This window comes from Acanthopagrus latus, chromosome 3 (assembly GCF_904848185.1).
Source record: "Acanthopagrus latus isolate v.2019 chromosome 3, fAcaLat1.1, whole genome shotgun sequence".
NCBI classification, from domain to species: domain Eukaryota; kingdom Metazoa; phylum Chordata; class Actinopteri; order Spariformes; family Sparidae; genus Acanthopagrus; species Acanthopagrus latus.
The window spans coordinates 21,950,960-22,023,048 of NC_051041.1; the positions used below are offsets into that span (position 1 = coordinate 21,950,960).

The 72,089-nt window shown below is 41.3% G+C and overlaps 1 long non-coding RNA gene across 1 annotated transcript; it reads right to left on the reverse strand.

Annotated features, from left to right (window-relative positions):
- Positions 1-37,880: 37,880 nt before the first annotated feature.
- On the reverse strand, positions 37,881-49,404 carry LOC119017255. The gene is made up of 3 exons (XR_005074368.1): positions 49,362-49,404; positions 48,845-48,990; positions 37,881-38,367 (listed from the first exon to the last, which is right to left on the reverse strand). It is a non-coding gene; the product is annotated as an uncharacterized LOC119017255 (long non-coding RNA).
- Positions 49,405-72,089: the final 22,685 nt, after the last annotated feature.

The window sequence follows — 72,089 nt, forward strand, 5'->3', positions numbered from 1 at the left end:
GCTGCATAACAAAATGGAAGTCTTTAACTCATTCATGCTACACTAGTATTGAACATATATGCAGTTTTTTATCTACATACAAGCATAAACACGTAACAACGTGGCCGATGATCTGATTTTTGAGCACCAAGCATCAATGACGTGAACACAGTGTCCAGCTCTCCTCATTTGCTCTGAATAACGCCATCCCATCAAGCGCGACACCTCCGGAGATGTTAGGGTGCAGGCGGCTTTCTGTGGCGATATAGACACAACTCATCAGATTTCTTTTGTTTGGCTGCCTGAGTCCAATTTTTGCCAATTTAATTTCCCAGAAACCAGAGCTTAGCCAGGAGCAGCCATACAGCAAGGCCGGATTAACATGACTCTTATCCTGACCCGCCTCCTCTCTTACCTGGGGCGGTCCGGCAGGTCGACGGTCAAAAGATGCCGCAGGCAGTGATTGTCTCAAACTCCATTTCTCTGAGTCCAAAACTCGTGCCTTCTTCTCTAATGCTGATCGATATGTATTTCTGCCATTGGCAACATGTGGCTCAGCAACAAAAGCTGAAAGCACAACAGCCACACACCCCAGCACCCAACACAGCTGTCGCCCTGATGCCATAGTGAATCAGGCACCCGCTACACGCAGGTAGAGCTTGAATGAGTTCTAGAGAATAAAGAATAGAATTTGAAAATAGAATTTGTAAAACACAAAAAGACGCCCCCCTCCTCTACAGGCACACTAAGATGAATCAGGCCAAATCAGGTACGCCACACAAGTTTTCATCATATTTATACTATTTGAATTTTATTCATTTATTCATTTGTTTATTGATTATTTTAACAAGACATAGGCTGTAGCATCTGAACAATCTGATCTCAGTCATAAATGCAAATGAAAAAACTAATAGAGGTGTTTTTGAAAGCTACTGTAATAACAAAAGGAGTGTCATGAAAATATTTTACATGAGTAACAGAACATCAAGAGTGACTAAGAACATAATTGCTTCTCTGCAGCAGAACATAAGACTTGCAGTGTTAATGTGCGTTTGTTTCTCAGAAGGTGCCACTGGCAAAGTTCAGGGGAAGTTTTGTTTTACATGCAGGAGCTTCCTCTTATTCTTCCTCTAGAACAGCTTACAACATCTCACATTTGGTTCTCTCTGTGGCCAGGCAGACACCAGGAAGAGGGAAAGGATGAAGGAGACCCATCCCGTTGGTGTAATCAATGAGACATAGATCCAGCGGATGGAAAAAATAAGACAGCGGGAGGAGGAGGACAGCGGGGAAGAGACTGGAGAGAGGACAGATAGCGTTTGAGGGAAGACACGAGCTGTGAGGAGAAATATCCTCCAAGATCAAAAGAGCGAGTCCCACAGCGGAGCGCTTGTTAAATAAGTAAACCGCACTTTCTGAAAACCACACCCAGTCTGCAATGAGGCCTGAGGTAACCTGGAGCACAGCGGGAACAGCAGTCCCGCTTGAGTGATGGAGGAAGGGGAAACATGTGCAGACTTACTTGTACAAGAAGATGTCTTTGTCTCCACCTCTGAGCGTCTTCAGTTCGCCAGGGGCAGCTGAGAAACAGGATCACTAAAAGAGCGTTACATTATGTAGGACTGTGGTCTTGATGGGTGTTCTTTAAAATTTGACAGAGAAAAGTGATTTTTTTTAAATACATTTTTAGAATTTTTATGTGATCACAAGTTGGCTGCTGCGTTTCGTTAAAATCACTCAGTTATCACTATATAAGGAATGCGGCGACGTCGTTTTGAAAGCGTCTCCGTCATCAACCTTGAATGACAAAACCAAACAACTTCTGGCTGCTGTGTATGCAAAAGAACTATGATACCAGGAAGAAAACAGGTTTGATGCAGCAGACATCCACAAATATTTAAAGGCGATGATAATTTGAGGAGCTGAGTGAGTGTGTGTGTGTGTGTGAGGTACAGAGTGAGAACAGAGCTGAAACTACAGTAGGAGGCAATTAGCCTGACTTAAAAAAAAAGACTGGAAGCAGAGGGAAACAGCTAGCATAGATCTCTCAGAGGCTTCAAAAATGTGCCTATCCACACCTCTGAAGCTCACTAATTAACACATCGGGACTAGAAATATTTCTATAACACTGTCAGCGCAGGAGAAAGGTCCGGCTACGCATTCTGATAAAAAGGGTGGGGAGGAAAAAAAAAAACACTCCGGCTGGTTTGCATGTCTTTGAGCTAATCACAATCATCTTTGGTGGTACCTAACTCAGGATACTGTGCCCCTGCAAAACAGCGTCAGGTGGAGCATTGGTTTGCATGTGGAGGAGTGAGCTCTGACATTACAGTGGCTGAATCCCAGCTAAAGGGAAGATAACAGCTGATAGCTTGTGCTGGTTTGCGCTGTTGGCAAAAAGTGTTAGTGTTAGAATAACTTACCAGCTTCAGTGTGTAGTTTTGTGGGATAGATAGATGGATAGATAGATAAATAGATATAGATAGATATATTAGATAGACAGATAGATAAACAAACACAAATGCAAGAATTAAGAGTATGGACAGAATATATGTGGTAGTCTAACCACCAGAACTATTAACTGTCATGCTACAGAACGTGCAAACTGAGGTAGTTTAACAGTAAGGGGTCAAGGTAAAGTGCACGTAATGCTTATCAAAGTGATTAAAGTCAAATAAGCGCAATAGCGCAAGAATAAACTAACAGTTTTGATGAGATAAACTAAATGCAAATTGAGATATTAGCACTGGAAGAATCAAAGCGAGCGCGTGCAGCATATGGAAATTAACAGGAACAAAAAATATTAATAGCAACAAAAAAAGCAATTATCAAGCAAAGCGGTTTGCATCGCTAAGGTAGCCGGTAACTGTCCACGCCGATGACAGAGAGCAGTCGAGCCTTCATTAGCATGCAAGCTCAGCCCGCCATGGCTGGGAGGAGCTGAATATCTGTATGGCCTGGGGCGAAAACGACTTCCTCAGTCTGTCCGCTGAGCAGGACTGAGACAGCAGTCTGCCACTGAACATACTCCTCTGATTGGCGAATGTGCTGTGCAGAGGGTGGCGGCGCATCGTCAACAGTTTGTCCAGCTCCAGAGGAGAACGCTGGCAGCAGCTGACTGGTAGAACATCAGCGGCGGTTTCTTAAAGATATTAAATGACCCCGAGCCTCTTCAGGGAACAGAGCCGGTTTTGCCCCTTCCTGTGAACAGTGTAGTTTGTCATTCAGCTGCAGCCCCAGGTACTTGAAGGCGCTGACCACCTCCACATCGACTTCTCAATAGACCCCGGTTGAGAATGGGGTCTGGTCCTCTGGAAATCCACCACCACCATTTCTTTGTTCCTGGAGGTGTTCCACCGAGCTTGGAGATTAGTGTGTTGTTTCACGTAGCGATGGAGATTTTGAAAACAGTACATGCAGATAGCAGAAGTACGGAGGATATCGGTGCCCACTGACATGCTTTATACCAACAGTCCACATTTGGTAAATCAGACTATATAAAGAGCAACCTTTTCACATAAGGAAGAGACAGATGTTTGGGAAAATCAAGCACAAGACTCTCATCCAGGAGACTGACATTCTCGCCAAGACGATTCAATGATTCACTGATGTTTCTTTAAGCCAGACTGTGATGTTTTCCTCCACCTAATCAGTTGGTTTTGTTGCCACAACCAAACTTAACCCAGGTTCACTTGTTTGGATATGGCAATTTTGAACTTAAGCAAGAGATATATACAGTATATAATTATCGTATTATTATTTTTATTATCTTGGAATAATGATTTATGTGGAGTTATGTGGAGCAGTCGCTCTGCTGGGCACACCACTTCCTCACTTCCTGGAAATCTTGGAAAGAATGTGAAAACATGTAATTCACCAAAATGTTCTACGCAGCATCTGTCAGCGTGATAAAAAAAAAACACAGATTTCACTGAATATTCTGGCTGTCTTTGGACAGGTTTTCATATTACGAAGGAGGGAACAGTGTATTTAGTTAGCTAAGCTTTACATGGCAGCTAGGCAAGTATCAAGTCACGTTGTCTCCCTTCAGCTCTCTGCACACTGTATGAACATTTGCTTGAATTCTTTCCAAATCCTTTTTGCTAAAGTCATTTGCACAACAGCTCTTTACCGTTTTAGCAGCATTTACCACGTTTTTTTTTTTTTTTTTTCCTTTTCTGTCTGAATGCACAGTAGCAGATGCTAACTGCCGTGCATTTGCCACTCACTGGGAGAGTGCCAGCGCCAACTCATGACATCACATGAATAGCCCACCCTCTATAATTATAATCCATATAATTCTCCTCTGAAAACAACCAGCCATGTTTAAATCAGAGAGTAGGCTGACAAAATTCTGCAGGCAGAGTAAATAAGGACAGGGTTTTATTTTTGGAGAGAACTGTTCCTTTAAGCCTTATTTATATCGGCTTTAGGAGAGGGGACCAAGGAGAAAAGGTGTGCTCAGAGGTTGCACTAATAGAAACGCAGCGCAGAGCTTCTGCCCCTGTCACCGCTCACCTACCCTTGACCTCTCCGTGCAGACCGACCGCACAGCTGGGTCAGCAGCGGAACCTCTGTGACCCGAACAGACAACTCCTCACTCCAGAACATGCAAATGAGCCCGGTAGCTCCGCCCTGGCGTGTGTTAGGTGGAAATCCACTGACACCTCCATCTGTTTAGTGAGAGGGAGGAAGGAGGGAGCGGGAAGACGAGGAGGGGGAGGGAGAAGAGAGTGGAGCGGGAGGGGGCGGACAGAATGGGCAAATTGGCAAGACAGTGTCATACATATCTTCTCGGCGATGCAGTTTACCTCAGTGTTCATTGAAATTCTTTATTTACTCTGGTTTTTATTGATGCAAGGAGGAAACATTTTAATTTTGCCATGTTTTCCTCAACCTGTACGAGACGCTGTTGTGGAGCTCGGTGGCTGCATAACACTGGCTGGACTCTTTGAGTCACCATTCATCACTCACACGCACACACACGTATGAACACATTTAAACGCACACTGCGCACAGACTCAAAGTTCAGAGAAAGGATTTACAGTGAGCTGGCCTGGTGAAGTACGCATGATATAGGCACTGTCACTTGATTGTGTGGTAGATTATCAAGCTGGGTCATAAATAACACCGGGATGCAAGGACAATGTTCCAGTTACCCTTGATGATGAAGACACTTCACTAAAATAGGAGGGTGGTGAAAATATCCGAGAGATTTAAGCATCCCGAGGTCTTTGTTCAATACTGTGTTCATGCCGTGTTTGTGCCTGCAGAGAACACAGGTACACCATTGTCAGCACAAACAATAATTCCCATCCTTATTACTGTAGAGTGCCACTCAGCCAGTCTGTATTGAGCCCCTCTCCAGGGCTAATTTATTGTGGTGTCCTGTTATTTAACCTGTTAGTCTAGATAAGTTCATATTCGTGCGTGTAATTTGGTCTCAACAGGCACCAGGCAGGGTCTAATGGAGGCTTGATTGTAAATTAAAGCTACCAGAGACGTACAAGTCAAATACAGGAAATGATGATGAGAGAAAAGCCCTTTTTAAAAATAAACAAACCAGCAGCAGTTTGATTGACATTCCATCGAGTGTGCAATAAAAACATGATTTAGGAGAATCTTATCATAACAGCCCAACACTGGCTTGATATTACCTGCAGTCTGCACAAAAAAAAGCACAAAAAAAACCCCCACACATTTGGAAAATAACTAAAAATGGAGATAACTAAGAACCCTGCAGTTTGACATTTCAGGAAATGAATGTATTCAGTTTCCTTCTGTGAGTTAGATGAGAGGATTCATACCAGTCTCAGGTATTTGTGTTAATTACAGAGTCAGGGTAAGGAGCCTGAATGCCAGGTTACCGGGTAAAGACAGTGAAGGCAGGTTTCAGTCTGGGAAGGCACAATGATGCCACACCTGTCAGCCTCACCGTGTTGACTAGACTCCAGGAAGTCACCGCACCGAGTCCCCAAGAATGTAACTCACGTAAAATCCCCCTTTCTGTTTGTGGATGGATTTCACGACACAAGGCCGCCATTTTCCACTGATGCTAATATTAGCCGTTGTCTAATTGGTTATCAAATACGTTGATGCTGTTGCAAAAGTAACCCTAGCTCCAGTCTTGCTTTGTTGTCTTTAGCTTAAGTTTAATATATGCAATTTAGATGAGAAATTAAAATGACACATATGACATAGTATCTGGTTATACTGTCCAGTCACTAAAAGTGTATCAACACCATTCAGCTAGTCAGAATTGAGAATTCTCAGTGGCCATGGTGTAAAAATGTTAATAAATAATCATTGGAAATGTGGGAATGTATATTTTTTAACCTCAGAGTGAGTGAAGACAGACCTTGCCCCATGTCTCCAGTGTTTCTGCTAAACTAACCTCCAGATCTTTTCATCCCACATGCAAATAGCACAGTTTAACTATTTATATAACATCAGCAGACTCAAATAATTCAAACTGTTGGCTTTGTCAGGATGTAAGACTTAGTTGGGTCCAGTCTCAAAAAACATGAATTTGTACACTCTACATTTTTAAACTCTTGAATAAATGTTTATATGATTGTGGTTGGGGTCAGTCTTGTATAAAAAGCCAGCAACTTAAGTCATTGAATAGGAAGCCAGATACTGTCTGCAGGAATATTGATTTCCAATACACACTGAACCAAATTAAAGTTTCGATTGAATTCCCTTTGTAAACCACTTACCAACTGTAACAGAGCAATCAAATGAGCAACTGGATTGTAGAGTCTCCCTTCACTGAGCACCAGCCTTATGTCAGCAAGATACATCTAAATGGTACCAAATTTGGCATGTTATGTGATAAAAAATTATGTCTTATTTAGTTGACTCAGTAAGTGTAGGCTGAATAATTTGAGTGAATTCAGGCATTTTTTTTTTTTTTTACCTTCAGTGGTAGTTTTTGTGTTTATTTCTTGATTTGAAGGACCCTCGAGTCCTGTCTGCACCAGCTGTGAGCTGCTGAGTTCCTCTGGCATCTGGCTCAGAAACCACTGGGGAAACATACCTGGAAGCTGGAGCGAGTAGTACAGTATTTGCCTGCAGTGCCAAATCCAACATCATCCGAAAACATGCCAGTGTGAATTTGTTTGGAGTCAATCTCTGGATTAAACCTGCCATCATAATTGGCCTTGCCACTTCATCTCACGCAGAAAGCAAATAAAGTAAAGCGGACGAGTCAGTTTAACACTGTGCTGTATGAGAGATCAATCATCTGTTTCTGATTCTTGTCTGAGCAACTCTACATGACTCCTGTCTGCTGCTGCTCAAAGTTCATTGATGCTGAAGGCATGCTATATCCGCCATCACCATGCATCAATCATCAATCAAGTGAAGTATGCACACATTCATCACCTGACCACATTTATCTTATGTGACTAATGCTTTGCTATTGTTGGCTTGCTGAGATGAAGAGACTACAAAGTAGTCCCCTCCAGAATGGTTTAAGAACCTTCTCCCTGTCCAACCATTTGCAATAAATGGTCTGTACAACAATTCAATGATGAACTATTTCTAAACCACACCAAACTGTTTTAAACCATACATTTTCTAAGCTATACTGAAGCATTTGTAACCCAAAAAGGGACATTTAGAAACCATACCAACCCTTCCTGATCTATACCATACCATTACTACACCATACAAACAATTTCTAAGCCATAGCAAAACCATTTCTGCTCTATATAAAACTATTTCTAAACCACACCAAACCATTTATCATATGTAAATGATATATCATTTAGAAACCACCCCAAACCATTTCCTAAACTATACCAAAACATAGTGAGACATTTCCAATACCAACCTTTTCTACCCTATAACAAACTATTACTGCACCATAGCAAACTGTTTCTTAATAATACTAAACAATTATTACTCAGTCCCATAACATCCCCAGCCAGTTTTAAATCATACAATAATGTTTCTTAACTATACTGAAACTGTTCTAACCCAAAATAAGACATTTCAAGACCATGCCAGCTAACCTATTCCAAATCATTGCTACACCTTACCAAGCAATTTATAAACCATAGCAAACAATTTGGACTCAGTACCAAACCATTTCTAACTTATAACAAACCATTTTTAAACCATACTAATCCATTTTGAACCCATACCGGACACATTCTAGATGATACCAAACTGTTTCTAAACCACTGGTCGGCATCACTGATACCATATCATTTATGAATCATCCCAAACCATTTTTTTTGCTCGATATTAAACTATTTCTCAACCATACCATACCTTTTATCACCAATGTCATATCATATAGAAACCATACCATACCATATGTCAAGACAGGTCTAAATTATTGTACATTTTATTGATTGTCCATAGTACAAACAGCTAAACTATCACACACCTGCTAGAACAGCTTTACACCTGCTAACACTGCTTCCCTTACATAAGTGTGTCTGATTTGAACTATGGTAGAAAATCTCATCGCTGAGGTTGAAAAGTCAGGGCTGAAGCAATACAAACATTTGGTATATTTCAAAGTTTTGTTACTTTTTGGTGTCAGTTGGATTTTTTGATATTTTTGATTCATTCATTCAATCTACAGCTCTAATAAAGACAGAAACCAAAACTAGTTTTACATTAAAATGTTCTGATTTGAGAAATCCTGACTTTACTTTGGCCAAGACTTCTTCAAAGCCTTACTTTTGGTTTCATCATAATTAGCTTGCATTTGAGGAAGGCTTGTCATTAGACCGCCCGACCTCACTAAGCTTTAAGTTATAAGACAGTGAAGTTGACTCTCCGTGGGAGGAAATGTTTCCATTAAGCTGATTTTAGTCATCCAGAGTGTTACAAATCAATGTTATTGGTCTCCATTGATCATCAGATTGAGCACACAGGCGTGTTAGATATGTAAAATTGAAAAGAGGGAAGAAGCTGGCAGCTTGGGAGAGGAATCAGAACAGTTACTGCTCGTGTAGAATATTAAGTGAACTCCAGAAATTACTTTTTAAATGAGTAATGACTAATAAATAATAGATGTGACTTCTTTTGAATAATGAGCCCAACACTGCTCCCTTGGGTAGCAGTTCCATGCTACAGCCCAAACTTTTGCCCTAGCAGTCTTATCATTCTGTCCAGATCCCAGCAGCGACAGTCTAGCCCCTGATCCAGCTCAAACACCGCTGCCGTTACTCCACCAGGGCCTGTGGCTCTTGGCAGGGCTACGCTTCCATTTAGGTCAACAGCACCAGCTCTGTACTATCTGACAACTGATAACACAATGAGACCATTAGTGTTGTAGGCTCGTAGCCCGGGTCCAGCCTGCTCAGTTCTACCTGTGCCGGCATCAGGCCAGAGGGCTTGTCTCCCAGAGATTAATGACCCCTGGTGCTGCGCAGAGTAGGCCACTCCTTGAGTGTGAAATACACCTCATCTGCCTGGCTGGAGCTCTGATTTATTCCTGCCTGCATGCTTGCCCCCGGTGTCTGCAGGGGGTTTGTCTGTGTTTGCTGTGTGTGTAAATGTGTGCATGTGTGTGCGGTTCGTGTGAGTTCTCTCGTTGTTAGCCTGTTCTAAGCTTTGTGCTCAGACGTGCAAAATCAAACTAATCTCCTCCAAAATTATGTAAATGTTTTGTTTTACCAGCTCGATCATGCATGCGTGCACTTGTATATCTGTTTGCATCTGAAATGGCATTTGAATAAGCAGGCAATAACTTGGTGCTAATTTGATTTGAATCATTTCTGCTTTTTCTTTCTATCAGTTCAGTCTACTGTGTCCGTTGTTTTTTTTTTAATATGAATCCCACATGTGGCAGTCTCCTGCATGATATAGCTATCATGCAGGAGACTGCCACATGTGTCATTGGGTCTTTTCCCCTTGGATTCTGATTGTGCAAGCCAAATAAAATGTTTGGATTTTACATGTTTGCAAACCACGGGTACGTTTAAATTTGTACATGTAATATGTATCGCTTGAGCATTCCTACAACACATGCCCACTTATATTCTCATTCCATGTATGAGCTGACTTCCATGTTGGGACATGGAGGGGTAACATAATCTCAATATGTTAAAACTTAACATTTCTCTCCCTTTAGGTTCAATTTACAATTTTATCTTGTGACAATGCTATGCTTATGGTCTGGTCTTAATTTTAGCCTCAAATCCACTAATCCTGGTGAGGGTGAAATGTAAAGACCACATATTTTGGCTTAATTTGCCTGGTTGTGTCACCACAAACAGTGGCGTTGCCCAGCACTTTCCTCCCCCACTTGATATCTAAATCAAGTCATAAACATGTAGTGTGAACACAATATGACTTACTGTTGGAATATATATATTGTAAGTATGAATTACAAAAGTTCATATATCACTGGTTTGCAGAAACATTAACTGCCGACATTTTATTCTGGTGACTGGGAACAGAACTGGGTCAGCCCAAACATGATCTTGTCCTAACCTTAACCAACAAGACCATAAGAGCTGTCACAATATAACATTCAAACAGACAATAAAAAGTAAAGTTGCAACACGTTCATAGTTTACAGAAAACCTATATTGCCAACATTTACTTTTGCAACCGAGTTGCTTCTTTTTGTGTATTTCACTCAGTATTACAACAGACTGTTCTCAGTATATACCTGAAAGAAGAGGAACAACACAACTTTTAATTGTGCATTTAATAGTAGTTATGCACCGAAGCTGTTGCTGGCATATTCTAACTCCAGAATGTACCCTCATAGCACCATCTGCTCTTCCTTCCACGCTTTACAAGGTACACATCAAACTCTGCTTTTATCACTGTGTTTGACTTCTGTTCTGTTAGACACTAATTACAAAGACAAGAACCAGAGGAGTCGAATTAGCTGGTATGTTTGGCAGAACTGTATGTGTGCATACTATTGGCTCCTTGTCTTGCTTCTTGTCTTAATTGTATCTACCTGTGATGTGCTCAACAGGTATCAAAATCAAGAAGATTAAAAAAGCAGTACTAAAGAAGCTCTCTAACATACTATGTTGTCTCTCTAACGCTGCCACCATCAGGGTGGTTCTTCAGAGACATATCTCATATATTCATCAGCACTATACAGCAAAGAGGTGAGTGCAGTACACTGTGGACACAGCTGAAATGTGTTTCCTGCTTTGTAAGGGAGCTGCTACAGCTGATAGCAGAGCCTAAGGGACCAAACAGTGAGAGCACTTCAATACCCATCATCCAGATCTTATCAAACATGTGGCAGGTGATTTTTGGTGGTTCTTTGGACCTTAATTATGCCACGATGAAGGAATGCTGAATCACTATACTTAGAACAACTCTGAGGTACTTGCAATTTAGTTAAGTACATCCATATCATGCAACTTTAATTCTGCTTTACATTTTAAAGGGAGATGTTCTACTTCTTATTCAACTGCATGTATTAGATAGCTGTAACCACTAAAGACTGTGCCAATTAAAGGCTCTGCACACCCACACAGGTGGTTTCAATTACCCTGGCTGATAAGAACTCTAGTCAGATGTAACAGCAAATTCATGTGGTGTCGGAATAATATGAAAAATTAGTTCCCAACTGAGAAAATTGCTGTGAATAATCCCGTAAGTCAGAACAACAATCCAGAAAGTTAAATAAATAAATAAATAAATAAATAAATAAATAAATAAATAAATAAATAAATAAATGACACCATCTACACAGAAACATGGTGAATGTAAGTTCATGTTTGGTTGATGGGTTGAAATATTTAATCAATTCAAGTATTGCATATCAATTATTTGCTCACATAACACTGTCATGGTTTAGTTTCCTCTTCCTGTCTTTGTCTTTTTTCCCCACCCTTTCTCTGTGGACACCTGTGTTTCATTAGTTAATCAGTTTATGTTAAGCCTGTGTCTTTCCTCACTCTGTGTTGATTCACCTGTGTCTCCTGTGCCTCTTCCCTGTGTTTCTGATTTGTTTCCAATGGCTTTATGTTTTGTCCTCTGTTTTTGTCTTATTCTTTAGTTCTCTTGGTTTGTCCTAGTTGCTTTTTTGTCACCTGCCTTTTTGCTGGATGAGCTTTTTGAGTATCTCTTTTTGGGACACTTTTTGTTTTTCAACCTCCCTGCCTCTGTGTGCCTTGCGTTTGCTTGCTTTCTGATACACATAACAGTCACAATTAGTTACTGTCGATGTGCAGTGACCAAGATTAGTTCGAAAAGTGTGAAATGTTTTAACTTTGAAAAATTTGTGAGGTAGAGCAATATTTCAGTTGTGTTAGGGATTAGCCTGGTGGAGCAAAAAGTCTTGCAGTAAAATCACTTTGTAATTCAACACATCTTTGTAGCATCCGTGTTTTTTGCACATTTAGACTTAAAAGCTCATGCAGTTATTGTAGACTGAAAACCAACTTACCAGTGGGGAAATGGGACAATCAGAGAAGCATGTGAACTCACTGCATGTACATGTGCTTAAGTACTGTATTGTACTGTATATGTAGGTTCACAGATTAGTTTACCCGGAAATTAAAATTCAGTCATCATCTGCTCAGCCTCAGCTGATGGGCAGTCAGGGAAATATTTGTTGTTTGCAAAACATTTCTGGAGCTTCACAGCAAAAAACAGGGACTAGTTTTAAAGCCCCCATTTTGCAGAAAATGTGATTTCCTGTCTTTTTTTTAATATCATAAATCAGGTCTAGGGACAGAGAAATGCACAAAACACATATTCAGAAATAATTTCTTCAAATGAGCTGTTAGGGCTTCAGGAAGGCTGTGATGTTAAAGCTATACAGTCAATGCCCTCAGCCATGGCCCCAACAAGTTGCAAAAACTCCAGCAGTGCTGATTTAGAAACACAGTGTGGCTGTCTGGTGCCTGCTCTGGCATCTAAGCGCTGACCAATCAGAGCAGACTGGGCTTCTCAGAGGGGAGCCATTAAAGAGACAGGCAGTTAAAACAGAGCATTTAGACAGAGGCTCAATAGAGGTCCTGCAGTAATTGAAGGTGTTAAAATTATTGGTTCTCCGAACTTCAGACAGGCTAATGCTTTTAGCTTAGCAGCTACAGCAAAGTTTTGGCGGTGAAAAGGGAGAAAATAATATCTTCACAAATCCAATGAGTCCCCATCTACTTAAGTGGTTTAGGAGAAATTCTCAACTATGTTTTGCTGTGAGGCTCCAGAAATGTTTTGTGGACTTTGAAACTTCACCAGGCTTTCCTTCAGCATGAGGATGGATAGATAATGACTTCATTTTGATTTTTGTGCGGACTAGTCTTTGAATACACTTTAGAAGAAAATATTGTACAATTTTTGTTCCTCTACATGTATCTCACAGATTTTGTTACATCGCAATTTAAAGGTTCTGTACACCCACAGTGATGTTTTCAATCACTCTGTCTGATTAGACCTCGAGTCAGGTGTAAGTTGGCAGGAACCATACTGGGAATTATGTGTTTATGTCAACATCAGGTATATAAAAAAAAAGAGATTGAGCAACCAAATAGTACAATAAGTGATGAGAGGCTCTTCTGATAACACAAGGAGGAAACAACATCAGGCATCATGAGTTGCAAACTGACTCCAAACCCAGCAGACTCACCAAAGCTCTGCATTCCACAGAGATACCGTCAATGCTCTTGAACTAAAACACCCTTATTACCACACACTCTGCCTCCAAAATCATCTGCCCAGCCACAGCCTGCCTCTTCAGATGGGATCAACAGTGCCATCACACAATGGCAAATAGCACCGATCACCTGCTCAATCAACATTTCACATCACTACCATCTAGTTGGAGACACAGTACCTTGAAATGGAGAGGAGCCCCCCTTCATCCAGAGTTTTCTGCCTTTTGTTATACCAGCTCTAAGTAAACTGCCATTGTTATACTATAACGGGCATGGAGGTATATTTTCTATGTATTGCCTATTTCTGTCTGCAAATCTCCCTCTTGCACAATAAATCTAGGTCAGCAAAGTGCAGACTTACAGGAGGACAGCAGGACTCCCATTCTGTTGGATTCTCATGCTGTGTGATGATGTGGCAGGCCATTGGAAGACTTTCTGCCACCTGTAGTTCTGTTGTTCTGGGATGGAAACTCTCAACAGTTCGCCAACTCCAAAATGAATGGTGAAGGGGAGAGCTAAAAGGGAAATGTGGCCTTATATTTCAGGTTTTCAAAATGCTTTATAACATCTGTTATGAATCTCTGTGTTATGACCATAATGCAATGTCAAAGAAAGCTTACATTTGTGAATTTATTCCTTATTATTATTCCACTCCTTCTCTTGCTGTACACTGAATCACTTCAACTATTCATGACAAGGTCAACAACAGTGTTTGTGTTAACGTGCTACAAAAGAACGTGTTACAATAACATTTGTAAAGGAGATCTAATATGCTTTTTTCTTTTTTTCCTTTCCTTCAGAGTTCCATATAAGTCCTTGTGTATTTAAAAGGCTCTGAAAGTAAAAAAGGTTCAAGTCCACATAAATAGAAGCTCATCTCTCCCACAAAAAAACAGTGTGCCTGAAACACCTCGTCACCTTTGATTCTGTCATAAACATGCATTATTTTATGCCTAGCAGCTAGTTGGGAATGTGAAAATTGGTTCGTGAGGCGTGAGTTAACTGACCAATCAGAGGAGGCTGGGGATTTGGGAGGGGGGCCTTAAAGAGACAGGAGATAAAACAGAGGGGGAATAAATGCTACAGCACTGGACAGTATGAGAAAGTTTGTTGTTGTGGTTTTTGAGCATTAAAACATGTAAACCTAATACTGATACAAAAAGAAATTCTGAACTTGAACATAATAATATGTCTCCTTTAAGCACTATCAGAGTAATATAATGGGTTTCTAAAAGGGTTTATTCAGTCATATTATAACAATAAGTATGTCTAGTTTTTGCCTACTTGTCTACAGAAAATGACCTTCGGTCTGGGCTCAAACAACGTGAAAAAACATTCAAACCCATGAGACTCACAACACTCATTATTGAGGTTTGTTTTGTCTTTGAATTTATTCTCACCATGCCACTTCCACCAGTGTGCCAACAACTCCCATTACCTTGGATTTATCAGAGAAAAGGACAAAAGTGTCATCAAGTTCAATCCACTCATTAGGAAGTTGAACAGCGCAAGCAACCCGAAGAAACACCTTGAGAGGGTGCCAACACTGAGCTAACTGCAGTAGCTTTGTTGCTAGCAAAGAAAAGGGACGGGAGGAGGATACATGTGTGTGTGCGATCTGAAGCAGCAGAAGTTAGATTTCTATAGATCTGCTGAGAAGTGACAAGGTCTGTGGCAGAGTATGTTGTCAAAGACATGCAGCACCTGTCTGCAGTAGAATCACCAGATTATAAAAAGCTTTTCAGCAAAATTCCTGCCAGCACTAATGATGACGTAAGCTAGAGTTGCTATAGAGACCAGCTTATGCTGAGGAGTAGTGATGTTATCAGGAACCCTCCACCAATGGATTTGTAATGAACTGCTCTGATTTCTTGCTATGAAACAATATTAGCCTCTTTCATTTTGTAACACCTGCAGTGCAATCAGTAACACATTACAGTACATGGATAGTAACAATGTAAATAAATTAGATTTAGGAAGTATGTTATGAAAACATTTAAATAAATGGTAAAACATAACATTTAGCTATTGTTATCATCTGTAATGTACAGTTCACTGCCAGTTTAATCTAATATTGGATCATGAAGCAGATAAAGGCCGTTATGTAGGAAATGATAATTATATGATTATGATAATCATGAAGATAATGATAATCACACGGAGGATCCACTCCTACAGCGAAAGACACCCAGAGACATTACATGGTCATCTTACTGCTCTGAGGTCAGCACTGTCAGAACTCAGACATAAGAGCTGCAGCTTACAGACACACTGATGTTGCTCGGGTACTGACATAATGCACACAAATATCTATGAATGTAAAAGAAATATCATCCAAAGACCTTGAGGCCTTGAGATGTCACAGTTAGAGAAAAACATAGCTTTCACTTCTCATGCAGAGAAAAACTCCTGAACCGGTTGTTTCCAGTTTGGATGGATGGTTACCAGGACAGGAACCATAAAAAAACATTACTGTGACATTAAAATACTATTTTTACCTGTATCAGACTTTCACCTCTTCTTAAAAATGAATACAAAACACTAAAACAGTATGTGACTTACCAAATAGGTGAGTCACACATAGATATTGCTTCCCTTTAATGGGTTATGTTGAGAGGGACAGTGACTTTATGACCTGCGTCAAAGGTCAACTGACCAGTTTTAAAGCAAATAATGCAGCGCAATGTAAACAAGTAAATGATTTACCCTGCAAAGTTAATCTTCTGTATGCTACGATGCTATGAAGAAATGACTTGTTTTAGTTATCTCCACAGTTCGTAGAGATATGATCATTAGGCACCTGTTTTGCCATACACTCTTCTCTTAGACTTTTCAAAGCCGACCCAGCAGGAAGAACAAGAGCAAGCATCAGAGACTCGGAGGGGAACAACAACATCCAGCTCACTTTGAAGGCATCATGCGCTGTCTTGGCCTGGGTTGGCCTCAACAGAGAGCCCTAGGCCTTCTGGTCTGACAACAGCACCTTTACGTACACTAACCAGGACACTGGCCAGCCTAATGGCCACATATCAAGATAGAAGCTTTTTCGCTGTTCTCAGGGAAATGGGGAGATGGGAGCTGTGAAAGGAGAATACTTAATACTTAATACTACTTTTGTTTCAAAGGAGAAGTGTAACACGCAGACACTGTTGTAATGTTTTATTATGACGTGTACAGCGCAGTCGGCAGAATGAAATGTGTGCATTGTGAGTTCCTGCCAACCACTGATATGTTATATTTGTGTGTTTCATATGTACCACAAACACAGCTGAAGACATCCAGAGCTCAGGGTAAAACACATCAGGTATTGTCCACACAAACACATCTTGAGATGTCCGGATTTCCAATAAATTATCATCAACCACAGCCGGGAACTGTCCTGTGGTCTCCCTCAAAACACAGACTTGAACAGCAGTCGCTGGCTTTACTCCACCACCATCCCCTCCACCTCCCAATGTGAAAGTCAGGTCATAAACATACCATGTGAATGTGATATGACAGGCTTATGACAGATGACAGATTTGCATTAAAATTAATGTCCACAGTTGAATCCTGGTGGCTCGGCTGAGCAAAGAGATTCGGCATCTGGTCTTACAGCAGTTGCAGTTTAGTTGCATGACCACATGCCCCTGGAGAAATGTCTGGGGTTACCCTGAGAACCACCAGAAGAGACACGATTGAGAAGGTAACGGCACAGATGAACTGTGACTGGATTCAACCAATTAATATGCAAAGCTCATTACATGCTGTGCGGAGCCGTCCCACTCTTCAAATCCTCTTCTATTTCCACATTTCACCACAAATGTGCTTTCTGTAAATAGTGTCATCAGAGGACAATCCTACTATTTTTCCTTGTGTGACAACACCTGTTTACGCCGGCATTCAAGTATTTGCACAAAACAAATGATCACATTGAGCGTGAATATTAATTCTTGTCCGTGGAGACTAGAGTAGTTTGGCGAAACTCGAGGTGAACCCAAAAGCTTTATCCAGGGTTTGATAAGAGAGGTTTTCAAATGTTTTATTGTCATGAGCTGGTTGTACATTAATTTTGCCTTATGCAGAATCACAAATAAACTCTTGCTCACCCCGGTGAAATATAGCAGTGTACTGTGTTACATTTACAGTATAAGCAAACAAATCAATATTTTGATTGAATGAGTCTGTGTGATGTAAAAAGGGGTCACTTGTGGCTGCAAACACACAGATAATTATCATTTAGCTTAGAATTGGCTCTATGGAGTACTTTAACATCTTTCAGTTTACGTTTGACTGTGGTTTCTTTTTTAGCTGGTAAGTTTACTGTTTTCATACTAATGAATATCATCTTCCAGCACTGACATTTTCTAACAAAAGGAAGAAATGCTAGATCCACTGTGCGCTAATGGCAGACAGACATAGTTTCCAGCTAAGGGCGATAGCACAGCATTCAGATTTTCTCAGTTGTTGGCAGATACAAAAAGCTATTGCTGGATATCAAATACATTCTAATACTGCTTCTTGTCTGTTTCTAACATGTTAACCAAATCAACCTGGTGACTCCAAATGTTCAGGTTGTGGTGGGGCTCCGCTCCTGAGTGGACTCAAAGAGGGAGAAAAAAAACATGTGCGTCTTCAAAAAAAAGACTGCAAAAACATACTGTAACTAGAGATGTCATGATGACTCAGTAGTCATTACTGGATTTATAAAATAAGACCCCATGCCCTGCATTTTAATCTCAACTAAACACCTGTTTGAGCTGTGTCTTGCACAGTTGTCTTTGTGCTACCGTATTGACAAACTCTCCACAGACAGACACATAAAAACTCTGACAGATTGCTTCTGGGGTAGTCCCCCGCTACAAAAGGTTCCTACAGGACCACATTTTGAGATGATGGGTCAAAGGAGGGATAGTGGGTCGTCCACTAATGGGAAGGTCGGACGGCCGATTCCTGGATCTCCAAGCTGCACATCATAGTATCCTTGGGCAAGACACTGAACCCCAAATTGCTCCCGCTGGCCGTTCCAATGGTGAGCGAGTGTGTGTGTGTGTGTGTGTGTGTGTGTGAATGTGTGAATGGCTGAGTGTAGAAATATTATTGGGCGCCCTGAATAGGAAGAGTTCTATCACTTCTTGAGCAGGTCAGCAGCTTGCATGGCAGCCTCTGCCATCAGTATATAAATGTGAATGAGCAAAAGTGTTGTAAAGCACTTTGAGTAGATGGTGGACTAGAACAGCGCCATATAAACAATAAACTACACTTACAATAAACAATGACAACACACACACACACAAAAACAAGGTGAAACATTACCAGCCGACACTGTCGCAGCTGGTAAAAATCAATAGTAAAAACTAAGTAAATGCACAACACCTGTGGGAAAAGGAGATGTAATAAAAATTGGAAATGTGTCATCTTAAAGAGATGAAAAAAAAAATCAATACATATGTAATATGCCTAAACTGAAGGTTAACTGCTTCTAATTCAGTGAAAATGAGTGAAAAAAATCAGAGGAATGTTGTGCTTCCCTCTCACATGGTTTGCATCTAATCCTATTGTCATGATGCAAGGGATTTCCCGTGGAATCACATTATCAGCTCTCCCCCCCATTTCTCAGCTACAAGTCACCTCACCCCCATCTTGTCCTCTGTAACTGCTTAGCACCCATTTAAATCAACTAGCACCGCCAAACGGCCCTAAAGATGGATAGCTTTGCTTATCGGCCTTTTGTTGGCAGTTTGTCTTGGTTATAAGCAAACAAGGGGAGAGTTGTGCTGCTAATGACCTTGGGGGGGTTTGGGCGAGGAGGGGGGCTATTTTTGTGTATCTGTCTGTATGTCTGTGTGCTCGCTGCACACTGGCAGGTACAGATGAACACGCTGTACGCGTGGACTCAGCTGCATACTATATGCATTTGACCTCCTCTCATGGCTGGACTCTCCTGCCGGGGATAAATCATCAGGATCTGTGGCAGGCTAACCCCGCTGAGGTGATTCATGGAGCTGCCTTCATGACCTTCCATTCAGGAACACAGCTGGGCCCACTTGCCCAATGTGCCCATTCATCCCTGTGACTAGACAACAGTGTCTCTATGGCTGTATAATGCGTGTTAGCAGGGCAGAGAGAAAGATAAACCCTGAAGTCGCTGAAGTTAAAGATGCTTTAGTTAATAGGTTTATACATGCACTTTTTGATGATAATGTCAGCTGTTCCATGATAAAGCTATTGCTTTTTAGAGCTGACAGAGTCATCCTGCAGCGAGTCAAGTCCACTCTTAAAGGGATATTCCGGTGTAAATTAAATCCATGGTCTAACACACCGTGACACAGAGTAAGACCCCCCCCCCGAGAGTTTTCCGACCGCTAATGTATGCAGTTTTAGCAACCTCAGAAAAGACCGCACGATAACAATACACTGCAGTCTATGACTCCAACCAAGAAACCACCATCAAAAAGCAACTCATAGCCAAACAATACCAAAATTCAGCAACAGTACAAATAGGGTCCCAACACATAGCTTGAGGCATCAAACAACTGCTAGCTTTGCCGGATTTCTACTGAATAGAGAACACAACTCACCACTCTCCTGCAGCAGTGTGGTTGCTGTGGGGAAGCCCTGCGAGTCGATTACCAGTGCAGTTAGAAATGCTCAATTCTGTTCTTTCCCTGTCTGCTCTCGATAATAACTGTTATAAACTGGTGGGCAAGACACATAGGAACTTTGATTGCATTTCCATGGAGTAATAATCATACATTTTCATCCTTGAGCTGCGGAGCTCTACTGCACTCTGTCTTACTCGGTGTCACGGTGTGTTAGACCATGAATTAAACTTACACCGGAATATTCCTTTAACCAATCAAGAGGATTTCATTAAAGGTAAGAACCATGGTGTGTATAAGAAGAGCAACTCCTGTCTGTGTCTGGTGCTCAAATGTGCCTATTTAAAGTGATTAGCAACACTAAACATGCTGCGCACATGCTGGGCTGCCTGATGTGTGGCGAGGTTCCTGTCTGCGATGCCGGCTGTTGCTCAGTCTGGGAGCCGCGTCCCTGTTCACCCAGCCGTTTCCTGCTGTCCCTCCCTGCTTCCCTTACATCCCTTTAACCAACATGTTCCTGACGCATGCCCCATTTATTATGTTTCGTGTGCTTTTTTTACCTATTTATCAGACTCTAACAGAAGCACTGACTGAGGGCACTACTACTGTGCAAGTATAAGTAATATGTTGAAATGTTTTTGGTGACAAAAATTGCTTTTTTTGTGGGTTGAAGAATCAGAAGATGAATTTATTCGAAGACCAATCCAAGCCTGTTTGTTCATTTCAATGAGACCACCGCACAACAAACAAAAGCACCAACGCAAAGGACTCTGCAAAGCTTTTTTTCCCCTTCTGGTAAGCCCTCATAAAAGTCATGGATGTATCAGTGGATTTGGACTGCATGGGTTGGATTTCACCTTTGGCATCACACTCTTGACATTTTTACGCTGAAGTAGTGTTACAGTAGACATATTACAGAATTATTGGCAGTGTCTTATCAGTATTTGAAAAAGTTAACAGCAATCAGGAAATGTTTTCTGCATTTTTTGTGGATTTGTAAATCTGCTGCTCTCCAGCAAAGTTCAGCATCAGAACTGACCCATTACCTACAGTTTTCTCCAACCAACTCAGGACCTCATCAGGCCATGTTAATTGTAATACTTGTGAATGGACCAATACGCTAATCAAGGAAGGTCGTAGATGCTGCTGTGCAGTTCTGACAAAAACTGTAGGGGCAAGCAACAAGGATCTTAATTGATAATGATAAATAAACGATTCAAAGAAGTGACATGCGTAAAGTGAAAAGTTAATTTTTTGTGGTCATTTGTAGAATTTGCTAAAAATAAGGACATGATGTCATTTCACCTATGTCTCATGTTTAGTGTGCACAATTAGTTACCTTCTGGCTCTCTATGCCACGGCCTCTCTATGCCACGGACAGTTTGGATAAGGTCATGCTTTGGCATTGAATATCTGGTTTGGTAACCACAGTCAACACCGTTTTTTACTACAGTCCCTGTCTCTGGAAAACTCCTCTCATGTGAAACTCGACCATCTCCTCTACTGCATCTTTTGAAAGGGTTAGGGTTGGAGAAGAGATGGATGGATGGATGAATGGATGGATGGAGGGATAGATAGACAGTCTTTCTTTCTGTGCTGTAAAATAAAATCACTTTAGTGAAGTTATCAGATTTCCAGAAAGAACTAACCATTTGGAGTACAGGTAAGTACACAAGTTGTAAAGCTTCAGTGCATTAAAATGTTACACACACATCATTGTGTCCACAGTAGCATTACAATTCTTTGTACACAGTCACTTACTTTGTTGTGATGACACTTTTTGCAATGGAAGTCATTCAGGCTATAACTACTTGCGTCTCATGCCAATTAATTATATATTCAGGTTAGCTGCAAGCAGGTCACGTCCTTGTGCCATTTCTATACGCTGGCTGTACAGTGAAGAACAATAAGCTGGCAGCTGTAGCTCCCTGATAATCACTGAATAACTTACTTGACTAGGAGTGTTCAATATTCTTCAGTTTATGAAAGGCTTTTCTCTGTCGCTACTGTACCGCAAGTGCGGTGTAACCTCGACCCCCTCTTGCCTCAGGGCTTTCTTTATCCTCCCCTTCCACCCAACCCCCACCCCCCTCTGTGGCGGCCCAGCTGCCCTCCATCACTTTTCCAGGCCAACTGCAGTCAGCGTCCTGTACTCTCCATTCTTCACTAATCCAAACTCTACTGTGCAGAGGACACTGTGCATTTCATAAAAGCAGCCCCCGCTGTTAACAAATGGCTAATCAATAGAAACATTTTGTCAAAGGGACCTCAGTGTGAGCATTCATCTCACTAGTTGTGTGGCTCTCTATTTTCTCTGTGTTGCGAATAAAGCGGACAAAACCATGTTCAATAAACAAAATAACAACCGCCAATATTATAATGGACGTAATTGTACCTTGAAACATTTTTCTGCCGTTGAAAGCCATGTTGCCATCTATTTGTGTACAAACTATTTGTGTCTATACCTATACAGCTTTCGACTCTTACCTCCCAGGCAAACGGAGAACTTGGAAAAGAGCAAAATAGAGCCAAATCTGCAGTGACATAATGGCAAGAATCAATATGACTTTTCCTTCCTAAATGGAAGATAATGGTATCACAATGGAGGCGTGGGGAGCTTGTCTACTCAGCCAGTCCTGATTGATCTGTTACTGCAAGAGTCACTTTGGGACCCGTGAGGTGTCTGGACACATTAGCCTCACTGTGTGTGAGCCAACGCACACACACACATTCACCCAGGGCTCACTGTGTCTCTTCAAACGCATTTCGTCGTCAGATCCTCTTACACAGTCATACATCATCATTATGTGTTGCACATATATTCCATTTCATGTGTTCCAGGTTTCATAGTATGTACATTAAATTACTTATTTATATCGCCTCCTTGCCATTAGCAATTTCCTGTATTCCTACACTCGTCTTTTGTTCTGAGCTCTAGATTTGCAGGCTATAACCCAAATCTCAGAAAATGTACAACAGTACACTCAAATGCCTTCTAATATTAATCATTTACATCTAAATGAAAGCATCTCTAGAGTAGCTAGAGCATATTAGAAATATATAAGGCCAATGTAGCCAGTTTTGGGCAAGTTGCTGAATAAAAGGTAATCATTGACTTTTGACTGTCACTTGAGATGTGCTTCAATTAAATAATGAATAACTTATTGAAAATAGAAGCACATTACTTAATTGTCATATTACTATTGATACTCAACTCAGCTGTGAAAGGTACCTAAAAACAACAAACTCCTAAGTCTTCACAGCCATGCACAACATTGTCAGTATTATATTAACAATATGTAGAAATAGAAAGCAAGTACAGTAGTTTAACAAGCAGCCAGCATTCAATTTGAAAGGTACATAATGAATATTAAAAGCTAGCTAGCGCCAATAAGTACACTCCTGACTCCTGAATGCACAGTAAAGTTACTAGTGGCTAAAGTTAGCAAGCCAGCATGTTTCCCTTCCTTCAGTCTCATGTTTTTCATGTTTCGGTCTGTTCATTGAATACATAAAGGAATCTAGCATCACCACATTACGGTTGTAATTGTGTTTTATCGTTCTGTTTCATTTCGTATCGCATCGCATCGCATCGCATCATAACATATACAAGCTTGAGGAAAAAAAATATTTTGGGCCACCACAACCTAATCAACCAAACATCAATCAACCTAATCTGTGCGTCCAGGTGAAAATGTGAACAAAACCGCTATTAAAGAAATTCCCTTAAGGCTTTTGTGAGTGATTTCATTCACAGGAATGGGATGGATTAACTGACAAAGGGGCTAAATTCTCACAAAAGAAAAAGTGAGCAAAGGTAAGAATCTACCATGGAAAAGGAGCTTGGAGTGGATATTATTGTAAAGCAAACAAAATTTGTCATGCAAACACTGTGTGTCTTGGCAGATCTGTTAATTAACATTTCCCATTGTGCTGATACAATCACAATCCCAGCAACATAGTGTCTTTGAAATGTACAGTGCTACAGTGCAAATTAGAAGCATGTGGACAGAATTTCAAGCAGACGTGGTTGTTATATGAAGAGTTCTTATGTAGCTGTACCCTAAGTATGACTTACTTTTGCCACCATAACTTATTATCATTTACAGTTTTCTGCAGGAGGAATATTTCTACATTTGTCAACAGGTGACATTCTAATTAAAGATGGATGGTGTTGTTACAGATAAATTACACCAGTCTAAATATAATCTATGCCATGTGACTGCTGAAGTAGCGTCTCCTTTTTCTTCCATGACAATAAAGAAAAAGTAGTTGGCCTTGAATTTTCCAACCACTTCTGGCCCATCTATTGTTTGGGAGGGTTTAAAGGCATCTTTGCTCTTCACATACCTTACCTGACAAGTCGCTCTCATTACCTGCAAAACTCCAATCAGCTGCACATTCTGCGCTGTACCCTGTTGAGATGGCTTGTGTTCTCTAAATTGCAGTGTATGACGAATACACTTTTTCTGCCTCGATGAGTCCACCATTAATAAAGGCCAGTTCTCAGTTCCATTTGTTTTTTTGCCTTGACTGACACTTTTATTCTCTGTGCGGCTCGAGTATCCAGCCTTAATAACAAAATGGGGACATATTTATAGGTTTATATGAACATTTCAAGGTTTATTTGATGTCTGTTTCATATCAAGCTGAGCGACGGCGAAACTTAATTAGACCCACCAAAAGGAGGAAATGAAACCCACTATGAGCAGTCATGAAGAAACAGAAACTGCTGTAGTGAGTTCTTTGGTGTTCCACTGGTCCACTGATGCCTCAGCGTATCCCTGATTGAGCATATTAATTTGCTCACAGGCACATTTTATTCAGCCAACATTTGTGTTACGGATGTTGTAATTGAATTGATATATTGGCCAGTTCAAGTGGCATTATGTTTTTGTTTGTAATCTGCTATATTTCAGCTTGGTTGCTAAAACACGTGTTACCTATGACAGAAATATATTCATCAACATTGCAAAAGGAAACTGCAGGTTTTGTATCAAGAGCAGCTGACTTTGAGGCAATCTGTATATTTGCTCTGTTTTGTACAATGAACTACAGACTTCCTGTGCATACTGTGTTCTCTGATGGCTAATCAATTGTCTTGTTACCTTTTTAATTAGGATATAGTAAAGTAAAATCAATTATCATGATGCAAAAAAAAAATTATGTCAAATGCAATTTTATTTGCCATATGGATGGTCTTCATACAGGCACACACACACAGAGGTGCAAGAGGCAAGCTGCATTTTTGCATCTCATGTACATAACTTTGCATGCAAGCAGCTGACACTGAAAAATCTATTCACAGGCAAATGTAATACAACGTATTAATGTAATGTATTGTAATGTATTACATATATGCATTTTATATACGAAGCTGCAGTCAGGACATGTTAAACTAAGGGTAAAGACTGATTCCGGTGCCTCTGAGAGTTCAGAACAAAACTCTTAAAGTGCAGATCATCAGTGTGTACAGCCTGTACCTTAGCCTTTATGACCCATGGTGGCCATGAAAGCCAACTGTTTTACCTGTTTTTATGTAAAAAATGAATACATAAATAAAAAACAAAAACATCTTTCAAAAAGATAAAGCTGACATAAAATTAACGTACTGTACTTGCTCACATAAAGATCCCTCCCACACATATTTTAAGACATACAAAGAACTTCTCTACAGTGTGTTTGACATGTTTTTTGTGTTTAAGCTTATAGTTACCACACACAAATCCTTAAAATGGTGCCGTTTCCTTTTCCCTCATTAAAAAATGTAACACATCCATTCTCACTGTAGGTACACTGGATGCTTCCAGTTTCAACATCACAGCTGTGTATACGAAATAGTGAACCAGGACTGGCTCCAAACTACTTGTGATGTCTCAAATCATGCTCATAAGCACATGCAAAATTGACACCTGACACACAAATTGACAACAGTTTTGAGACAAGTTATCCAGCTGCTACTTTTCTGTCTCATTTCAAAAGTAACGTGTGAAAAGCAGCAAGTTGTGTTTGAATTCAGATGACAGAGGTGGAGGACGATGCGGTGACAGAAAATACTAACAATAATGTATGGCTTCATTTGTCCTGCCTTGGTCTTTGAAAAAAGCGCCTCTCTTTTGTCATCACCTTCATTAATTCACCAACTTTGATAAGTGAAGGAAGGGGTAAGACAAGCGAGAAAGGACATTGCTCACAGAGAACAAAGTGAGAGTCAGCTTTCCCCCCTGTCCAACTTACAGTACACCAGAGAGAGGGAGGAAAACAACTTTCAACACATAAATATTTAAATGTTTCATTAGATGCTGTCTCGTGAGGTGACTAAGGAGAGCTTGGGGATTTAGCTCCAGCGGCAGGCCCAAAGTCAAACCCAGTCAAAGACGAATACATTCTGTCAATAAGAACAAGGGGCCTTTGGAGTTGGTGAATTATATATATGAATATGTAAATTAATCATATATGTACCTACAATAAAGCATCAGTATTTCTTAAAATATGCATATCTGACAAGCGATCAGCTATACATTGTGCAAGTGCAACACACAGACCTGCAAACAACTTTGTCTATAAGTTGTAATTCATGCATTTGTGTCTGTACATGTGTAATACATCAGGATATCATTTATGATGTGTATGTGACTTTCACAATAAAACTGCACAAAAGCATGAATACAGCATGTTGAATTTCTGAATGATTCAATAGAACTGTTTCATTTTGCATTTCATTTAAATTGTTATTATCGTTACTTTGTAAATAACTCACCACTCTCACAACATCACAGCAGACAGCAAACAGCAGACAGACAGTTATGGTAAGTTCCCACAGTAAGCGAGGCACATTTTTAAGTGTCATAGCTTACATGCATGTCAATGAAAAGATGTGAAAACACCAACAATGTCATCAAGGTTGAAAATATTACACTTTCAGCAAACCATTTGAGAAAAATAACGATATATTTGCATGTGTTGTCGGACTTTGCTGTATGTTTAGGTGATTCCCCCTTCTGGAGGAATAATCACCCATGAAAAATGTATTTTGCATTTGGTTTGAACACATATCAGAGACTATCTGGTGAAGTTGGTGGAGCATTTAGCAGCTAAAGAGCCAGATAATTCCTTCAGGAGTTGATTGAAACCAAAAATAAAGCTGAAAAGAAGACTGACTATTGGACTTCATCAGGTGGCCAACACATGATTCCAAATGAAAACTAATTTTGCTTTATAACTACTGGATTTGTTGCTAATTGAGCACCTGTTTGCTAACACAATCCCCTTATCAGCTTGAGAGGTGACGATATGTTAATGTTGTTTCCCAAATGTCCAAAAACAAAAAAAGAAAATGATTTCTTATTTACTTATTTGTAAAAACTGAAGCTTTATTAATGCCTTTTAACTGATCATGAATAAATCGTGATAAAATTATTTTCATCATTAGTAAAGCAACTTATTACATCGTATGCTCTATAAAGGACACCTTCCGCCAAATAAACACATTAGGTTGCAATAATGCAGTTTCATCGTCTCCTCAAGTCATTGTAAATATTTACTTATTATCTATACTTAACCATCCACACTTATTCTGTGTTCACATAGGTTCAGGCAGATGGTAGAAGCCGGAAGAATCTGGTTATCACAGGAATACAAAACAGTCGGAAAAAGGATGGCAAAAGGAATGTTGTATTTGTTAACAAAGATTGGCATTAAATATCTTAAATGGAATTCTTTTATGACTATTATTTCACTGAATCAGTGAGGGCGATGTAAAATGTGGTTGTGCTTTCCATAGCAGAGGACATCAAAAAGTAAAAGTGTTTTAACTCATGGACATTGCTGGTTTTCCCTGCCGGCATCACCTTATTTTACGTTCCCTAAATGATACCCTGTTTGTGGTCTGCCTGAATTCACGTGAACGCAGCATTATGCCTGCTCTAAATACTCCATGCATTCCAAAGATTCACAAATGTTCCTCTGCCTAAACCTCCGTATTCCCATACGTCACGTCTTGAATAAAGATGAGGAAAATGTCTGTTTCTACATAAGCCTGTCCGGGAGCAAAAACAGCAGATCCAAACTCCATAAATGTTGACAGACAAAGATTTTCAACTGATTCACATCTCTCTCTGGTCCTCTTCCTCTGTTTCTATGCCATATTAAACGAAACAACTACAGAGAAATAAAGAAAAAAAAGTCGAAGAGAAGTTTTGGTTTGAAAGGCCAATTATAATGAGTAACCACCTCTGTGTACATAAGCAGAGTTTAATCGTGGCCCTGGGCCACAGCCTCAATGGTGTCACAGTAATCTACTGTGATACCATTTAGAGTGTGATCTGCCATCCATTTCATAAAAATAACCTACTTCCACCATGCATTCATTAAGACGAAGCAACAACACACTTCTCAGTAGATTAACTGCTAATTCATATGCAGATTAAAGAGTATTATTTAGAGTGATGAAATGTAATTTGACAATTCATGTTGTAAAACAGAGTTAATAAGGTTGGCATAACAGAACAGTTATGTAAGAAGTACCAAACAGCAGGGCAAACTGTAATTAAAGCTAAACTGACACACACAAAAGTGTTTAATTGGTGTCGATTTATCTATAAATATGTATTGAAGAACTTAAATAAAAAGTCACAGTTTAATCAGACTGTGTTGTTTGTATAAGAAAACAACACAGATAGTGACATTATTAGATTTCTCCATTTGGTTGCTTCCTCCATCTCAGTCTGAACTTCTCATGGATCCCGTGGTCCTTCATTTGCTTCTCCATCTACAAGACCGAATAAAAAAAGGGATTGTGGACAACTTCTTCTAATAATGGGTGACAGAGTTGTCAGAAGACTTTATGTGGTTGACTTTGAACCATCAAGCCAAGCCAAAGTGAACTGAAAATCCTGGCACATCTAATCACGCACCCTTGACACAGTCCATAAATATATGCTTCTTTTCCTCGCCACTGAAATTGGGGTAACCCAACTGAAGGACTTCCCTAATTCTTGTTGTAAACTAGTTCAGTACCACGGAATTCCACAAACACTCGTGTCATGAATGTTTGCAGCTTCTGATTTTGAACCAGATTCAAATGAGAACCAGTTCTTTACAAAAGCTGGACACGCGTGAAAAAAGTTGTAGCGACTCCAGACAGCTAAATGATGGTTATTGGACCTCTGCAGCTCACTCTTCATCTCTGCTAACACAATCAGTATTCTAGCAAATTGTTTGATTTGTTCTGATAGTCAAACAAGTTCTAAACAATATTAAATTTTTGCAAGAAGTTCCTTTATTGCTTGCAAGCAAGAGTCACACATCAGCAGCACATAGATGATGACTGAAGAGAGGCAGTCTCTCGTCATCTTTTGTAATAACCTGAAACAACAAAGCATTATTCCAATCATCTTAACTCTTCACATAGCGCCACCGTTAGATCAAAATGTTTATTTGTCCAACACCTGCATATCTTATGACACTGTCTGTGTCTCTTGCTAACACTCAGATCAGAGGAGGGGTGAGACTTACGTGCTTCAAAACAGCGTCCTGCACTGCCGGATCATTCAGGTCCACAGATCCCTCAACATTCAGCACAACCTTAAGCAGCCTCATTAGAGGAACTGTGGGATATGGATAAAAGTCATTTGCTTTTTGTGCACTGATAATCATTTTAATGTCTGCAGAACCACTTATAACGGGGTTTTAAACAAAAGCTTCAACAAATCAGTTGTTATATTTCAGGTAAAGATATGTTCAATTTATTAGTACAATTGAAATTTAATGCTTACCAGAACAGATGAATGGAAATTTCATGCTACAGGAATAATCAGCCCAATGTCCCACCAGTGTACATACACATTGTTCAAATGCGCCATTAAGGCCCTCTCCACTCCCAAACCATCTGGACGAAGAGATACTCTGGTCACTCCACCTCCAGCTGTTAGCAGTATAATGAAGTCCAATCCATGCAAATCGGTCAGCACTTTCCATTATTTTTCTCACTCTTGCCCAGTCCTCTGCAGTTTCTATGCTCGCCAGGTCTGCGAAATTCTCTCTACAGTAAGTCTGAGCTTCAGTCCAGGTTTTCAACAGCTGTACATAGTGGTACTCTCTGGTGACACCCAATGAAGATCTCAGTAGTACTGAAAGAAATTGATTCAGTGACTGTTTGTAGAAGCTTGTATGACACATTCAGTCAGTGAATCCTAATAATACTACATGGATTAAAGTTCTCAGTCGCTATGACGGATTTCCATCATTCAAACTTCACAGAGGCGACTTGTGAGATCAGTGTAGATCGGTGGAGAACAAGTGTTGGCTGATTTTTATTGACACACTCTACAGCGAATGGTATCGCTAACAGCGTGTGTGTGCCTGACCAGTGACAGTGTAGCGACCCACACAGGGCGGGATCTAAACACGGAGCGGCGCTTAAGATTAGCTGCTTAGCTTAGTTACCATGGTTACAGGCACACCCTGAAACTTTATGATGATGATCAATAAGAAGTTTTTGGTAAGTTTGACTGTGCAAAATCATGAATGTAGCCTGATCGTAGCTCAATGCTGAAATCTTGTATTATAACATATAGAACAAATGTAAAGCCTCAGAGCTTCTTTGATAGTTCGATTTCATAAGTTGAAAATTACACTGAAAAGACAAAAGACATTTTAAGTGTGAATAGAACAGCTGTTCAGATCATCCTCCTGTAAAACAATGTTGGTCAAATATTTAAACTTGATGTCTGCATTAGAGAACATAGTGTGGGGTGAGGCTGTAAATCTTATCTTATTTTTTAGCCCTGTAACATGTTTCACAAATTGCAAATTAGGAATATGACTTGGCTACAGCTCGAAAAAACATTTCAGTCAAAAGATTTTTTTTTTTTTTTTTTGCTTTAATCCATGATACTAATACATTAGATAATGCTGTACTAACCTAAAAGCAGCAGGATCATCAATCTTGTCTTATCCATCGTTGTACTGTCACACTGTAAATAATGTTTGGAAAAATTTAAAACAGACCCTGAAACACAGGGATCCGTAATTTAGCCATTGCCCAGGGCAGGATCGTTAGTATCATGATCAGTTCTTACCTTCTGTCCCGAATGCCCAGGTCACTTTATCTTCCGAGCCCTTAAGCTTCAATACATTATGCAAACATGCAAATCATTGTGCAACATTTCCAACAGGAAGAACAGAGAAGCCTTCACAAATCCTGTCCTTTACCGATTCACAGGAGATGTAGAGGATTGTTTTGTGTTACGTTAAAAGTATCAATATCCAGTTTTATATATCTTTTTCTTTTCTTTTTTCAATTTTTGTGAGATTAAATATATTACATTTGTGTTGAACATATTTCTACTGAAGTTAGCATACTATCAGCTATCCCTGGGCCCGAAAACCTCCTTCTGTCTGTGGTCATAAGCTCCTGTGTTCTGATGGTATAAACACCAACACTCTCATGGTAGACGGCCAGCTGTGCAGCTAACTGAGCTGACAAGCCAACAGCAGCTACAGTTATGATTGTATAAAAAGAATATCCTTAGCAGCAGTTAGCAGTTATCCTGGTGATGTGCTTCCCCTATTTGTTCGGAGTATGAATTCAACATGGCTCATGGTTCTTGGATGTTTCGGTGTCATTTTCTAGCTTTTGTGCGATGAATACTCGGTTTGTTGAATTGCACTCCACAATGACTTGGGGATAGATGTCTGGTTAAGCTGTTGAAACTCCTGCACACATTTCTTTATAGATTATGCAAACCCAATGCATTCTGCACATATATACCACAAAATTGAACATTAAGCTCATCCCAAAAACTAAAGAGGTCAGTTGTTAATAAGGGTTGGAGAATCTTTGCATTGTATGATGAATAAAGACTATTCATCGCATATCTTTGTTTAAGTACAATAATAATTTCTGACCAAAATTTCCGTTAGATATTTTGACTTTTAAATCCTGATATTTAACCCTGACTGTGGAACTCAAAGCATTCTAAGGCTGGTTAAAGATGACCGATGCCAATGGACTGAAGTCTCATCCAAATCATACACAGAATCCCTTTAAAATCAGAATCCCAGGGGAAACGAACACATACCGTAAGTAACTGATTTGGATTTTTTGGTCAAGCTATGCCACAAGGGGGATGTCACTGATGATTAATTTACTCTGATCTGATGTGGACATCAGAGTCATTTTGACATGTAGAGAAACTGAAAACACAAGGCCTTTTTCATAAGATTTACATGTCAGGGATGTGAACTTGCAAATGATGGATGACTATTTTTCCTATTTAAATTTTGGCATGACCTTGAAGTGTTTTGCCAGTGCTTTGAAAAGAGTAATAAAGGACAAATAATCCATCCATCATGCTTGCCTAAAAATTATGTTCATAGTCTAAAAAAAAAATGATTTAACCAAATCCAGTGTTTGATGGAATATAAATGCTGCGAGGATCATGTTGACTGGCAACATTCTTTTGAGTGATAGAAGTGAAAGTGAGAGGAAAGAGAGTTGGTTGATGAGTGTACAAAGCACAGGGCTTGGACAGCAGAGAGCAGGGAATGCTCTAAATCCAGCACAAGTTAGTGAATCTAGTGAAGGGCTCATGGGAGTTGTCGTCTTCATTCTTTAACAACCACCATTGTCAATATTAATGTATCTGATGTGAACTCAGTCACAAATGTTCACAGGTGAGGTAACGTTTCAAATTTTTATTAATGTTGCATTTAATCACGTTCCCAGACTTCCTTCCTCACTCTCTGATATATCGTCTTGTGATTCCAGAGAAGTTTTAGCAACAGGCGTCTAAATGAAACCCACCATTCTCCTGAATAAAATTGTGGACTTCTCTGGCTTTGAACGAATGGGATAATATAAATACATGAAGTGTTGTAAAAAAAAATATACAACAAAGGTCATTTCTATAGATTGCAATGCTGAAATGTTTCATATCTTATCTTTAATCTTTATACATGTGTACAGATGCAGTACCATACGAGGTCACAGCCCTGAATTCTAGGTACATGTTTATTTGTCTCCCTGCATTCACATTCAAGTGTTTATGTATTTCCTGTGTGCCTGTGTGTGTACACAAGCCCTGGACGGAATTACAAGTAAATTGGATTCCTTCTTGTCCTTGGTAAGATATGCATGAGTAAGAAAAGAATAAAAAGAATCGATCTCCAAAATAATTCTCAAGTAGGGCCAGAGTGCAGCCAGCATGCTTTACATATAAAGCATATCCATTTTGTACTGTACGGCAACTGAAAGTTTGAGACCAAGAGTAATTTCTGTGCTTAAGAGGAACTGCGGTCCGTTTTTTTGGCCCGCAGTTTTCCCTGCATCAGCTCCCTGCCAATTGTTTCGGGTGGCGAAAAGCTTCTCAGACTAAATTACTACAGAATCAAACAATCCCCAGTCTTTGATTCTGTATATGATAAATGATTGATTATGGTCATTAGCGAGATAGAACGCTAAGCTCTCCTCTGCGCTCAAACTAATTGTGGTCTGTGAGGCTGGAAGTTCTTAGTGATCTGACTCAGGTAATTATGCCGCACTTTCATTTTCCCTCCGAGGTCTTGCAAGAGTCTTCTAGCCACGCGCCGAAATGACCTGGCATTACTGCTAATCTGTCCTCCAAAGCCACAGCTCTCCTCCTCTCTCCTCTAATAACATTCATTTGTTATCCTCTCCCTCACACAATCAGTTGAGGAGAGATTCTCTCTGCGGGTATTAGCCTAAAAAGTGAGGGCTGAGGGACGCAAGTCATCATTAGGGTAACTCAATTGGGAGTAATCCAGATTCAAAGAGACGGTGGACGGTGGTGCAGGAAGGGATCTAACTCGCAGGACAAATCTCGTGTAACTACCGCGGTGTGTCTCCAAATGTTGGGATTATCTCTGAGAGAGGAGAGGCACAGCACATTACGACTTAGGCCAGGATCACATAGAGCAGGATGTATTACTCTGATCAAAGCTCACAAATTTAAATGGACTGTCTGTAGCAATAATGATGAAGCGTGTATTAGAGATTTTACATTCTGTATTGATTAATTAAACAGGGATGTTTGTTTAATGCCAGTTTCCACCATTATTCAGCCCTACGATGCTTCCATAACACTCTGATGGGACACATACTTTATTTTAAGACTCTGAAATATAGCAAGTGGTAGAAATCAATTGTATTGAAATTCACGACAAGCCAGGTCAAGTCATCTCTGATTGTGTATCTTTTTGTGGCGCGAGAGGGATATTGTGGCAATGTTAGCCAGTGATAGGGGCAAGCTTAGTTTGAATTCCCATTCATCTTTGGTTTTAATGGAGAGAATCTGTCATGCAGATGCTTCTCTGTTATTATCGACTCTGTAGTTCTGTTGACCTCAGTCATCAGACCAGTGGTGGCTGGTCAAAACAGGGTAGAAGGGCGACCGAGCCACCAATCCCCACGTGAAGGAATAACATAGACTTATAAAAAAAAGTTGAAACTGCAGTAAAAATGTCTAGTAAAAATTTTTTCAGATATATCTGAACATCTTCTCTTGGGGTAGCAGCTCCCAACTCAAGAGATGTAATCTACCATTCTCCAGCAGTTTACCATGACCTCAGAGGTAGAAGAAGGGCACTGAAGTTTCCATGTCACACCTGTGTAACTTCACTATGTCAGGGTCAAACCTTGTCCTATGATAATAAATTCTCTATATTGACCAGAAAAATTAGATCACAGATACAAGCGGCTGAAATGAACTAGACTTTCAGTGTCAGGATGGAAGTTCAGAACAAAAACGCTGCTTCCTTTTCACTAAATGAACCAGTTAAGGTGGTTCAGACATCTGCATATGAGGATATTTCTTTTATTTCTTTTTTACCACAGGAAACAGGAACATGACTCGTGGATTGACAAGATAAACCAGTATTATGTAAGGTCCGCAACTAGAGTTCTGTGCTCCCTGCTCCAAGGGTAGAACTTTCTGATGGTCCAGAGTTTGCCACACTGAACATCACTGACAGGTCAAACCTTAAGGCTGCCATCATTTGCGATTCCTCAGTGGAAATGTGAAAATGTAATCGGGAATGCACACATGGGGGTTCAGTTCTCATGGCTCATAGGACCTGGAATTACTTGGTTGAAACAGGGCCTCTGCCTTATTATTCCAGATGTATTATTATGGATCCCTCTGCTTTTCTTGCTGAGACCCACCCTATCCTGTTTCTGATTGGTTGCCTTTGATGGTTTGGTTGTTAAGGTTTAGGCATAAGAAGTGACATTGGTTAGGGTTAGGCTAATGATATCAGGATAAGGCAATTGCAGACCGAGTAAGGCAGGTCACTGCAAAACAATTGTGACATCCAATCTGATGCATCCCAGACCCCATGTAACAGCCTGAAATGAATGGAGGGATGATCATCTTGGATAAACTTGGTGAGGGGAAATGAATGAGAAGTGTTCTCGCAGTAGGAGGCTTTATTTGTTCTGAGTGAGCTAAATAAGGGTTAATAAAGAGCCTCAAGCAACAATCATGTTACTCCATCATCATGAATGAAATGTAGTGTAATTCAGTTCAAATTTGCAACCCCGTCACTCGCTGCACACACAGAAGAATGCAGCAATCTCTCTCTTATGACATCAATGCAATTACCCTCACACCAAATCATCTCGTACATCTGCCATCCTACAGATGTCAGGGCACCTGCAGCTTCATACATCCCATTCATGACAATCCTGATCATTTGTTTATGTGCAGATTTGTCAGTGACTGTTGCTCCATTATTAGACATTGTCAGGAGCAACCCCAGAACTATACATCATTTGCTATATTACTATGAATTATGTATTAGTCTCATGTATGAGGCTGTGCATGCTTGTGAGGTCTCACGAGCTGGATGCGATGGCTGCAGCAGCAGAATGCTTATGAACGCGTCTGCCCCCTGACAATGGTTCATTTTGTGGTGATCACTGATTGTGATGTTGTTCACTCACCCGAGCACATGCAAGCATATGTACAGCCAAGACATGGACATCACTGATAAACCCTCAAGAGGGCTGTGGTCACATTTGAATGGCACTAATGCAGATTGTTATGCTCCCACTCACTATGCAATTTAATTTTGGCTCAGTATTGAGCAATTCATTCACTCTGGAAGCATACTGTATGCAACACAATACTGATAAGAAAATTAATGTTCCCATGTCTAATTTTCAGCAATACAACATAGCAATATTTCAATTACATTATTCAGCTGAGAAAAAAACAAACAGTAAAATTAGAAAAGACCGGGGATCCAATAAAATGGTAATCCTTGAGTTTTATTAAATCATTCATTATTTAAACATTTGATCAGACTCCGCATTTTGGGCTGCACAGTCACTGTTCAGTATTGGTATTCATCACTCTTGCGGTTTTGGCCACATTTTTTACTGGATTATCTTTGTGTTTTGATACATTTCCCCTACTAATTTAACATCTTTGACGTCTCTTCTCATGCAAACCACGCACTCTCTCTCACTCACTGTTTTTTTTGTTTTTTTGTTTTTTTTGTTTTTTTTTAATCAGGACTATTTTTGATTGCCAATATTTAAGCAGGGAGGTTTTAAGCTTCACCAGCTTTTTCTGGGCTTCCATCATATCCAACATCTAGTTACCATGCAACTGTTCCACACTATGACCAACTTTAATCCTGGCATTATTGTGTGTGCATAGAGGTTTTTTTTTCATTTGATATTTTTGAATTTGGTGATTTTATGTTCTTTGGGATATTTATAAGAATATCGTCAGTTTTGTGTCACAGTTAGGTTTAGGCAGCACAGCTACATGGATAGGTTTATGTTGCAATACTGTTTGGATGAGTTTTGGTAATATAACTACTAGTTTAGCTTTAACCAACAAACCCGCTTTGTTAGGTTTAGGCAACAAAACTACATGGTTAGGTTTAGGTAACAAAGCCACTTTGTTAAGTTTAGGCAGCAAAGTTACTTGTTAGGTTTTTGCAAAAGATCAAGGTTTGGATTAAAATAAAATAAATAAATACATAAATCACTCCCTCACCTTTGATTTTACATCTACACAAACAGCAATGTTAAACAAAATATTAAAAAAAAACCTCTTCATCCAATGTGAGCTAACAAGAACACACATCAGGCACACCCTTCCCATTCACTAACAGGTGTAGAAAAAGTGAGTAATTGTGAGTAAAAATGGGATGAGGCAATAAAATAATAGTCATGCCATCAAATTCTATTGACTGTTTAATATTCAAGCAAAGCCAAAGCTTCTACACAAGCTTTAGGTAACAACATCAGATTACAAATGGTGATGTTGCTGCACAGCTTGGCTGACCTTACTGTGATGTAGTGGCTCACTGGGGAGTCCAGGGATTTAGGCAGTGACTTACTGATGACCTTCCATTCCTTGAAAATCTCATTAAAGAACTCAATTTAAATTGGTAGCTCTCTCTGTAACTGAGTTTTCATCATGATAAAAAATACCCCCAACAGGAGCATCTCTAGCAAGACTTCATCACATATTTACAATCCTCTCATTTTCTCAAACATAGGCAAGCGCAGCTGAGGTTACAATCAGACATCATAGTAGGAAAAGCAGAGTCTTCAGAGAAATATCACGATGGCTCCATTCGATTCGAGGATCCCAGTAAGTCATGACAGTGTGACAGGGAGCCGGTATGCACAAAACAGGACCCTGAAGTGGTGACCTGCCAATATCGCTTCAGTGAAAAACTTTGATCCGTGATCCTTTGGAAACTGGAAAGTTCCCAGAAGAAACTACTTTTGTCGTTTTTGCCATGTTTTCTTGCTGATTTCACCACTTGAGCTGAAGCTTACCTCTCTGCTGTCCCTCTGGATATTTTAGGATCAAACAAGTACATGATGACAGGAGGACTTGTCGTATGACCTGGCAATATTTTTTATTTGTCTTTTGTGGCAATCCTCGCCAAAGGCTTGAAAGCGTCACTTCTTACATCTCCAGTGTGGGCCTGTGGCAGACCAGTGACGCCGATTCCATCTCCGGCTCTGTATTGTCACTTATCTCCTGCTGCCAGCAGACCAGGTATGACACTTTTCTTTTTTTTCCAGGGGTGATGAAATGATTTGACCGTGCCTTCAGTCCTTTCAGAATATCAACTGGCCTCTACCTTGCTCATCTCCTTTTTTTTCTCTGCACCTCTTTCGGGTTCAATATCTGGTTGGTGTATCAGACAGCGGGCTGCAAAGACAATCAAATGACATGGCTTCAGTGCCCATTACCGGGCTTCTGCCTCATTACTGAAATCCCTTTATGTAATCCTTACTTGATGAAAGCGTTAGCTAAATCAACAACAGAGATAAAAGCAGTCAAGCTTGTCAAATCATGTCTGTTTGGATGGCTTAAAACACCATCCAGCCAAGGCTAGCTGCGTGACAGGTACATGAACTGGCAAAGAAGATAAGACTACCATTAAATTCCTGCTGAAGTTTTCAGAAGTGTGCTCAACATCAAGCTGTATTTATGCAAGCTGGAGATCGTGTTCGACTGCACAAAATTTTCGCCAGTTGCGTCATCATCTTGTGGAATTTCTCTCTGCACATTAAATAAAGCGGAGATGCAACACAAATTGCATCGGAGGAGAGGACATTGCTCCGGACACCACTTGTGTCACTCTCGCTTGCACAATATCAAAGACATTAATACAGTACATTCAGATATGTACTCATTGTCATTGTTTTGCATCATCACTCAAAGATGTTGTCTTGCAATTTTCACATCTCTCAGAGCTCAGCATTATGTGATTTTGTATCAAACAGTAATAGATGCACACTCTTGGAAAAGAATTGTTAAGGTATCAATGGTCATTTTCAACTACCACTGCAATGTGTGAACTTCTTTTGTTGATAAGACACAAATATTTCGTATTGTCTGTCCAGTATTTTATATTTCCAACAATTTCTGACTCCAGAATGTTAGCATGCTGATGTCTATTTCAGACATTGGCTGTGATAAACATTGCACGGTCCATGCTGAACATCAGCATATTAGTATTGTAATTTGAGCATGTTGGCTACATTAAGCTCCCAGAAACGCTAGAATAGCTTTAGTAGCTTTGTCTTGGGCTCAGTCTCATGTCCAATTTTGACCCCTACCCCTAGTGGTTGAAATCTCCCCCTATGAAATAGATCAACCCCTCAAGACCTTCATGCTTCATCCGCCGCGTTTGATGGCATTTATGTAAACAGACGCTATTGGACTTTTCCAACATGCTGCAGTGATTCCTCTCATGTACTGTGGCAATCCTGCTATTATCACAATGGCATTTTCCATTTATCTGATGGAGATAGGAAAGCCTGGATGCTCGCAATTCATTCACGCTATCAATCAAGTCACCAAATACAAAAATGAAACAGCAGACTGCTTCATTAACTGGCCACACAACTCATGCAGCTGCCGTTCCGGACGGTAATGATATTAGAGGAGCGGTACCGAGTGCAGCAACTTCACTGCTGGGCTTTGGTTAAATTTCGAGGATCACATGCCATCATGGGGAGGAATACAACATTGAATCATGGTGAGAACAGCAATAACGATAATTGCAAGACATCAGCAAACTCGCAGTGACTGTTTTATGCTTCTTATCAACAAAAGAACCATAATTCATTGAAACAACCGAACATTCTGATAACCCTCAGTTGTGAGGAGAACAAAGCAAGAACCAAGCAAATTGGAAGGCTAGCGCTAAGTGGTTTATTTGAATTAAGCCTTGTTGTATTTTCACATATGGATCCTAAGATGTGTGGATCTTAAATGCATTTCTTTCAGAATATTTCTTGATGGTGCCTGTGGTGTTTGTAATTTACCCCTGTATGATCAACTCTGACTCTGAGGTTTGAGTCACTGAGAGTTTGGACACAACCATGTGCAACCAAAAGTTGTGATTCAGATACAGCCTGCAGAGTGAAGAGCAGCAAGAGAGTCCGTTGCCATGTGCACAGGCAATTGAAATGAGTCTGTCTGCATATCCCGGGGAACACAAACACATACTTTCTAGTCATAAATGTATTTCCTGGAGCAGAGGGTCAGCCATGTTGCAGATGAGCAGTGGAGCAGTTATAGGGGTTCAGTACCTGGAGCGAGACACAATGAATGGGATGGGGTTTCTCTGTCTCTCTCTCTCTCTCTCTCTCTCTCTCTCTCTCTCTCTCTCTCTCTCTCTCTCTCTGTCTGTTCTCTATGTCTCTCTGTCATCGTGATGTGTCTGTCTCCCTCTGGCTGTCAGCTCCAGGTGAGACAGGTGACTGCTGTTCCTTTCTTTTTACTACATCCACCCATATGGGATGGTATATCCAGACAGAATGATGACACATATCTCCATGGAAACGCTGCTTTATCCATCCCCTAACCAAATTCTGTATCATCTCTCTCTCTCTCTCTCTCTCTCTCTCTCTCTCTCTCTCTCTCTCTCTCTCTCATGGTGTGCCACCTTCCACAGAAGATTGAAAACCCTTGAATGTCCGGACCCCTGCAGGGAGCCCTCGATCTGCATAAAAAAACGTTCCCTCTCCGACCCACGACAACACCCACACACACACACACACACACACACACACACACACACACACACACACACACACACTTGTGCTACTTAATAAATTGTGTTCAGCTACTGGCCTGCTGTGCCCCGTGGGTCAGTTTGTGGAGCAAAGAGACATTAATCATTCTGCACGAGTGCGTGTAAGCAAACACTGGCTGCACATCTTGTGTGTGTGTGTGTGTGTGTGTGTGTGTGTGGGTGTGTGTGTGTGTGTGAGTGTGTGTGTGGGGGGGGTGTTTGTACAATATGTCTCTAAGTTTATTTTCTAAATGTATAGCCCTACCCCTCTATATATGTTCATGTACTCTTTGTTTGTATATGTATGTGTATGCATGGGTGACACTACTTCTGTTCAAACTAAGACATCTGTGTGTGTGTGTGTGTGTGTGTGTGTGTGTGTGTGTGTGTGTGTGTGTGTGTGTGTGTGTGTGTGTGCGTGTGTTTTATTGTGTGTCTGAGGTAAATGTCGATCGACCTGTCTGCCTGCCCTCAGGCCTCTTTCTCCATCCCCCTTTACAGCGAGCCTGTATCTCTCCACCACAGCTTTATTGCTTTTTTCTCTCCTCCCTCTCTTTACTTCCCTCTCATTTGTGTGACACTTTGTGCGCCTTTGTCCTCCCAGTTTTGCTTGTACAATTCATTCTGCTCCCCTCTGGAACCTTTTTTTTTTTTTTTTCCTCTTTTTTCACCTTCCCTCAATCTCACTCCCTCACATGCATTATCTATTAGCTGTGGCTTGTCAGGGCTCCAGTCCTGTGTAATGGGAGACAGGCGGGCAGATTGCGCAGCATCACATTAATTTGCCGTGGCTAACTGTTCGTACATCGGAGTAGAAATCAATGTGCCACCCCCAACCTTTATCTCCCCAGCGTCATCACCGCTGACACCAGTACACCAGCCCTTTCCAGCACCCACAGTGCCTTTTATCTGCCAGCTAAAACTCACATCACCAGAACCGGTCTTCAGGAGTTTTCCTCCTGCAAAATATGTCAGGTTTCTCCCTAACAAAGCAGCTATATTGTCACAAGGATTACAATATCACTTTTTAGCCTGGCTCTATGGACAGGCAGTGTCAGTATTTTGGTCTGTCCACCGTTTTGTGACTTGCTTAGATAACTCGACAGATAGCGAATGGATTGTCATTTGGGGACAAAAATCGTCTCCATGGGATGAATCCAAATGACTTTGATGAGTTTTCCACCTTTCATTACCATAAGGTTGATATTTTTGCTTTTTAGGGACAGGACTTGACAACTATTAGATTAATTGCTACAAAATTTGGTACAGATGTTCAGCGTTCCCAAAGGTCATAATCAGTCATAATATCAGTGATGCCCTCACTTTTTCCTTTACACCAGCACTGGGTTCACAGGTTTGCTCGTGAGTGAAATATCTTAACAACTGTTGAATGGATTGTCATGAGATTTGGGACAAAGATCAGTGGTCCCAGAGGATGAATCCTAATGTTTTAGGACTAGGTTTATCACCTGACTTCTCTGCCTTTTATCACCTTGAGGTTTACTATTTTACATTTAAGGACATTTCCTGAATTATATTGAATTGCAGCAAAACTTGGTACAGATGTTCAACGTTCCCAAAGGATGAGTCATTACACATTTGGTTGTCCACAATTATTCTTTAGTGCCACCATGAAGTTGATCTTTTTGTTTTGGTAGTTCCATCTCAGAAATTATTCAATGGATTGTTGGGGATTTAAGCTCAGACTTCCATGATGCAAAGTGGATGAATCCTGACCCCATCCTCTCAAAGTTTTCACTTACTCCATGAAACATCTCAACATCTGCATGATGGATTGGCTCAAAATTGTAGATGTTTATGTTTGCCAGTAACCTGATGCACCAGATGGTTTGTTTCACAAAATTGTTGTTCCACAAAACCATCTGGAGAGGCGCCACAGGGAACTGTTTGGAAAAGGGCAGGCACTTTCAAAAAATACTTGGCAGGTGATCGGAGGAACCATCTGTCTATCACCGTCTATCACAGGCTAACTTCAGCCAATCAGATCAGCATTAGGAGAGTGCTACCGCCAGGAGATCCACTTAGTAAAACAAACTCTCTGAGACCAGTCGAAGAGAAGAGCGAAACAATCTTCTCCATCCTGAAAGCCTCCAGTGTCTTTGCTCTTCTTTCAGTTAAAAATACCCTCCAGTTCTGATTTCACTGATGCTATAGATGCTACACTACCCTCTTGAGTTGCTGCCACTGCTGTATCAGAGTGGTTTTGCTGGTCATAGCATCTAAAACACACCTGTTTCTTATCGGGGTGTGATGGTTTTAGTAAAGTAAATATCGTGAAAAAATGGCAAGATGGATTTGCAAGTTCATATGATCATGTAAGATCTCCCAAATCCAACTACCCCAAAAGATTAGGTTGCCAGACAATGAGTTCTAAGTGAAACTGCAAAAGCTTGTTCATTGATCGATTAATGTCCATCAACAGAAAGGTAATCAGCGGTTATTTAGATAATCAAAGAATCATTTAAGTCATTTTTCAAGAAACAACAGAAAATAAATTCAAATTTGAGGATTCCTAACTTTTCCTTGGGAATTAAAGTGTTGGTTGAACAAAAATGTAATGATAACACCTTCCAACAATTCAAGACAACAGTTGTCTGATTAATCTTGAAGTGTGGAAATTGTAACCCTAATCAGTCCATGATGTTATTGACCCCCTGACTTTTTTCTCTATGGCCACCATCAGGTTGAAATTTCCCAGGTAGCAAAATTGTTTTGTCTTAGAACTGGCCCATAGCCATGATGGCAGTTAGGCGGTCCACTCCTGTGTAGCAGATCTGAGGCACATGTAGGCCATACTGTGTATGCCAAGAGCGAACTGAATAAACCAGAACTGTCCCAACACTGGGCCTCAGTTCATTTTTTATTCCGGTGGGCTGGATTTCGGCCAAACTTGGGCAAGTTCTTGTTTATTCAGTTTGCCCTCTGCTGATGTGGCCTTGTTATGGCCCGCTTTGGGCTTCATTCCACGAGGGATGTGGGCCGGATGCACGTGTCTGATACAATTTTGTAATCTGAGAACTGAGTTTGGGTGAAATGCCTTTACAAGTATTAAATATATTGCCATGACATTTTTTTGTAAAGATGTGTATGTCCCTGAAGTGAAAAAACACAATTATCTCAATTTGCTTCTACTGTCATCATCAATAAAATGTTTCCAGTCCTTTGCTTCATGACCAAATACCTGTAAAAGTAATAACAGTCCCCTCAGCCGCAGCTGTACTTTGAGTTTATTGTGTCACACTCTACACTACACTTGATACACTGGCCAGACATCTGCATGTTAGCGTTGTCAGTGCATTCATATCAGCATTAAGCTCAAAGCTTGGCCTGGCTGTGGACTCTGTCTTGTTCTACAGTCAGCAGGTAAACACTTCTTCTTCACTGTTTATCCGTAGACTCCCTCTGATCAGTAATTCTTCCACACACTTATGTTTTTTTCATTATGCAAAGTTGCCAGTTGCATCGTCTCACACCTTCAAAAGTAAGGATGATTTAGTTTGCTTGCCTGCGAATGATCAAGGGAACCAAACAGCGTTGATGTCCAACGTTCTTGTCATCCTGTCCCTCGATATAATCAAAGTAGTTGGAATACTTTCACTGAGTAAGACTAATTATGCTGGAGACATATCAGGAGACAGAGGCCACATTCTGATACTAACAACACATTTCTAACAAGTATTACTGAAAATGAAACTCATTACACTCTTAAAATGGGAAAGAAATATAATTACTGTACCATCAAGCTAGGATGTTATGCTCTTTGCTCGTTGTGCTTTGTGCGTGAGAGCTTTCAAGTGTGTTAACTATGTGTCACTTGTCCTTCCGTGGAAGAGATGTTTTGATGAAGCATCAAACACCTCTCCACATGACCCGCTTATCAATAAAGGCTTTTTAATCAGAGAGGACTGCATGAAAGGCACGAAGTATTTCAGCTTTTGTTGTGTGTTTCTTTCTTGCTAAGCCATCAAACCGTACGAGGCCCAAGATGTTACAACATGAAAACCTCTGGCATTTTTTGTTTATTTTATCTCCTCGTGTGGAAGGAGTGGGGATGAAGGCAGATGCCAAGTTAGGAGCTGAGCTTACTTCCCAGCCCTATTCCGTTTGAAGTGAATTAAAGAATGTCTCTTCATCATTTTTTTTTTTTTTTGTAATGAAATATTTAATTCCACCAAGACTGAGAAGAGATTAATTAAAATGGTGACTTGCAAGCGAAATGTCCTTTTCTTCTTCCCCCTTTCATTTTATTGTCTGTGATTAGGAATGTTCTCTCGTACTCCGGGAACACAGGGAATATTCTCAGCTAACTAGAAACTTCTGTCTGAGAGCCTGAGCTGATTTTAGAAATGCTGACTTATTGATGTGTTTTCTTCGTGTCAATTATTTATGGCCTTTGAAATGCATCACTCCGTGGTTTATATTTCAGCAGGTCTGAGGCCAACTTGTTAACAGTGCTGTAAACTTGTGTCCGAAATCAGAATCAGGACCAAGGACAGATCCTACTAACAGTAATCCTTAAACTTTGTCAGAGCTCCATGACTTTTGAGAATGTTCTACGTATTAATAGTATATGTGTGTTCCTACTTGATAGTAGCATCTGCTGCAGAATCTTCCTCAGAATATAATAAAAGAGTGCAACTGACGGAGCTGCCAGTTTTGTGGAAGTTTAAATTGGCCTTTGTCCCAGAATAAACTAGTGTGGCACTCAGTAGAGCACATACCTCCACCAAGGCCAGACAGTTCCCTTTCCCGTACTCACTCATAGATGCCAGTCACCTAAATAGGCCTGATTTGTTTCATTAAGATCCATGCATTATACCCTGAGATGGAAATGTCAAGAAACACCCTATCTCTAATAAAGTGAGAAAAGACTCTGGATCCGTCCCTTAGTTGATGGGATCTATTCTGGGCTGAGACCCACCGTCCGCCAGAGTTTAGTTTAAATCCATCCAGTAGTTTCTATGTGATCCAGTTGACAAACCAACCAAACAAACAAACCATAATAATACTCATACATATCATACCTCTTCCTCATACATCTGCTGCTGAGTCTGAAGCCAAATTAGTGTTTGTCTACTGATTTTCTTTGTTTTTTTTATTTGTCGAACAATCGTGTAGTCTATAAAATATCAGAAGACAGTGAAAAATGCTCGTTTTTGTCCAAACAACTCATCAAAATAGGCAACAACAGTGAATTCTGGCATTTTTTGCTGAAAAAAATAACTATGATTAATCAATCGTGGAAACATTGTGTATTAACTTTCTGTCAAAACAGAAATCAGTCAACAAAAAATGTCAGCCCCGTCTGTGATGTATAAATCTTTCATCCGCTTTCTTCTTCTCATTTTCAGCTGTTCCGCAAGTCTGTTTATTGATGTAAAGTTGGAGAAATCTAACATGTCTGTCATCTGACAGCCACAGGGACATTAATTAGACTTTTATTTAGACTGAGCGCAGCCCTGGATTAAGATAATGCATGTGCAGGCAATGATGTGGGGTTTCAGCTTCAGAAATGAGAGACGATGAAATATGATCCAGGATGTCCATTTTCAGGAATAAATCTATGAATCTGAAGGATTATCGGATGCCAAAACACTGTTTATAATAAACAGGATTTATATCTCTGGAAAGTTATCACAATGATAAACTTTATATCTTCCGACGTGGCAGTAGAACTACAATGTCACACAAAGTCATCTACCAGGAATGTGTGCTCGCCCATGTTTGATTGGTTACTGCAGCAAGTAGCCAGCTGACATTGCATAGCAGTTTTTTCCAGCAACATTTTAGTCAGCACCCCTGTCTCGGCATCCCCTGTGTGTCAGCAGAGTCTAGTGCACTTCAAATGAATGAGGGGCTAAAATTATGGCTAATGGTCTGAATGTGGCCTTACTTGTCATTTTCGATGACAAGAATGACTTCCACTCTCCATTTATAAATACAATCTATGTGCAACTAGCAGTCTGAACAGGGAGCTCAGAGCACCGGCAATAATTGGTGTTTTCATCGCTACCACAGGAGCTTCGGAGAGAATACATATTGTCAAAACTGTTATTTTTCACATTCTATTCATTCTACATATCTATTCTATTCTATCACATTCATTTTGGAATGCTCTCAATTTAAAATTATTTCAAATTGCACCATTAAGCGGGCTGTCGGTACACCTGTAACATTACGATGTCACGACCATACAGTCACCACCCTTGGCCACGCTCCTAGCACCGCTGTTGTTGCAAAACCACTGGCAAACCCTGTGAGTGGTGCCTCCTCAAGCCTGTGAGAGCTGACCAATAAGAGAAGACTGGGCTTTTAGGGAGGGGGGGCTAAACCACTGGCACATTTTCCGAAATAGTTTCATTTGTTTTGTTTTAAAAGGATGGCATAAAGGAGCTCAAAAGGAGGAGAGCTCAGTTACCTACCTTAAACCCACCTGTACTCCTTTCTGTCCCATGGTTTGTCTGGCATGCTCCCTCTCTTTTTCATTCATGTCAATGTATCAGAACCCAATATAGTGCAGCGACCATGATCCCTCACCCGCTTCCCACAATGGTATTATAAATTGAATCATAGAAAACTGGCAGTTGATTTACATTTAGGCAATATGTGAAATCACCAACCTCGTGTTTTTTTTTTGTTGAAGAAAGGAGGTAAAGGAGGTAAATTCAGGCAGCCATTTTAAAATGAGTTCCCCAAACTAACTTTGAAAGTGCTGATGAAATATGAGCACATCAAATGTGAGTTTTAGATGAATGAGATGCACTTGCTTTGAAATAACATCATGGAAAATGACAAATTGTTTGTAGGCTAATGTGTGATGCAGGGTTTTTCTACCTGCAGGTAAACTTGTGTTTTTTATCCGTGCACCCTGGCCACGATTATATTTGTAATACAAACTGAATTATTTGTGATAGTATTTTCAATATGGAATGTTTCCTGCATCTTTCGCCCCCATATTGCGTCAAATCGCATTTTGATTACGTGATGAACCGCACACCAACTCCACACCTAATATTTATTTTTATGCGATAAGTATAATAAGACCTTTCAGTTACAGAATTTGCATATTGTTAGTATGTACTGTGAAGAGTTCAGACATCATCATATGAATTTCGTGGCTGTATGGAAGCACAGTGCTGCACGATGACTGACTTTCTCTGCATATCATCAACCATCCACTTCGCACCGCACACACACACATACGCACACACACACACACATAGACACACAGACTCACGTCCCCGGTACACTCATGCATCAGAATGAGAAACGGCAAGGTGTCCTAATCTTAACGGGAGGGAGTGGGGGCATTTGTAATTTCTTATTCGCCGCTAATTACCGCGGTAACAAGACCCAGGAGAAGTGACGGCTGCTGGTTTAGACGTCTGCCGGCTTGACAGCAGGGTTAATTAACAGCCTTCCACCAAGATTAAGATGGGACAAAAACTAAATAGATCAAGATACACACTCGCGGACACACACACACGTACTCGAGCACATGCACACTTAAGCATGCACTTATGCAGGCATGCACACACACACACACACACACACACACACACACTAAACAGCCCTTCCACCAAGAGCTTAGATTAAGATAGCCACACTGTCCCATCTATTTCGGCAGGAAATTAGCCTCCCACTCAGTTGGACAGGCTCGGCAGACATGGGGCCATTCGCCTCTGAACTAATGCGTGCATTCATACACCTGTGTGACTTATTGATACTGGCACATGCATGGGAGGATAATTTTGTTGATCCTCTGAATATGGCTCACGAGAGAAAGCAGGGAGAGTAAATGGCATTAAGGGGCTGCCAGCTACATGGCTACAAACTCTTTAATGCTCGTGTTATATTCCCCGCTGAGCACATACAATGATCCTATCCATCTTACCGCTCACTGTAATGTCATAAAGTGTGTCTCTGGGTCTGAAAGATTTGTCTAAGCTTGCCTAATATGTCCCCATCTCCACCCAGCCTGGTGGAGGGAGCAGTCATGCAGACACACACCCGGGCTCTCAGTGCCAGGTTAATGTGGCACCATATTCATTGGGCTGTGGCGTGTGCAGCCTCCCTTACCAGCTGTCCTAATGTAACTCCTTTAGAAGAAGACTCCATTTGGACACAGAGCCTGTATGAATAAAAGAAAGCACTTCCTCCCGCGCTGCCTCTCCTTGCTGCTATCTTTGGCCTGCAGGGTCAGGAGATTGGAACCTGGAGACATACTGTTGGTGTGTTTTGCCCCACGGGGACACGGCAGAGTTGGAGAGAGGGGAAGAGAAAGACAGGAGGAGAGAGTGAGTCGGTCAGCAACATGTCAGTTTTTCGCGTGGTGTAGACAGACGTAAGTAGACAATGTGTCAAACATTTCAAAACTCAACTTCAAGTGCTCTGTGTTTCATAAACATGGCATCATGCAAATGCCTACGAATTCATCCTGAATACATGTGGCTCATTAATGTAGCTATCATTGTAAAACTGCCAATGCTAGACACGTTGTTAAGGGAGTAAATGACCATGCACTAAGGTATATGTGCAAATAATGAGGTGATGGGTACATGCCTCCCTGGAGTTTCATTTTCATAAGGTCACTTACCAGGATAGGCTGAACATACATGGTGACTGCTCATCTTATGGTCAGGTACTGTTGCCATGGTCACCAGTAGTATTAATATGCTGCTGAATGATTGTTAATTGACCAACTGCCTCAGCTGCTGTTGATGGGTCGGACAAGCAACATGGTGACGCTGGTCCTGTTTAGTCGGCTGCTGCAGTTTAGTTTCCAGGCTTTAATAAGCTGACGGCAAGGTATCACAGTACATGATGGAGGGATATATTCACAGTGTTTGACAAGCAAGTCAGAATTACACAAAATGAGGCCCAGTCATTTTGGTTGAGGCAGAGGAGGACAAGCTTATCAGTGAACATCCCTTTTGTTCTGCCAGGTACGTCACCTGTACCCCTTCTTGGGATCAGTAAGGTCACCCATGTACTGCAGAGCAAGGTGATGCTGATGTTGGCTAACCTAAGATGTAACTATATGCAATCTGATGTGTACGTGAAGATTGAGGCAACTGTGTAATGTGGCTTGACATTGTCTTGACATGTTACCTTTGAACTTTTGGTGATGGTGTTGATGTGCAGTTGATGGTCAGGGGGAACATTAACACACAGCCTCATCCACTCTGTAGATCCTACAAAATTAGCCTTTGGTTTTGGGAATGGATTGAACTCGATGCCTTCCACCTGGTAAGGGTGTCTTTCAACCACTTTGTGAACTTGTTTTTCTTTATAGTATAGACATTCTTAGTGTGTAAGTTTGACAGGAATCAGGACAGTTGACCGAGGTTTACCTGGGTACTAAGCCTGTTCATCTGTTACTGAGCCAGAGTGCAAATTGTTGAATTGTTGCTCAGTTGTTGAACTGATCTCTGAGGCGTCCCAGTACACACAGATCACGGAGACCTGCCAGATGATTAAAGTATTTTGTGTGGTACAGAAGTACAGAAGCTCTTAGTGTGACTGCTTTTGACTGCTTTGAGCTAAGCAACGCCATAATCACAGTCATGAAAATATTATGCTGAAGCTTTTTGTAAACCACTGATGCAATGATTAGTTTTATGTATGTAATAGGTAGCACAGGTTATTTTGGTGAGAAAGAAGCCTAATTAAACCTAATTGGGCCGGGTTTTCGTTGGCAGTGCTCAGTGTGGTATTTTCTCCAGCTTGAAAAATCCCTTTCGACCGTCTGTGGGGAACTTTGTTGCACAGTACAGAATGCTGAAGAGAAAAGAGAGACACAAACAGGTGGAAGGTTCATTCAAATGCAGCAGCACAAAGTTAAATGGTGGTATAATTGTGGGAAACTTGGACAAAGGCTTCATCCATATGTATACTAAGACTTTTTGGAATCAACTTATAATGTGTACATTTCTCAAAACTTCTGTGCAAAAGATGACGTCATCAGCATTTTCTTCCTATATCGAGGGGAAAATAGTATTCAGAAAATAATAGTGTATGGGAAATTTGTGTTGAATATAGATGTGTCAGAACCATTTTATCAATGACAGCAAACTATATTATATTTGGTGCAAATATTTGGAAATAGTGCTTAAAATGTTAATAAACTAGTTAAATCAAACATTGCCCAAATGGTGGATGAAACAGTGGAAGAATATGCATCAAAGACAACTCTCATTATGGTTAAAACATGAACGTGATGAACTGGCGACCCGTCCAGTGTCAGCTGGGATTAGCTCCAGCCCCCTGCAGCCCTGCACAGTTAATGGATGGATGGATGATTCTTACAGTAGCTGTTGTTCACAGCTGCTGTATGCTGTATGAAAAGCTTCTTCTTCAGTTCATTAACTAAATCCCTGCAGTCATCTGTCAGCAACAGAACACTAATCTGTAGTCTTTGATATGAAGAAAAGTGTTGTTATTCTGAGAAATGTATCTTGACCAATCAAGAGTGATTGGTATATTCATTCCGTCAATACCATTTTGGTTTCGCATGATGGCTGCCCACTGCTCCTCTGGGATGGGTTAAAGGTGCAATTTGTGAAATATGGCCTGAACAGCTGGGTGATTATATTTAGCCACTTAGCTCATCGCTCAGCTAGCTGTGAAGCCGGTGGCCTGAGAGTTTGCTTGGACTGGAACCTCAGATCACAGGTGGAATAACCACGGGCGACACAGCTGGACAACAAAATGGGACTAAACAGGACCACTAGAGGTCAGTTTGAGGACAAGGGATGGGCCTACAGTAAGGAGGTGATTTACAGCAGCTCTGACCAGCACTATGGCTTTGGAGATGACCAACAGCAGCAGGTGAAAATGGCCTGTAAACCTGGAGTATGTTCAAAGAGTTTTATTTCATTTATGTTGAGTTTGAATCACGAATGTCTCATATTAGCTTGGTGAAAGAAAGAGACTCAAGTTGGCTTGATTTCATATGGTTTACAGTTTACAGTTCTATTTAGTAACGCAAATAAAGGTCAAATATTGACCTATGAGTTTATTTTCCTGACATTTTGCAAGTTTGTTTTCATGATTTATTATACTTTATAGCAATATCTTACTATTTGCTTTTAAGTTGACCCTCAATCTCTTTGGCTGCTGCAATCTTGTCGCATTTATGTTCTTTTGGGCTCCCGGCACAGGATGTCTCCAGTCTTAATCCCATCTACAAAGTTGTGACTGGCTCAGCTGGAAACAGTAGTCAATGAGCACTGCACTGCCATATTTAAATCACTGAAAAAATCATGACAGGGGCTATGATTCATAGGTTGTCAAACCAGGCAACAACCAGATAGGGCCTTTATGAATCGCAGTGGCACCCAGGCGCTCTCCTCCGTGCACTTTCGCTATCTGCAATGTATAATGCAAAGCTGAGAGAGGGACAGCATGGAAAGAGGAAGGAGTCCTAGGTCCTGCTAGCAAGTATAAGCTGCAGTGGCATGTCTGCTAACAGTTTCCTACATTAGCACCCCCAGAGAGTCATGCCTCAATGACAGCACTGTGCTCAAAGAGGAACTGGGAGAGAGGGACCGACAAAGTGGGGGAGGGAGGGAGAGAGGGAATAGAGTGAGGCGTCTGACCTTAAAGCAAAGGGAAAAGGAGCTACAGGAGGAAAGCTGCTGGAGAGAGCGAAGGACGGACGAATGAGGGAAGACAAGTTTGGAAGTTGTAGCAGCACTTAAAGGGGGGGGGGGGGTGCGATGGCGGTGCGGTGCAGGGAGGGTGGGTAGTGGCCACCGCGGCCGCCGATAAGGACACTGAAAAAGAGGCGAGAATGAGCGGGTGATCAAAAGAGAGGAGGGGAGGGGAGGGGAGGGGAGGGCGATGACAGGAGTGTTAAAGTCTGAGCAGCGGGGATGAGGAGGAGGAGGAGGAGGAGGAGGACGGAATGTCTAAAATTGAAATGCAGAGACGAGGATGGGGCTGGGGGCTGAAAGTTTCATGAGGGTGTCACTATGGAAGCACCAAATTTTTCTCACACCATCTGTGAAGGAAGCATTCCTCTGGGGCAGCTGATACAGAGCTTATGCGTGTAGCCGTGTGTATTTGCACTCTGCAGTGTGTGTTCAGGGACTCGAGGCGGTCTGTCTGGCCGGAGGGCGTGTTTTCCCGTTATTCACGTATCAACAGTGAATTCAGCGGGGAGGATGAGACAGAAATGTAAGCAAAACAGAGAGCAAGAGACAGAAATATCCACGTATGCCTGCTCCCTCTCTGTGTAATTTATGGCCTTCAGCACTGCAATGCATTTCAATTGTGCTTTCCTAAAGCCCCTTTTCTATTTCACGCTGCTATTCAGCATCCTCCACAGCAGCCTAGTGATCTCTCTCATGTCCATTTTCATGCGCCTGCCGCCACAAAGACCTTTTTTTTTTTTTTTTTTCCCGTCGCCGGAGGACCTCACGTAGCAAAACGCATTTAGTCCGTTAAAAAAAAACAAAAAACGAGGAAGGTCTATTTGTCGTTAATTGGCACGGTGCAACAATAGATTACCGAACATGACAGTGTCTTTTTCAGAGAAATCTATCTGCCGTGACCTTTCTGGCACTATTACAGCAAGGTCAGAGAGCACTGAGCAAAACCAATCAATACGATATTGAGTGAGAGACCGAGTCTGATGCAGGGGGACAGAAGGAGGGAGGAGATGAAAGGGGACACGAAAGAATAAAGAAAGTGGGACCTGCAAACGGCGAGGAGGGAGAGAGGAATGACCAGAGAGGCGAAGGGACAGAAAACGAGGGAGGCGGAGAGATTGCGAGGTGTGGATGAAGCATTGAAACCGGTAGAAATGGAGGACAGAGAGGAAGGTCCTGAAGGTGGCTGCAATCTTGCGGGTGGCAGCAGTATCACTCCACCAGCGGTGCCACAGGCACAAACACACAGACCGAAACCCCTGGATGGCCGTTGTGTTGAAAGATGGTCAGTCAGGGGAGAATATTCTGCAGCCACAGGCACAAACACAGATTGCCCCAGGGAGGAGTCTAATAACACTGTAAGCAGTAAATTCTACACTGTATACTGCATGTTGGCTGTGGATGTATGTGTACATGTATGTTTGTTATCGACATATTTTAGCATGTGAAGGGTGTATTGTGTATGTGTGCCTACATGTTGTGTTGTGGCTATGAAGCAGGGACCCAAATGCCCGACACACAGTCAGACAGGTAGAAAAACAAAAAGCGAGCTTTAATGACAAGAAGCTGTGGTCCAAAAAAAATTTATAGGCAAGCAACCAAACTGACAAAAACAAGCCTGGGCACATCCAGAAAGCAAACGTGAAAAAACAAAACTACCAACCTGGATAAAGCTCGGGGAACACTGGCGGGATTGCAGAAGAACGCCAGGGCAGGAAACACGAGGAGCAAACACAGTGGCACCAGGAACAAATTAGACAAACGAGGGAAGAAGACAGACTTGAATGCACAAGTGCGACTGAACAACTGAAACACAGAGAGAGGGTGAGAAATGACAGGAAGTGGACAGTCACAACAAGACACATGACAATGATTTCGATAAAATAAGATTAGAAATAAGATTCGCGCATACACTGATGGCAGCGAGCCTCCATGCAAGGGTCGTGACCTTGAACATCAGGAGTCTTCAGTGCCTTGCCCAAGAATCTTTGACGTGTGGACAGGAGGAGGTTGGAATCCCACTTCCACTGTGAGTGACAACTTCTCTTTACATATACACGTCTACACATACCTGTACTCTTGTGCACTATACTGCAGCTAGATCCACAGTGGCAGTTTGATGCTAAGGACACACAGGAGAGTTGGAAATGTCACAAAGCATCGGCCGCTTCCTTTCGTTGCTGTTTGGTCAGAGCGTGCCTCCACGGCTGACGCGCAATCTGCCGGAATAGTTTCAGCATCTGGGAATCAGGCGAGGTGATGGTCCTTTTAACTTCAGTGTCGCAGAAGAAGCGACACTCGGCTGTTTCCTGTTTTATTTTGTAGAGAAGACAGATAAAGCTTGCCTTTTGTTTTTCTACATGCCAGCGTCAGTGGCGTTGGGGCCCTGTTTGGATAGACATAAAAAGCTCCATGTTATTAATCCATGAGATTATTATAGACAAAAGCTCTATGTGTGATTAGAAAAGTGCAGAGGAGAAAAAAAAATCACAGTGCTTCCACCTTCTTTGTGTCCTCCGTGTAAGCCCAAGGGTCTGCACTAAACTCCCTCAGTGAAAATTCTTTGTAGCCCTGTTGAAATCTGAATTGTGTGCAAATCAGCCAAGTATTGCTAGGTTCACACTGGACGATTACGCGCCTCACGATTCACATACAATGCCTATGCAGGAAGTGGTGGAAGAACTGCGGCGGTCGGGGCAGTGGATCGGCATGTGGCAGACCTATACAGAACTGCAAGTAATGACGTCTTCATTACCAAGAAGTAAGCAGAATAAAGTGTTTCGGTTACGTAACCTTGATCCCCTCATCCGAGTTTGTTTGCTAGAATCATTACCGATCCCTAACGCATCATCCTGGGTAGAGCTGCAGCCATTAATTGATTACATGTCAACGATCAAATTAATCGCCAACCATTTTGATTAAGTGGTTTCCGTCATTTCTCTGATTTGAGCTTCTTAAATGTGAATTTTTGCTGGTTTCTTGTTTGGGTTGTGAACAAAACAAGACATTGAGAACGTCACTTTGGGCTTGAAGAAAGACTGAACGACATTCTTCACCATTTTCTTATTGACTCATCGAGAGAATAATGGACGGATTAATCGACAGTGAAGAATAATTGTTGCTTGTGGCCCTAAGCATTGGGTTTGTGTGTACACAGAGTGCTGTAAAATCTCTTTATAGTTATGAACCCCTTGAGAAAACTACTTCATTCATCCATACCCGTGTTGACATTTCACATTTGTGTCAGGCTTAGAAAAAAGAGAGGACTCAGATGCAAAATAGGCAGATGTAATGTCAGGTTTTATTGTTCTGTTTTGCAGCTCTTTAGTCAGAATGATGAAACAAATGCTATGAAATACTGAAGGACTCACAAGACGAACAAAACATGAAAACACACAATAACTAAAAGCGCTCCCGCAGGAGGAAAACCTACTCTGAACTATGATTCTAGAATATACAAATTAACAAACAAAAATACACTCCGAAGAGGAAAAGCACGCAGGCTATGAAACTTAACTACTCTCTCTATATTAAAAAGGGTACAACAAAAAACGCTCCAGAAGGAGGAAAACAAAAGGCTATAAACAAAGTTAAACTGGAACACAAAATCCTAACCAGAAAATGATCAAACACAAAATCACTTTACTAGAGAGGACAAAATCAGAAAATAAAACGTGACAATACTTAACGTGATATGCAAGGCAAGGCTGTGGAACAAGGCTTCAGTAGACGACGGAATGACGAAATACTTTGGCGACGCAGACAAGGACTTTATACACATGGGGGGAAGGGAACACAGGTGAGAACAATCAAGGATTAGGGATGACGTCAGACCAGGGACACAGGAGGAAGGGCAAGTGACCTGAAACGAGAGGAGAGTTATTTTCAAAATAAGACATGAAATTCACAAGACAGACCCCAAGACAAGACAAACCTCACCGCGATGTGACAATTTGTCCTTTTTTAACCCAATAATAACATGACTCCTGCACAGATTCTCCGCTCTTTTTGAATTTTGTTGTTTTCTCTTCTCATTACACACACACACACACACACACACACACACACACACACACACACACACACACACACACACACACACACACACACTCGGCCCCCCCACCTCCTCTCTCTCTCTCTCTCTCTCTCTCTCTCAAAAGTACACTCGGCCCCGCAGTGCTTGAGCGTGTGTTTCGCTTCCTCCCCGTTCCGAGGTTGGAATGTTCCCTGCAACCACCTGTTCTCCCTGTAGGAAGAGGCAGGGAGATGGAGAGAAACTGAATAAAGCACAAAGTTTGGAGGCTCCAGAAAGAACACGAAAGGTAGGGGTTAGCATGAAAAAAGGCGGAGAGCCTGAAAGTTTGAAAGAGTCGAGAGATAAAACAGAAAAAATAAGACAAGGAATAAAAAATGTTGAAAGGACTCACACACCAGCAGAAAGACAGAGGTAGATGAGAGCGGTTTCACATTCCAGACTGGTGAATAGAGATATAAAGACAACACGTATTAGCACACAGAGTGTGTGTGTGTGTGTGTGTGTGTGTGTGTGTGTGTGTGTGTGTGTGTGTGTGTGTGGCTAACAGATAACGAGGCAACATGCGACTGCTCTGTGTTTACTCTAATTAACTACATCAATACTGTCAGACAGCTTTTCGGGCTTTGATCAGCTCCCCAAGGCTGCCAAAAAGTCTGCAAAACACACCCGTCAATCACAGCCATCGTCCTTTTATGCTAATCTTATTCCAAAAAAAGAAAAAAAAAAACAAAACAAAGCAGAGGGAAAGTGATTAATTTACTTTCCCAGAGTGAAATACGTGCGACTGGTCAAGGTGGAGGGTGTGATGCGTTTCTTCTTGATTGAGATTCCACCCTCATTCCCTTCTTGCTCTCTGCTCCACCCTTGCCTCTTTCACACTCATGACATCCATTACTTTTTTTTTTTTCCACTCACTCACACACACACACACACACACCTATGTACACATGCACCGCTGGCCCGATGCTGAATATGTAAATCGACATCTGCTCCAGTACCCAATCTCCAGCCCTCACCATGTGTCTGATATGCTAATGCAGCCAACACAGTTTCTTCACTCCACATCTTTCCCTCCTTTGCCTTCCCCCTGCTTCCTCTCCTCGGCGCCGGCGTACACGACGCCTGCCAAGGATGAGCAGATGAGGCGGGGGTGGGGGTGGGGGGGGCGAGGGAGGCAAGAGAGAGTGAGGAGAGAGCGGCTTCAAACAAAACCTGATAATGATGTTGTTATGGACGGATGTTACACACACAAACAGGCATGTGAGCAACCACGAGAAGCCGGGCTTATTAGAGAACAATAGCGGGGAATCCAGGAGAGAGATGCTGAGTGTAGAGGGAAGGACAAAGCTCCAACTCCTCTGGCGCTCCCTCGTTAACCATGCGGTTGCCACCCCGCCCTTCCACCCCTCCACCCCCCCCCCCCCCCCGCCACCGCCATTTTTCCTCGACAACTTATCAGCCCTAATGAGCTCAGAGGTCGACACCTTGCAGTCACATTTGACACTTCCCTGCTGCAGCATCAGCATCAACGCTTAACGTGCGGTTCAAATGAACGTGAAGGCGTGCACCCTTGCAAACACGGCCACTGCATTTGCATTGAGCGCCGGGATGGATGGCGTCCCATTCCACGGGCATTGTTCTCAATCCAAGTCCAGGAGTGTGCTTTGATTTATAAAGGATGAAATGGGACGAGACCTGTTTCCCAGAGATCCCCAGTTGGCTCAGCTTTTGCCTCTTTGACTGAGTTCTGAGTGAATACATGAATGCTAAAAGACTCTTCGCTTTTGCTGGCTGCATGTGAGGCCACACTCGCTGTGAGGGGGCCCTGTTGAAAACGATATAGAACAGTATAGTGCCCGGCTGTTTATCCAAATGTTGTAAGGGGGTGAGACTCTGACACAAATTGGAGTTGTCCCACATAGCCTTACTGCTTCCCCCCCCACAGATGCAAAAGAGAACTAACTATTAACTCTAAGTGGTGAAAATGATTAAACACCTCAGTCGTCCTGGTTGGTCACGTGTTTCAAACACATAAAATGTAAATTCTGCGAACTGGGGTGTATCTGTCAAAACAAAAAAGTGTGAGTGTTGTGTTGGGAGGGCCGAGTGGAATGGAGTGGATCTATCTTCACTCCCATTTATCTACCTGACCGTGGCAGCGATCTACAGAGCTGACCTCCATTGTCAGGTACTTATGTGCTGTAATGCTGACTGGTGACTGGAGTGAAATGTACAAACAATGTGAATGTAAAACAGGAAGAGGGCAAAAAAACGGGGTAGAACCAGAGTCTCTGGTGAGTGCTGAGTTTAGTAATTGACCTGAATGCAAACATAGACATAAACCATCTAATGTAGCTAATGTTATTCATTTTTCTTCATGTTATGAATTCGTCTGTCCTCAGTTTATCACTGAAGTCAAAGTGTCAGGCTACCAAATGAACCGCACCATCACCCCGAGTTAACTTGTGGAGTTCTCTGGGTTCGAACATTGTTTGAAACATTAGGATTAATTGTGATCACCTCAATAAAAAATGTGAGCTAGTTGCGTTAGACGTCATATTCATTAAATATAATATGTTTAAGAGCCTTTTGCTGCATGTCACTGACTCTCGTCTTTTCTGTCTCCCTTCGCTGTCACTATCTAAATAAATCAGACATGCAAAAAATAATAATCTAAAAGAAAAAAAAAATCAAACACCTGAATCGAGTTATCTTATTACACGGACCAAGCAAACACATTTATCAAGTGAGACCTCATTAATCAAGCAAGTGCGTGACCCACTTGGATTGCCAAAAAAAAAAAAAAATAATAAAAATAATAATCTGCACCAATTTCCCTGAAAAATAAAGCATTTATCAATTTGATCCTGGTTGCACCATGAAGATCAATCTCATATCTGGAGTGGAAAATGTATTCGCTGCGGTCAGGAGGATAGGCTGTTCTCTGTATGTTCTACATTCACACAGACACATAACAAAAGCTCAAATGTTATTTATTTCACATGATGAAACTCCCCGCTCAACGCTGGCAATTTTATAGAATCAGAAAGTGCTGCACATGAAAAAGAAAACGTGTCCTTCAGCCACATAATGCCACTGCCATCCTTTTTGTTTTCCAAATGCAAGACAGAAAGCATATATTAACATCATTAACATTATGAGAAATTAAATTTGTTGCAGCAAATTAGCACCGGTCAGAGACAGGCTACACAAACATGCTGCAATTCCCTTTGAACTAGTCTGCAGCTCGGAGGCATGGACAAAATAATTGAAACACAACATGAAAAGGGCAAGCTTTGAAGCAACAGATCACACAGGCGGCAACATAGAGCCGAAGGTGAGTCACATTCGGCTGAATGGCAATTAGCAGCATGTCAGCCTTAAAAGAGGTCCAACAACAGCCCCTTTCAGAAACAGTGAATCCAGTAGTTGACACCTAAACTGCAGGAGCGTTTAGTCATGAAAGCCTCGCGAACCGTCAAAAAGCGCTGAGAAGCAATTTCAATGTGTTCCTTTGTTCCCTGATCTTCTGATGCCTCGTGTCATTCTTTGCATTTAACATCAAAACACATCAAATCGATGGTGTCACCACGCTGAAGGAAAGCTTGGTATATGTTTAAGATTTGAAATAGAAACAAAGTACATGTACTGAACAGATTTTGGACACTTCTGTTGTAAAAATAATTAAGGACGTGATTGTAAATTGTAATATGTAATTGTTTAAAATCTAATATACGCCATAATTGCACTTGTTCAATTGTTCAACAGGTGTTCATGGTTGTGACACCAGAAATGGTTATAATTATACACAGGTATCACTATCTGGAGTTGACTGGCTAAACCAAATGCACTGGATGTAAGATAATAATAATAATAATAATAATAACAATAATAATAATAATAATAATAATAATAATAATAATAATAATAATAATAATGCATTTTATTTGAAGGTGCCTTTCAAAGCACTCAAGGACACCGTACATAACAGCAACAGTACAACAAAATACATGCATGCTCGTGTATGTACGTGTATGCTCTGTGTGGATAATACAATCCTTAAAGAAACTCAGGCAGGTTGTAGGAAGAGCTGCTCCACCACCGGTCACATCCTTTTACCGACACATATCGATTTGTATTGTTTTGCCTTCTCTTATTGATTACAGTATGGCATGTGATACAGTGGGGATGGATGGCTTCTGGTACAAACTGCTGAAAACAGATATTAAGGCAAGACAACTTCCTGGATGTAATAAAGAACATGAACAAAAACATCTTATCATTTACTTTTTCTAGCTTAATTGAAAAATGATCACTGCTGATAAGATTATCATATAGATGTAATAAAAAGACTGCAGAAAGCGGTAGATCACAGGTGTAATTCTTGTGACAAATGAAAACTTGGATTCCACAATATTGAAACTAAAGCTATAACATGAAGTTTTACAGAAAGTAACTGGAGATTGTTTATTGCTTAAATGTCTTGCTGTATTTAACCACGCTTGGGAAGATGTGGTCACAAAGCTCAACGTGAAATTTGAAGTTTAGCCTGAAAGTTAACACCGCCACCTGAAGTAATATGGCATGCTACAGGAAGATACCCATAATGTGCAGCACTTTTATTGGAGTCCTGTCCTCAAGTTCTGTCCTCATGTGTCATGTTTTGTTTTTAATTTCCTCCCTTTGTCTGTTTTCCCCCTCTTTTAACTCCTCACCTGTGTTCTATTAGTTAATCACCCTTTGTGCATCTAAGTCCTTGTCTTCCTGTTACTCTTTGTCAACTTGTCTGTTCTGTTTTGTGTTCCTGCGTCTCCCTGTCTCATCCTTCCGTTGTGCGTTTCCGGCTTTTGGTTCCTGTTTCCTGTTTAATTCTGGTTTGTACTTTGTACTTTGTTTTTTGTTGTTTTTTTTTCTTTCCTGGATATCTTCAGTTTTGTTTTCTTCCTTTTGCTGCTCCATCTATAGACTTTCATTTCAACTTTCTTGGATGAACCTCACTTTTTGTTTCGTACCTGCCTGCATGAGTGTCTCTCATATGAGCCCCCCTTTGTGTAATCTGACAGTGTCGTTTCGGTTCGTTTACCAGTGTTTTTTACTGGTTCTAATTAATCACGCTTGTTCTCCCTCACCTGTCCCTGAGGCCTGTACTATGAAATAAGCCAACACTCAGAATTAGTGAGTCTAGGTATCAGAAAGACAGCCTTACAATTGCCATCATGCTAAGCAGCCACATGAAAAGATGGACATCAAGTCGATAAGTCATCCCAGCTTATTCACATCCAGCCACGAGTGTGTTCGCATTAAAGGGGAGGTGGGAGGTTTTTACAGCATATGACTAATCTTAAATATGGATATGTCTACTTGCAGTGAGGCAGACTAGTTTATAAACAGAGAGCAAACTTAAAAAAGTAGTCAGTATACCCATGAAGAAGTTAAACGTCTGATAACTGACTGTTAACAGACACTCGTATAATTACATTACGTGTATTACATTAAATTCATACGTGTAGGAAACATTCTTAAGACAGAATGACAATCTGTGCCTCGATCTTTCAACTGCAACCCCGGCAGTGTCAAACAGACTCATGAGCACATGAAAAATACATTTGAATGCATAATTCAAAGCGGTACTTTCATACCTTACCGTACAACAGGAAGGCACGAGGCCCAAATCCTGCTCCGTGATACGGACCTCAGAATCCCGAATGTGACTGGAAGTGACTCAGAGGCAACGTAACCTTTGAAATGATGTATCAAGTTCTATTTAAATCACCATCCATATTTAAGATGCCTGTGTTATTACAGTCACGGAAGCCAGAAGTCATAAGTTAGCAGAGAGTTCTATATCTTGTTTGTGCTACAAACCATGTGTCAAGGTCTGAAGTTAATAGAAACTGAATCTCAATCAAATATGATAAATCATGATAAATTTATATGTTTACAGTTTAAAGAACAGAAGCACACAGAAAACCTACAATAACTTTTTTTCCCACACAGTTATATTGTAACTCCTTTCTTATGCACATTGTTGGCTTTTTAGATACATGTAGGCACAGATGGCTGTTGTTGATGTCATCTGTTTTTTTTTTGTTTTGTTTTGTTTTTTTGTTTTTTTTTTCCTAAATAGAAAATCAAGCATAGCAAAGAACATCATCATCAAACCAACAGGGTGGACTATACCGCTTAATTGTGTCTAGAATGTACAGATCAGGGAATGAGGCCACCGCTTATGTGTGAGTCTGGCTGAGCTCCGTCCCATGACACTTTTCATAAAGTCGAACAATTTGCTTTCATAATCAGGACACAGACTCACCAGACTTACCGGCTCTTGTGGCTGTTCAGGGAGTGCCAGACATTCTCACTGTACACATTTTTCACCCACCATTGAACCATATCGGTACACAACTATTATTGTAGTTTGGACTTTCTGTCTTCATCGCCACTGGGAATGAGACCATTACAGTGAGGAGGTGAGAAACTATTTATGTGATTAAATATGTTACACTTGGGCCTGCAACAAGGGGCTTTTATTGTTTTTTATTTCTGGCTTTTATTTTTTTCATTTTTGGGGGTGGGGGGTTGGTGGGCCCACAAAAGTAAAAGTGTTGAATATTTCATATCAGCTTTACACACACAAAGACTGGGTTAGCAACATGGCCACAGCTAGCAGCCCGGCTACAATCCAAAGTTTTAATACAGCTAATAGCAATAAAAAACAAACAAAAACAAAACCACAGTGACAGTAGTGGTCCAAGATGAAAATCCAGGCTGCTGTGCCTCATGGTACAGGTAACTAGGAATGCATGACATGCATATGACTGTGACCTGTCCTCATCAACTAGGTTGTCCACATCTGGTAAAACGTTTGGGTCATCTCAATTCTCATCACAGCTTCCTCTCGGCTACTACACCACAAGTTAACTTCCTCTCTTCCCCAGCTTCCACCTGCATTAGCATTTAGATTCAGGTGAATTTCGCAAATGTTTCTTTTCTTGATGCGCTCCTGTTCCTTCAAATGTTGTGCGTCCGGTGCTCTGTCTGGGGGCTTTGTAAGCTTGTAGACAGCCTGTGTCACCTCAGCTCGCACTGATTTGTTTCTCAAGTTTTGAAACAAACACTTCTTTTAGTGCAGTGAAAACATGACGTGAGTGTCTTGACTTAAATAAAGCCTTATTTGCACATCCCATCACTATCAAAAGAGAGAATCATGTGCTGCATAAAGTCTCCTAAACCTGCTTTCTGTCCAATGGCCAGTAAGCTTATGAGAGATGAGGCCTACTTCTTATTTCTTTATTCCCTCAGTAAACATTGTCCTAATTACACTATGGTCTTAATTGCTAGATGGTAGTCTTCGTTGACACAGCATTTTATTTTTTTTTTTATTTTATTATATGAGGAAAATTACATGATGAATCAGAATATATTTCAAGGCATGGCTACATACATACTTCTACATACATGCAGTATATCCTCCATAGCTCCACCCTTTCGTCTAAATTGGTCACCTCCTAAAAAAGAAGATGGCGACAACCGCAATGCCAAGCTCGAGAATTCAGAACAGCAGTCCACAATACAACGTCATGGTAATGTCAAGTTTGATTAACACGTACACGATTTACAAATAAACACACACGAGCAGGACAAGTCCATCATTGCTTGAAGAGACACTGTAGCCTGCAGCATTCATATTAAACGACTGACAACCCTATAACACGATGATCCAGGCCTGCAGGGTGTTTTTATGGATCACTGCTGTGGGTTGCTTTCGTTTCATTGTGTGCCAAAGTGAAATCTTTGTGTGTGTGTGTGTGTGTGTGTGTGTGTGTGTGTGTGTGTGTTTGGCATCGGTGATTGTCATTGACTGGGCTACGTCTCATCACCGGTCTGTGTAGTGCTGACATACCAGACCGCAGATGTTAAAGTGTCTGACAATTATGGACATCTACCCTCCTACAGCCACCTCCTGACAGCTCGGGAAACACACACAAGGCTGAATTAACTGACACAAGGGATGACGGTGCACTTAAATGCAAACTTCGTACCTGTTACTGTCATCAACACCAACCCTTAAAGTCCCGACCTCTGTCCCAGTCCTATATCGACTTCCTAACCATATTGAGGCTAAACACGTATGTTTCAGCGCATTTTGCAAAGTGATAAAGCTAAAATTGTTATATCAATGTGGACTGACAAGCAGGAATCAGAGGCAGAGTGGTTAAAAGCTGTGGAATCTTTCACTTGGTAAGAGTTCAAGGCAGAGTTAGGCACCTGTTAATGAGACAGTGGGGGCAAACTAAGCAGGCAAAAGGGCAGGTAGCCAGACGGAGAACAGGCTGTGGTCAGGAACAGGCAGGAATGAATCTGGAACAAAGGCTGGAACACCAATACTGGGCCGTACATTAGACAGTCTGGCAAAAGAGGTCCAGTATATATGAAGGGGAGATAACGATAATGGGGAACAGGTGTGCTGGTGAGTGGGGGGATCAGGTGACTGGTGGGAACACATTAAGGGAAATCAGAGCGCAGGTGGGGAAGGTATCTGATATGACAGGAGGTGTTAACAATTGGGGAAAAAAACACACACAAAAAAGGAAAAAGACTAAAAAAAAAACAACAGGCGTGATAAAAATCGCTCCACTTCAGCTTACTGAATCCTGCTTAGGTGGTTCCGTTTTCTCCACATATACTTTTACCAATAGTTTCTAATCTGGTCAAGATCATTTTATCTGTGAATCCCTCTAAAAGTTGCCTGTAGATGTGAATGTGAGTGTAATTATTAGTCTGTCTGTGTCAGCGCCGTTACAGACCTGTCCAGGGTGCAGCCACCCGTGTCGACCCGAGTCAGGCTCCATCTCCCCTGCGACCCTGCACAGGATAAAGGTATAGATACAGTAATGGTTGTCACTGTCCCACGCATTAAATTCAACCTTAACCATAAAAATCACCAAAAAACTCCAATGTTTATTGTCCCCGATGAAGGCTCGATGCCAAAACACATCAGAGTTTTAGTTTTTCGAGCTCCCTCGACCTAAATCACTCAAATTACTTTGAAACAAGTCATTGTAGATTCCCCCTCCATCCGCTTGTTTTAACATACACTAACTTACATACTTCAGTTCGTAGGCTTCTTGATTCAACAACAAACCAACTCATCTGAAAACAAGACAGTTTGTCGGACGAGATGAGATGCTTTTGTGACATAAGAAAATGTCTGGCTAGGAAAATAAAACGTATTGTCGCGGTGGCTGTAACACAGTCTCACACAGTGTTTTATTTGTTCTTATCAATAAAATTATACGAGTGCATTTTGACTGGAATCGCAGCAGATGTCTGTTTTACTGTCTCGTGGAAGCTTATTCAGTGAGACTAAGTGGTAAAATCTCAGCTGAAAAACAATAAATCATGTGAGGATGTGCAGAACAATTTGTCGTCGGCGAGACGCAGAGACAGACTGATAAATCTTGACATGCTGTGATTGAGAGTCACAGTGGTCACAAGTCTAAAACACAGTGTGAATGGAGCGTGACACTCATGGGAAGAGAATGATTCTGCCAGGTCACACACATCCAGGCAGCGGAATTAAATTCATTAAGGCTGATGACCAGCAACATTTGTATTTCTATCTTAAATTTCTGCCCACTTTGTTTGGGTGGAACTTGCACTCTCTGTGTTTCTATTTTGGTTTCTACTCTCATTTTGCTCACGAGGACCCGAGCATGAAGGAGTGTTGACTGACAGCTAAGTAGTGACTAAAAGGGTTAAGGATGGCGAGGGTATAACGTATAAGATTTTATCGTGGGTCGGGGTCGAAACACTCCAGATAAGTTGATCCTGGTGAACATGTATTGCAGGGATGAACATGAATCGATATGATCGCGAAAGTCCTCACGCGAGTCACTTGAAAAAGCTGTCTCACTCAATAATGTGCAGTCCGACATTGATTACAGGATTTATTTTGAGTTGCCACAAGGGAAGCCCACATCATCCAGACATCCTGTTGTTGGGGCTGTCAGTGAGCACCAGTGGCTAGGCGGCCCTTGTTGCTTGAGGAACCAGCGGCGGCTCCTCAGTGAAAGAAGTCACCCTGATTGGCTGTTCAGGTCAGGGGGATAAGAGAGACAGGGAAGCAGAGCATTGTGCTGATAGACGGCACAGACAGCAAGACGTATTTTAGTCACCTAAAAGAAGGCACACCTAAATAAAATATAGATGCATTTGGGTGTACTCTATATTTTGAACATTTTTTGACACTTTACTTTGCCATCAGACAACCTATTCTGTTGGTGCTACATTCCCTCAACCGTATGTCCGTTATCCTACACACAAGCACAACTGTGCATGCCCCATGGCTTTCTGAAGGCACCAAAAAAAAAAAAAAAAAAATGTATATATATATATATATATATATATATATATATATATATATATATATAGATATGTATATATAAAACGGTGCCTACACGCTGCTTCTCCACACAGGGTGAGAGCTGACAGTCATCTCCTGCAGGTACACCAATGACTAAGGAAAAGAAACTCATGCAACCCCACAACTAAAGAACCTGAACTATCACTTTAGGCATCTTACTTGAAGTCAAAGTTTTTTTCCCTCTCTGTGGACCGAGACAGAGGCATCTGATTTTTGACTCCTATGACAGAACATTTGTTAATGTCTAATCCACCTCTGTGTAGCACTTAAGAACAAATCTCTTTTTACGAGTGGCCCTCATACCAGACCGGTGTGTGTAGCCTGCTATAAACCACCGTGATGTGGACTGTCAATTGTTTTTTCGGCCCTCTGCAGGGACGGCCACATGAGGTCATTTCACAAAACCAACTTCATCCTGTGGTGTAAACACTGAAACCTCACAATGCTCCCGAGTCTCAACATGATCATGCCCTTCATACACACCAGGTTTCATCAGCAGCAGGATGAAGTCAGGCCGATTCCTCAGCCTCCCCAATCACCCAGTGTAAACACCACTGAACCTTCATGGTGCAAACACCACTGAACCTTTATAAGAAATAGATTTCCAGCTCCGGCATCTCTCAGTTCACTGGAGACTTTCCTTTTTGCTGAAAGATTCTTTATGTAATGGGCTCCGGCTTGGCTGCTGTATGACAGCCGAATGACTGAAACTGTTCTGAAGGCTGCTCTTAGAAGACATACTCATATATCTTTAAGATGTCTGCATGATTATATCCTCCACTTATGGACTGCAATGAGTAAAAAGAATTTGATTTATGCACACAGCTGTCTGTCATGTTTTTTTTTTTTGTGACCATTTTGTGACAGCGAACGCTCAGGGTGCAGTTTTCCCGTGGTGTCAGCGATGATATGATAAATGAGGGCCATTTCGGCTTTAATTGAAGGTCAGCCACAGCTGAGCCTTTAGTTGTAAAACCACTTTGAGCGATTTGTGTCATATTTCACAAAAAGCTTGCCCCTTTACTGGCCTTGACCCTGGTTTATAAATGCAGGCACCTGATAAAGCACGTGAACCTGAGCGTCACCACAGACGGGGATTTCATCTTTTCCACAGCGATTACAAGCTTTTACTTCCAAGCCGTCTCCTGTGATTGTGCGTGCGTAGGCCACTTGAGTTAATCAGAGGATCAGTCATGCTAATGAAAACTTGCACTCAGCTTCCCGGCGTGCGGCTACATGCTCCTGCCCACTGCGTAATGTGTGTGAATTTTCCTATACTTTCCTAATAACTCTCTTGCTGGTGCTTGGCTGCTCTGTACTGTAGGTGGACAGCTCGTTGTCAGCCCCCTCAGCCAACAGCGTATCCACACACGGATGGCCTCATCATTAGAGTCTGGATCACGGACACAGACACGGGGGGGGGGGGGGGAATGGACAGAAAAGAAGAAGAGAAAAAGAGAATTCAGGAGGGAGGATATTCGGGTGCATCATTAGCACCAGGGATGAAGAGATCTCAGAATAGACTGATATAATGAAGATGAGACGGCTCATTTGGGATTTCAGAATTTACAAATATGCAAACACGTGGTGTATAAGAGGAGGCTTTTAACGGCCTGCACCCTGTCATGCCTGCACAAAGCAATACGTTTCCAAAGCTGGCCTAATTATCGATTCCTCTGAAATGTCGCACAAAGGGCGACACATATTTAACCCAAACTAATTAACCACAAGTTTGATTATGATTACAAATAAATGTCACAACATTGTGCCCAATATAATTTTTCCAAGCTCGGGAGCATTTGTGAACCGTGTTTGTGAAACAAATACAGAGATAAAGCTGCCTCCCGCTGTGGAGTTCATTAGGAGAAGCAGTGACAATTAGCTATATATGCTCAACAGACCAATCAGAACTCCCGACACAGATGTTTTATTCCATTTTTGTTTTGCAGAAATGAAGCAATTTCCACAGAAATGAGCATCCAGGAAAAAAGACTCACTTCATTTGCAGTTTGTAATGAGCAGGACTCTCAGATTGACAGATACTCACCGGTTTCCTTCCAGCTGAGCTTCTCCGGCTGGGGCTTGAAATAGCAACAGTACCTGCAGTTTGATTATCATTAATTCAGTTTAATTTCCTCTACCATAACTGAAACATTAATATCCGCACATGAATTATTGGGCTTGAATATCTGAACTTGCATCACCAGGAAGCGGCTGGAAGATGGACTTGAAATTTTAAGCAGGACTCAATATTTGAACAGTGCATTCCTGGAAACCGCATAGAAGTTGTATTGACTTTCATCACTTGTGTTTCACTTTAGCTCTCAGAGAGTATTGAGCTTATTGAAACATCAGCCAGTCTCCAAGGCACAAAAGTGGTGTATAAAAAATGGAAAAGGCTGCAATTATGGGCTAAGAGGGAGATTGATGAGTGGAATCCAGAGATGACAAAGCTGTACAGAAACAGTGTTTGACATCAGCCCTGTGATTCACAGCGGACACAATTGTCTAGTTACATGTGTAGAATGCACTTAAAGTGGCTGCAATCAATATCTTTATATTGTCAATGGCTTATATGTGGGTGGAGTGGCTCTTGACAACCACAGATCATTATCATCCAATGCTTCTCTTGGCTCTTCAACGATGTATGGTGTCTTAAAGCTGATCGTTCTGTTCTGTTCTTTGCTCTCATGGAATTGTTTTTTGTTTTTGTTTTTCCTTCTTTTCGTTACAGTTGGCAAAAGAAAGCTCTAAAAACTGAATTGTTGAGCTAATTAACAGAGTTATTGAATTTTTAATAGGATCCTTAAGTACAGTTTTCAGAATCGGTTAAACATTAGTTTTTAGAGTATTCATAATGTCATATTTTGGAGGGAGGTTAGGTTATTGCTACTCTTATTTTGTCTTATGGTCATTGTTTCTATGAGAAAAGGTGAAATAATGCAGACACATGCAGCACGCTGATTAGCCTTACTGCATTTTTCTCTTTACTGAAGAGGACGGACAGTGTTATCATCTTCCCTGCTCACCTTTTCTATAGCTCAAGTGGAAAAGCTAGCAGGAGTGACAAAACTTACCTATAATTCATGGAATCCAGATACAGCATCAGAGGTGGAGCCCTGGTTATTTCTATGAAAGCTGCTCAGTGGCGCATGAAGCCCCCAAAAAATGTACTTTCCAGGCTGAGGAGCTAAGTTCGGGTTAAGTTAGCCCTCCATCAGCTTGAGAGGAGATAAAACACTCTTCTACACTTTCTTAATGTTAGCGGATCAACACACTCAAATTATGTTGGAGAAACAAGACGTTGTGCTGAGCTGTGACACTGGAAAATATATGTATCCAGTGTTTCGCAGACATTTCTTTCGTTATGTAAGCTTACGGGGAAAATGATTTTCAGGCCAGTGTGCATCATGTGACGTAACACTATGTAAAACCGGCTTTAAAGCCTGGTCCTATTCCTGGCAGCTTGGTTGTCTCCTTTGTCTCTGTTGTGCACTACGTTTAGACGGCAACTCGCTAGTGAACATTTAGTGAATATTAGGCAGGTAAAGATAATTCTCCCGGGTGGCTAAAACAGAACCAAAACGACAGAGAATATCGGACTTAAATTTATCAGATGGCCAGAAACACAAATAGTACTCGAGTCTTCAAAATTTCGTGGCACAGCTGCCTGATTTAGGCGCAGAGAGAGGTTTTGCCAACAATCCCAAAATAGCGACATCAAGGTGACAGTAATGCATACATCGTAGAAAACCTGTGAGAGGAAATTTGGCAGCTGAGGAGACAGGACAACAGACCGAGAATGGAAATGAGAGGCGCTGAAAGTCGGGGAGGGTTAGGAAATGCAAAAAAAAAAAAAAAAAAAAGACTGAAAAGAAAGAGAGGAAGAAAGATGACGACAGGAGGAAGACGATTATGTGACAGAATCAGCCGGCGTTTTCTACAACTGGAGAAGGAAACAGGCTTTTAAATATGATATATCGTGCGCGTCGTGTGTGTGCGCGTGTTTGAAAGGGAGAGTATTTGTGAGTGTGTGTGACCTCCTCTGCACACGGGTGTGTGTGTGTGTGTGTGTGTGTGTGTAAGAAAGCTGTCAACTACTCCAGGCGAGAGAGTTCCAGCAGTGTGTCAACCTAATGGGCAGAAACTGGGGCATTGTGAATTATTCAACAGCTTTTTAGGGGGAGAGAAGACACTTCCAATATCTTCCCCCAGGAACAACGTAAGGACCCTGCTCTCATAATACAGACACATGCACACGCGCACTGCACAGCATGTGTGCAAGGCAACTATGCCGTCAAGTTCGGTCTCTGGCAACAGGTCTGTAACTCTTCAACTAATGTTCTTGTTACTAAAAACAAACACAGCGGCAGCAAAACCCGCTGAGACTCTCACTCCGTCTGTTAGTTAAAGGAAATACACCAAATTGTTGAATACTTGTTTCACTGGCCCAGTGGCACCTAATGTTGTCAGGTGTTAATTCCTGAAACAGTATGTTTCTGATCATATTTCACATAAAGCATGTATGTTACGTTTAAGGTTTTTGATTTAATGTATCATGATGAACTAAATGTTGTTTGCACATCGTCCTTAGAATAATGAATCTGTCAGCATTTGGGCTGGTTCTCCATAGACCTCGCTTTCACTTTGCTATCTTGTCTTCCACCTCACACAAGATGTCCAGGAAAATTGATGGCTGGTCTGCAGTGCAGTCAGGCTGGCAGTCTGGCACCATTTCTATCCACCTTCATGTATCCACCACAGACTAGATAAATGGGTAAACTCACTTTTTGTCCTGTGCTTGTTGGTAGTTGAGCTCTGGGGAAAATGGAAAGTGATCTAGTTGTTATTGCGAGAGTGCTGAAAATACTTGAAAAAAACGGTATAAAGCAGTAATGGGGAAGCGTTCATCTTTGGAGTGTCAGCCATCACGCTAGTTTCAGTACTGCACCATCCTGCCCTGCCGATCAGTCAATTTTGCCATAGCCACTGCTCAACCCACATGGACTTCCTATGTCACCAAACAGCCAACACCACCCGTGTTGCTGTGATGTGACCAAGCGTTTGCTGATGTACTCCGGCTGAACCCACTCACATCTTGTGAAAAGAAGAAAACTAACTCCGCTACATTTCTGAAACCACAATCAACCTCTTATGCCCAACGTGTGCTAAACTCTTTCTATAGCCAATTAAAAAGATCTATCTTTT